Source organism: Pan troglodytes, chromosome 1 (genome assembly GCF_028858775.2).
Source record: "Pan troglodytes isolate AG18354 chromosome 1, NHGRI_mPanTro3-v2.0_pri, whole genome shotgun sequence".
In the NCBI taxonomy this organism is placed as follows: Eukaryota; Metazoa; Chordata; class Mammalia; order Primates; family Hominidae; genus Pan; species Pan troglodytes.
Window position 1 is genome coordinate 211,261,680 of NC_072398.2, and position 63,588 is coordinate 211,325,267.

At 44.6% G+C, this 63,588-nt stretch overlaps 2 protein-coding genes across 3 annotated transcripts; one reads left to right on the top strand and one right to left on the bottom strand.

Moving 5' to 3' along the window:
• Positions 1 to 16,367: 16,367 nt before the first annotated feature.
• On the top strand, positions 16,368 to 20,012 carry PLA2G2E (phospholipase A2 group IIE). The gene is made up of 4 exons (XM_054680218.2): positions 16,368 to 16,490; positions 17,261 to 17,399; positions 17,613 to 17,719; positions 19,568 to 20,012. Exons 1-4 carry the CDS (start codon positions 16,451 to 16,453, stop codon positions 19,708 to 19,710), a joined length of 429 nt encoding a protein of 142 aa, XP_054536193.1. The 5' UTR covers positions 16,368 to 16,450; the 3' UTR covers positions 19,711 to 20,012.
• Positions 20,013 to 27,057: 7,045 nt separating this feature from the next.
• On the bottom strand, positions 27,058 to 57,721 carry OTUD3 (OTU deubiquitinase 3). 2 transcript variants are annotated; one of them, XM_513073.9, is made up of 8 exons: positions 57,338 to 57,721; positions 49,541 to 49,689; positions 45,588 to 45,700; positions 42,409 to 42,531; positions 35,632 to 35,763; positions 35,042 to 35,138; positions 33,413 to 33,597; positions 27,058 to 32,459 (listed from the first exon to the last, which is right to left on the bottom strand). In XM_513073.9, exons 1-8 carry the CDS (start codon positions 57,556 to 57,558, stop codon positions 32,283 to 32,285), a joined length of 1,197 nt encoding a protein of 398 aa, XP_513073.8. In that variant the 5' UTR covers positions 57,559 to 57,721; the 3' UTR covers positions 27,058 to 32,282. The 2 variants fall into 2 exon arrangements, with proteins under 2 accessions (XP_513073.8, XP_009448050.4); XM_009449775.5 differs by having other exon boundaries at positions 35,656 to 35,763; positions 57,338 to 57,688.
• Positions 57,722 to 63,588: the final 5,867 nt, after the last annotated feature.

A 63,588-nucleotide genomic window follows, 5' to 3' on the forward strand; every position in this document is an offset into this window, starting at 1 on the left:
TCAACCTCAAAACAGTGAGCCTTTCTCCTCAACCCACTTCCAATGTAATAGGCATTTCTGAATTTACTATAAATAGTTCTAGAAATGCCCTTGTTTCTGGAAACACAGTAGTGAGAGGGACACACTCTGATTGTTTCAGCAGCATCCCTTTGCCTCTTAACACCTTCCTTCCAGAACCCATATTTCTATTTGGGGAGCCGCTCCTTCCATATTGCTCAGCAATTGTGCAGTTGGGTGAACTATTTCCCCGCCCTCAGATCCAAGGGTGGGTCCCAAAGGATAAGTCCCAATCAGCTTCCATCTTATCTCCTTTGCAAGAAAGATTGAGCTAGGTTTAATCAGAACAAAGCTAAAGACTTTTATTCAGTGACTGTGGGAAGTTGTGCTTCCTCTGTTCTCTCCATGAGGAAATAGGAGGTCAGTCACGGTGGCACATGCAGTCATCTTCCAACCATGACAGAACCAACTTAAGAACAAAGATGACACTAGGACAGAGCAGGGTAGAAAGAACTGTAAGAGAAACAGCCAGAACCATGACCCAGCCACACCTGAAAGCTTTCAGACCTCTGGAATCTTTGCTGACCTGTGCCAACAAACCATTTTATTGTTTAACTTAGGAAAATTGGTTCTTTTGTCACTTGCAATGGAAAGCACCAATATATAAATATATATTGTCATATAAAAAGTCATTTAATAAATATATATCTTCTTTTATTCATTCAGCACGCATTTGTTGATCACTTATTCTGTGCGAAGCACCAAGGATATAATGATGAATCTCTTACTCTCATGGAGCTTAGCATCTGCAAATGAAGAGAGAATCAAAGAGTCACCAAATTTTTTAAAATGCTAAATAAACTATGATGAGTGCTATGAGAGAAAAGTACAAATGCCTTAAAAACATGGAATAGATTTCTGTGACAGAGACAACAAAGATTCTGGTTCTTCTTCCTTGGTCATTGGGAGATTATTACTGGAATGAACACAACTGTTCAGACAGCGACTACATTTCCCAGTGTCCTTTGCATCAGAGTGAGGTCATGTGATTTATTCTCCCCAGTAGAATGTGAACAGAAGTGATGGCTATGGCTTTTAGGCTAAATGGTTAAGAAATGGGTGTTTCTCACATATGTTCATTGCATCACTATTCACAACAGCAAAGACATGGAATCAACCTAAATGCCTATTAATGGTAGACTGGATAAAGAAAATGTGGTACATACACACCATGAAATACTATACAGCCATAAAAAAGAATGAGATCATGTCTTTTGCAGGAACATAGATGGAGCTGGAGGTCATTATCCTCAGCAAACTAACACAGGAAGAGAAAACCAAATACCACATGTTGTCACTTATAAGTGAGAGCTAAATGATGAGAACACATGGACACATAGAGGGGAACAAGAGACACTGGGGCCTACCAAAGGATGGAGAGTGGGAGAAGGGAGAGGATCAGGAAAAATAACTAATGGGTACTAGGCTTAATACCTGGGTGATGAAATAATCTGTACAACAAACCCCCATGACATGAGCTTACCTATATAACAAACCTGCACTTGCACCCCTGAACTTAAAAGTTAAATAAATAAGAAATGGGTGTTTTTTTCCGCACCTTCTCTCTTCCCTGTCTGCTGGCTAATGTCAGTGCTCAGGATGACTTTGAAAGCCACACGTCAAAGACAGAAAAGCCTTCATCAACCTGGATCCCTGAAAGGTGGCATGGGCAGAATGCCCCACCCCATCACCCCATTTCAACCGTCGCCAACCTGCATTCTCCTGTTACATGAAAGAGAAATAAACTTGTGTTAAGTCACCGAAACTTGGGGAGTTGTTTGTTGCAGCCACTAGCATTATCTTAACTGATATGGCTTCTTTGGTGAAGTGACGTCAGTGCTAAGACAGGAAGGAGTTACCTGGTTAAAGAGCAGAGTGTGAGCCACAACATTCCAGGGAATTGTTCCTGGCCAGAAAGGAACAAGGTGCAGATAAGGAATTTGTTTGTTTGTTTGTTTTGAGACGGAGTCTAGGTCTAGCTCTGTTGCCCAGGTTGGAGTGCAGTGGCACCATCTTGGCTCACTGCAACCTCTGCCTCCCCGGTTCAAGCGATTCTCCTGCCTCAGCCTCCTGAGTAGTTGGGATGACAGGCGCCCACCACCATGCCCCACTAATTTTTTTTGTATTTTTAGTAGAGACAGGGTTTTGTCATGTTGGTCAGGCTGGTCTCGAACTCCTGACCTCAAGTGATCCACCCGCCTTGGCCTCCCAAAGTGCTGGGATTACAGGCATGAGCCACCAGCAGATAAAGATTTAAAAGAAGGCTGGTGTGTACAACTACCATGTGTCATAGGCTGTGTTGGGCAACCCCCTGAGCCATTCCCCAGCATCTATACTGCAATGTGGCTCTTTCTTCTCTACTTGTCTTTTGCCTGGGCAGTTATTCAGTGTGAGGGGTCACTTAATGGTTTTCAGTTATGCCTCATGTATGTCCAATCGGCCAGGCCCTGAGTGTGCAGTGTTCTCAAAGGGGCTGAGTAACTTATTCAAGGTCACAGAACTTCTAAGTGGCAGAACTGGGACTTGAACTCAGGTCTGTTTGTCCAAAGTCCATGGATGTTATTATGGTATGTTAATAGGCAGCCTATTATCTCCTGCTATCGTCTGTAAATTTGGAGATTCATGAATGTCTTGGGATACATCTACTGTGAATATATCCCCTCCCCATGCATGGATTTGCCATAATTGGAAGCAAAGCAAATCAACATCTTTATTGAGTACCTGCTAATTGCAGGGGCTTGTGCTCAATGTGAGGGAGAAGCAAAGAAACAGAAAGGCAAGAGACCCAAATTTAACCTCGAATTTGGCCACTAACTCCCTGAGTGACTTTCAGCAAATCCCTGCTCCTCTCTAGGCCTCAGTTTTCCCTTATATACTATGAGAGGTTTGGATGACATAATCTCTAAGGCCTCTTCAGGCCTGGTACACCCAAGGTCTATAAGTAGAAGACAGTTCCCTCTTTGACCATTCATGTCTCACTGCCCTGCTCCTCTGATGCCACCTAATAACCCTCTGTACTTCACTGTTTGTTGCTTTGACCCCTCGTGCATTGATTCCTATGGAATGACAGGAAGATAGATTGTGACTTTTGCTTAGCGATGGCTCCTATTCACTGTGGTGGCCTCTCTGACATATATCCTGTCCTTCACCCATTGTTTCAGCAGGAAATGGAACTGGCCCCAGGCTTAGTCCCAGGAAGTGGGCTCTGATAAGTGTAAGCCATCAGGGGTCACTGGCCATGGTAATCCAAATCTAAGCCAACTACCACTTTCCACTTTCCCAAGCACAAGAATTGAGTCAGTCAGCAAAGGACCTAAGGTGAGCCCATTAGAGCTCTTGCTGATGGTGGAGGAAGAGGTCTGTCTCTTCAATGAGAAGGAGGAAGCAGGTAGCCCCAGGAAGCCACTGGCTGGTGCTCATATCACTACTGTGGGCAAAATAAAACTCAGAATAAAGGGGACAAATCCAATATGTGGAGGAAAGCAGAAGCAAGTGGAAAATCAGAGAAACTGAACCTGAGACCTGATCAAACCTAAGCTGAAGGCTGATCTACCTATGGACTCTTTAGTTACTTGTGCCAAAATTCCCTGTAATGGTTAAGCCATTCTTTTTTTTTTTTTTTTTCTGTTCTTTACAACCAGTGGAATGCAAGCTCTGAGAAAGCAAGTGAACTGTCTGTCTTCCTTGCCCTTGCCTAGAATAGCACCTCACATAGTAAGTGCTCAATAATATTTACTGAAAGAATGAATAAGCTGAAACATCTTGGGCTCCAGGAACTTATCATGTCTAAAAGCAGGGACATGAATCTCTATAAAATCTCTATGAAACATTGTCCCTGCCCTCCAGATGCTTCCAGGGTAATCATCAATGTGTGTGTAAGTCAGGGATTGGCAAACTATGGCCCATGGGCCAAATCCAGCCTACTACCTGTTTTTATTATAAATAAAGTTTTATTGGTATATACTCATGCCCTTTTGATTGCCTATTGCCTATGGCTGCTCTTGAGCTACAAGGACAGAGTTGAGTAGTGCAACAGACCATATGGCCCATAAAGGCTTAGAATATATATTATCTGGTCATTTACAGAAGAAGTTTGCCAATGCCTGGTATAAGTCATTTTGAAGCTATCCCTGAGAATGGTGCTTTTCCCATCAGTCTATGATAAATTGTTTAATGGCCATAAATGCCTCCTATCCCAGCATGTAGGTTTCTTTGTAATGTGACTTTGTTACTCCCCACCTTCAGAGGTGGCATCTATTTCTCAGGCTCCTTGCATCTGGACTGGCATTGTAACTTGCTTTGATCAAATGGATGTGGCAAAAGTGCTGCTGCAGGTGGGCCCCAGGGCCTGGGCTTCCAGAGGTGAAGAAGCTTCTGCCTTTGCCGTCTTGGAAGCCCATCAAGCCACACGAAGGAGTGGCCACACCCCTCATCCTAGTGGAGGAAGGGCACTGAGGTGCCCCAGCTGACAGCCAGCACCAGCTACCAGACATGGGAGTGGGGTCATCTTGGACCTTCCAGCCAAGCCAGCCATCCAGCTGATGACAGCCATCTGAATGAGCCCAGGGGACACCAACAAAGGAACCATACAACTGACCCCAAGAATTGTGAGAAATACAACTGACCCCAAGAACTGCTGTTGCTGGCTGGGTGTAGTGGCTCGTGCCTGTAATCCCAGCACTTAGGGAGGCTGAGGCAGGCAAATCATTTGAGGTCAGGAGTTTGAGACCAGCCTGGCCAACATGGTGAAACACCGTCTCTACTAAAAATACAAAAAAAAAAATTAGCCTGGACGTGGTGGCACACACCTGTAATCTCAGCTACTCGGGAGGCTGAGGCAGGAGAATCACTTGAATCCGGGAGGCAGAGATTGCAGTGAGCCAAGACCACGCCACTGCACTCCAGTCTGGGAGACAGAGTGAAACTCCATCTCAAAAAAAAAAAAAAAAAAATACTGTTGCTTTAAAAAGCCACTGTGTTTGGGGGTGGCTTGTCACTAGCAACAGATTATTGGAACCCAGCCTCTTTCCCATCTGGCATCCCCCACTAAGATCCCACCAGAGCCAGGGCTATGGCATGATTTAGAACTGCGTGGGTGCCTGCAGTTTCTCTCAGGTGAGAAAACAGAGGCCCGGGGGTGCCTCCCTAGGCTAGGGACAGAGCCAGAAGCCTCATCTCTCACCACCCCGTGTGAGATTCTTTCCTCCACCCTGTGTCTCGGACTCCTTAGATTCTGAAGGAGTGGTCCCCTCACTGGCACTCCATTGTTCCCTGGACAAAGACCAACCAGGCCCAGCTGCGCCACTTAACAAAGATGCTGGTGACCTTCTAAAAGATGACAGCAAACCCACGCCATGGACTCCCATTCTTTACTTTCCATCACAGACAAGAGAGCCCAGCTGTGTGATGACAGCTGTGCAAAGCTTGTTCCTACTGGAGGGACAAGCCTCCCAGGCCTTTGGGTGCCCACAGAAGCTCCCTGCTGTGGGGAGCAATACTAGGATGAAAATAGCACAGGGTCTGTCAGAAAAGTGTCCCTTTCTCCTGGGGGACTCCCTGGTCCTCGCCACCACCTGCAGGCTCTAGGCCACCTGCACCAGCTCAAGCAAAAGCCTTTCTGTCAAGGGAATGGGAGGTCAAGGTCTCAGGGTCAGCGTCCCAGCAAATCATGCCCTTCCAGGCCCACCCACCACCAGCCCCAGGTCCTCAGCTTCCTTTCAGCCTTTCCTGGGTGCCATCTCCCTCGGACCACAGGGCCTTTGCACAGGCTGTTCCTCCATTTAAACTCTCTCTACTTCTTTCTCTACCTGGGGCACTTTTTGAGATCCCTGGTCAATCATTTCTTCCACAGAGAAGCCCTCACTGACCCCCTGCCCAGAAGAGACAGCCCCATAAAACACTCTCATAGCCCCATGGAACTTTTTTTTTTTTTTTTGAGATGGAGTCTCACTCTGTCACCCAGGCTGGAGAGCAGTGGCGCAATCTTGGCTAACTGCAACCTCCGCCTCCCGGGTTTAAGCGATTCTTCCGCCTCAGCCTCCCAAGTAGCTGGGACTACAGGCCCACACCACCACACCCAGCTAATTTTTGTATTTTTAGTAGAGACAGGGTTTCACCACATTGGCCAGGCTGGTCTCAAACTCCTGACCTTGTGATCCGCCCACCTCAGCCTCCCAAAATGCTGGGATTACAGGCGTGAGCCACCACACCTGGCCAACCCCATGGAACTTTCTATCAAGCTACTTACCTCTATCTGTAAGTGTCCATTCGGTATGTAATGAGTAATATCTGTCTCCCCACTGGACTGTAAGCTCCACGAGGGCAGGAACCACACCTGGTTTTGCTCTCTGATGGATGCCCACCACATACTAGGTCCTCAATATAGTTTATTGACTCAAGAAGCAATTAATTCTTCCAGGAATAAGGTTATCCCATTTTGCTTAGAAATCCTTAAAGGTCTGAGGGAAGCAACACAAGGCTGAGTGATGAGATGTAGCAGATAAGGGCCCTCAGCACAGTGCCACCATGTGGGGCATTAACAAATGAGATTCATTTGTTCTGCCATCTTTATTGTTAGGATAATGATGATGATGATGGTGGTGATGATGATGATGGTGGTGGTGTTAGTGGTAATGATTGTGATGGTGATGACAGTGATAGTAATGGTGAGTATGATTATGGTAATTTCATGATGATTATGATGGTGATAATAGTGATGGTGATAATGATGATAATGGTGATGGTGATGGTGATTATTATGGTGATGTTGATAGTGATTATGATGGTGATAATAGTGATGGTGATAATGATGATAATGGTGATGGTGATGGTGATTATTATGGTGATGTTGATAGTGATTATGATGATGATAATGGTGATGGTGCAATGGTGATGGTGATGGTGAAGATGATGATGGTGATGGTAATGATGATGATGATGATGATGATGGTGATGGTGATGATGATGATGTTGATGGCAACGATGGTGATGTTGATGGTGATAATTATGGTGATGGTAACTATAATGATGGTGATGGTGATAATGATGATGGTGATGATGACAGTGATGTTGATGGTGATGATAATGGTGATGAGGATGATGATGTGGTGATTTTATTAGTCCATTCTCGCATTGTTATAAAGGAATACCTGAAACTGAGTAATTTATAAAGAAAAGAGGTTCTATAGGCTGTACAAGAAGTATAGTGGCTTCTGCTTCTCAGGAGGCCTCAGGAAACTTAAATTGTTGGGAAAAGGGCTTGTGGGGTGCCTGTATAAACTGGCCATAAAAATATAGGAAAATAAGTTGTGAAAAGCCACAAAAGGCCTCTGAGGAGGAAAGCCTCCTAATTGCCATCATTTTCCCATGCTCAGAGCGAGACCCGCTCTCTTATTTGTAAACACTATGTTCAAGGAGAAAGACATTCATTTGAAGCATGGGAATGTGGACAGACATGCAGGCTCCTAGTTAAGCCCACTCCCACTAGCTACTCTCCAATAAGTTAAAGATACGCTGAGCACAAGGAGATTCATTTAAACTACTATTGCTATAAATTACACCTATGATGCACTGCCACCCTTTCACTGTTTCACCCTGAACATCTGCTTCTTACATCTAAGTGATTGTACCCAATAAATAGTGTGGAGATCAGAGCTCTGAGCCTTTTGCAGCCTCCATTTTGCAACTGGTCCCCTGGCTCCCACCTTTATGAACTCTTAACCTGTCTTTTCTCATTCCTTTGTCGCCACCGGACTTTGGGTACCCTATGGGTGGTGTTGAGGCTGGTCCCCAACATTCTGGCACCCAACGTGGGGCCTGAAAGAATCTGGTGAAAGAACACTCAAGTGTGTGAAACAGAGGACCAACAGACAAAGGACTCCCAAGGATGAAAAAGTTTCAAGCTCTGCAGGTAAGTGGGGCACTTGGAGACAGCTAGGGACACAAATGGGACAAACTGAAAGTAAGTACATCATGTATTTGAGCTTGCTACAGCAGCTCTTGAAGCATGGTGGGGTAAAAGTTGATACAGAAAATCTTATGGATTTCTTTCATGCTGTGGAACAATTTTGCCCTTGGTTCCCAGAACAGGGAACTTTGGAATTAAAAGATTGGGAAAGAGTTGGAAAGGACCTTAAAGGAGCACATAGAAAGGGAAAGGAAATCCTTTGCCTGTTTGGTCATTTTGGTCATTGGTGTGTGCAGCACCAGAGCCTTTTCAGACAGATGATGAGGCTGAGTCAGAGGAGGAGAGAGAGGAGTTTAATGATCAGGACTCTGAACCACCTCTACCAAGTACTAACAAAAAGGAGGGTCCAGAGATGATTTCTCCCAATTCCCCCAGTCTCCCTAAACCTACTCAGAAAATTGTTCAGCCCATGGCTCCTTCAGAGGAATGTCCAGAATGGCCACCTCCTCCTCAGCCAAGTGAGTGTAGGGGGAGGGAACCCAAGACTCAGCTCGCCGTGCCCATTATTGCCTGACCAGCAGTTTGTTATGGAGAGGGGGAAATTCAGGCTCATCCTGCAGCTCACTATGGAGAAGGGGCCATACAGGCTTCCATTCATCAGTCACGAGAAAGTGGGGACTTGGAGACTTGGTAGTTTCCAGTGACTATAATACTGCCTCAGCAGACTGGGGGGCATGCTCAGGCTCACTAGGAATCTTTTCCTTTTAAAATATTAAAAGATTAAAACAAGCAATAGGGCAGTATGGACCTAACTCACCTTATGTTCAGGCCTTATTACAGGCTGTGGCTTATGACAAATGTCTGTGCCACTATGATTGGGAGACATTAACTTGGTCTACTTTATCCCCTTCTCAATTTTTACAATTTAAGACTTGGTGGACAGATGAGGCCACTAATCAGGTGCGTAGAAATGCTAGATCTCAGCCACCTGTTAACATTACCTCTGATCAATTGCTTGGAATAGGACAAGCCTGGGGTACAATAGAACAACAGATAGTGATGAATGATGAAGCCATTGCATAAATCAGATCAGTGTGTATAAGGGCCTGGGAGAAGATTCAGGATCCCAGTGTTACATATCCCTCCTTTAATTCAGTCAGACAGGGTCCTAACGAACCTTACCCAGACTTCATTGCCTGCCTACAAGATGCAGCTCAAAAGGCTATCTTGGACGCACATGTCCGAGAGACAATTGTCCAACTATTGGCCTTTGAGAATGCTAATTCTGAGTGCCAGGCGGCCATTAGACCTGTTAAAAGAAAAGCACCAAAAGACAAGGTATTAAGTCAATATATTAAAGCCTGTGATGGCATTGGAGGACATGTATACAAAGCTAACCTCCTAGGCCAGGCAATGGCAGGTTTAAAAGTTGGAAATAACACACAAAAGTTCTCAGGGTCCTGTTAAAATTGTGGACAAATGGGGCATACTAAAAAACAATGTGAGAAGGGTCAAAACAACAAAAACACATGATAACTTTTCCTCAGCCCAAAGAGCTGAATTACAGGCAGTGATTACAGTATTAAAAGATTTTAATCAGCCAGTTAATATTCTTTCAGACTCAGCTTATGTTGTGTAAGCTACTCAGCATATTGAAACTGCCTTCATTAAATATATTATTGATGAACAGCTTTATCAATTGTTAAACTCTTTACAAACAACCGTGCATACTCAGGATTTTCCTTTCTATGTAACTCATATCTGAGCACATACCAATCTTCCAGAATGCTTGACTGAGGCTAATGAGAAAGCTGACTTGTTGGTTTCCCCCATACTTACTGATGCCCAAAGTTTCCACTCATTAACACACCTTAACGCAGCAGGACTTAAAAACAAATATCAAATTATGTGGAAACAGGCCAAGGACATTGTACAACATCGTCCTCAGTGCCAGGTACTGCAACTATCCCATCAAGAAACTGGTGTTAACCCTCGAGGGTTGACACCTAACATGATCTGACAAATGGATGTCACCCATGTTGCTGCATTTGGCAAACTTTCTTATGTCCATGTGATCATAGATATTCTCATTTTATATGGGCTACTTGCCAAACCAGCAAGACTGCAGCACATATAAAAAGACACTTGCTTTCCTGTTTTGCTGTTGTAGAAATTCCACAAAAATTAAAAACAAACAATGGACCAGGCTATTTTAGTAAATCTTTCCAAACATTTTTAAAACAATAGAGCATTGAACACAGTATGAGTATCCCCTATAATTCTCAAGGGCAAACAATTGTTGAGCGAGCCAATCGAACCTTAAAAATGCAATTACATAAACAGAAAATAGAGGGAGATAGGGAAAATTCCACCCCTCATATGCAATTACAATGGGCTCTTGTTACCTTAAATTTTTTGAACGTCTCCCGGAATCACGTTACTACAGCAGCTGAACAGCATTTAACAGGACAGAAGGTAAATGTTCATGAGGGAAAACCTGTGTGGTGGAAGGACTTTAAAACAAAGTCCTAGGAAAGAGGGAGAGTTATAACATGGGGAAGAGGGTTTGCTTGTATTTCCCCAGGAGAAAACCAGCTTCCAGTTTAGGTACCTACAAGACGTCTTAAACTCTACCATGAGCAAAATTCCAAAGAAGAGAAAAGGATTTTGGAACCAAGATCTCCACCTCCCAGCATGCCTGATGGCTCGAATGAATGTTTCAGCTGACCAGATGAAGACCAACAAAACCCATCAAGCAAGCCCACCGACTTGAGGACAGATCAAGAGGCTGACCCAGCTTGCAGAAAAAAACCGAAAAGCACAACAAAAACCACTAACCGCAAGTAACCTGATGGTGGCTATAATTGCAGTAATTACTATGGCGGTAAGTCTCCCTGTGGCTACAGCAGACCAAAATTATACCTATTAGGCATATGTCCCATTTCCGCCTTTAATTAGGCCTGTCAGGTAGTTGGAACCCCCAGTTGAGGTTTATATTAATGATAGTGTTTGGATGCCTGAGCCTACAGACACTCGTGGGCCCTCTCACCCAGAGGAGGAAGGAATGTTAATAAATGTGTCCATGGGTTATCAGTTCCCCCCTCTTTGCATAGGGCCGGCTATCGGTTGCTTAAAAGGCTACTGACAACATTGGCTAGTTAAAATTCCAGGTCATAATCAAAGACCGGTATCCTATCATTTATTTTCTGGATGGAGCCCAGATCATTCACAAAGTTCGGTTCAATTAAAACAGTTCAAGCCCAGAAAAGAGAGGTGTCAACAACCTCAACAATGGTCAAAGAATTTAGAAATATTGATTTGGAAAAATTGCATCTCTGATCATGCTGTGGTACTACAAAATAATTTCTATGGAATTGTCATTGATTGGTCCCCTAAGGGGACCTTTGCAGTTAATTGTACCAATGAGAATAATAGATGCAAGACAGGACTAAAAGAGATACTACACAATCAAAAAGATGACACTATTTACACTAAAAAACGTGCCCAGTTTCCCATAACTTGGACCGATTTTGGTACAGCTGGCCCACAACCTAAAATGATTAATCCAGTAATGGGCCCTGAACATCCCAAATTATGGAAGTTAATGGCCCAATCTCATATTCAGGTTTAGGAAGAAAAATCTTTAAAAAAAAGTGAGAGACTTCAATTTGTGTATCAGGTTTCTTCCAACCGAACGGTGCCCATTCAAAGTTGTTTCAAGCCTCCTTTTATGTTGATGGTCGGAAATATTGATATTCGACCTAATTCTCAAACTATTACTTGTCAAAACTGTCGCCTTTTCACCTGTATTGATTCCACATTTGATGTAAAAACATCTGTGTTGCTGGTGAAGGCTAGAGAAGGAGTTTGGATACCGGTTTCCCTCAATAGACCTTAGGAAGCCTCTCCTTCCATTCATATCATCACAGAAATGTTAAAAGGAGTGTTTACCAGAACAAAAAAATTTATTTTTACCCTTATAGCAGTCATTATAGGCCTTATTGCAGTCACAGCTACTGCTGTGGCTGCTAGAATTGCTTTACACTCCTCTGTTCAAACTGCAAAAGATGTAAATAATTGACAAAAGAATTCCGCAAAATTGTAGAATTCTCAGACCCAGATAGACCCACAATTGGCAAACCAAACAAATTACCTTAGACTGTTATTTAGATAGGAGATTGTATAATGAGCTTAGAGCATCGATTGCAAATGCAATGTAATTGGAATACTTCTGATTTCTGCATAACTCCCCATTCATATAATGGTACTAAACATCATTAGAAAAAAGTTAGACATCATCTGGAAGGAAAGAATAAAAATTTAACATTAAATATAGCCAAATTTAAGGAACAGGTTTTTGAAGCATCTCAGGCTCATTTAACTCTCCTGCCTGGAACTAACACACTCTCACTGGAGCTGCTGATGGACTTTCAAACGTAAACCCTCTTAAATGATTTAAGACCACTGGAGGATCAACTATTGCAAATTGTGCTTTAATGTGTATCTGTTTATACTGTTGGCTTTTAGTCTACAGATGCGAAAGACGCCTCTAAAAAAAAAAAACAGACACCACGAACAAGCCATAATAGCAATGGTGGTTTTAAAAAAGGAAAAAGGGGGGCATGTTGGGAAAAGGGCTTGTGGGGTACCTGTATAAACTGGCCATAAAAATATAGGACAATAAGTTGTGGAAAGCCACTAGAGGCCTCTGAGGAGGAAAGCCTCCTAATTGCCATCATGTTCCCATGCTCAGAGCGAGACCCGCTCTCTTATCTGTAAACACTGTGTTCAAGGAGAAATACACTCGTTTGAAGCACTGGAATGTGGACAGACGTGCAGGCTCCTAGTTAAGCCCACTCCCACTAGCTACTCTCTGATAAGTTAAAGATATACTGTTTGAGCACAAAGTAGATTCATTTAAACCACTATTGCTATAAATTACGCCGATGATGCACTGCCACCCTTTCACTGTTTCACCCTGAACGTCTGCTTCTTAGATCTAAATAATTGTATTCAATAAATAGTGTGGAGACCAGAGCTCTGAGCCTTTTGCAGCCTCCATTTTGCAACTGGCCCCCTGGCTCCCACCTTTATGAACTCTTAACCTGTCTTTTCTCATTTCTTTGGCGCCACCGGACTTCAGGTACTCTACAGGTGGTGAAAATTGACACTAATTTTCAGTTGTTTAGAAGGTAACTCCGCAGTGATTCATTGCTTGGGCTCTTGTAACCCAGGCGAGGAGAGCCGGGGGCTGCCAGGAGATCAAAAGGAAATGGTGAACAAAGATCTCCCTTTTCAGGAGACCATGACTCACAGCTGCTAGGGGAATGGTACTAAACCATTAGAAAACAGCACTAGGGGAATGGTACTAAACCATTAGAAACTGCCCCCATGATCCAATCACCTCCCATCAGGCCCCATCTCCAGCATTGGGGATTACATCTTAATGTGAGATTTGGGTAGGGACACAGATAAAAACCATATAAATGATATTGATGGTGATGAGGATGGTGATGGTGATGGCAATGGTGATGATGATGGTAATATTGATGGTGATGACAATGATGGTGATGGTGATGATGGTAATATTGATGATGATGATACTGATAGTGATTATGATGATGATGATGGTGGTGGCTTCTAAGCTAAAAGGAAGAAGTTTATACTAAGAAAAAAAAGATATCACTGAGAGGCTGGGCCCTGTTCCCTCCACTCACCTCCACCCTAACAACCCTCCATCGTGAAAGTTAAAACCTGTCAAGTAGGGACAGTAATCCCATCAAAGTGCTGGGAGCCCTGGCCAGGCCACATGCTATATCCCAGTGGGAGTAAGTGCCTTGAGCTCCTGGGGCATCTGCTCTCTCCGTGGCCAGGGAAAGGAGAAAAGGAGGGACCCAATATTTATGGCTCCCGGGCAAGGCCTCCTGCAATGGCTTTCCACATTTCATTTCATTTCCATTTCTTCTGGTCTACAACCTTGACAGGACAGTCTAGTTACCTCTATTTTATGGATGATGAAGCTGGACTCAGAGAAGTGATGGGACTGGCCAAGATCACACAGCCCCTAAGTACAGAAGCCATCACTTAAACTCTGGTCTTGCTGATGCTTTCTACCGCATTGTGCCAATGGGTGGAGACCATAAAATCAATTACCTTTCCCCAAATGTCTGAACTGTCCTCCAAGAACAAGTCCTACCAACACTCCATCTTTAAACCTCAACTGAGAGCACCTCCGCCTGGAAGCCTGCCTGCCTTTTTCTGCTTGGCTCTGGCCCTACAGTCTTTACTTTTCTGCTACAGGTGTAGACCTGCAGGGACTTGAAGGAGCCCTGTCCTAGCCAGGCCAGGATTCAAAATGGGTCACAAAAAGGATCGTCTCAGAAACCTGGCCCTTCCTGGGAAACACCCCTTATGCCACCACAGGAATGGCTGTGGGCCAAACCTACTAGGGAATCGACGCTAATTTTCAGTTGTTTAGAAGGTAACTCCTCAGTGATTCACTGTTTGGGCTCTCGTAACCCAGGCCAGGAGAGCCAGGGGCTGCCAGGAGATCAAAAGGAAATCGTGAACAAAGGTCTCTCTTTTCAGGAGACCATGACTCACAGCTGCTAGGTGATCCTGGGCAGGTGGACTCACCTCTCTGACCCCTTCTCCCCGCAAGTCTTCTCTGAAGCAGGGTGAGAAGAGCCCAGCATGAAGAGAGTCCCAGGAGGAGTTATTAGCAGGAAATGAATGGGAGGGGCAGGGAGAAAAGGGTTTCCTGGGCTTTACTCTTATTTTATTTATTTATTTTTTTCTGAGACTGAGTCTCACTCTTGTTACCCAGGCTGGAGTAAAGTGGCGTGATCTCGGCTCACTGCAACCTCCTCCTCCCAGGTTCAAGCGATTCTCCTGCCTCAGCCTCCTGAGTAGCTGGGATTACAGGCGCACACCACCACACCTGGCTAATTTTTGTATTTTCAGTAGAGATGGGGTTTCACCATGTAAGCCAGGCTGGTCTCGAACTCCTCACCTCAAGTGATCCACCTGCCTTGGCCTCTTAAAGTGCTGTGATAACAGGTGTGAGCCACCGTGCCCGGCCGATAAAAGGTTTTTAACGTAAGAGTATTAACACTCAGCCCTCCTCTCCTTACTCCAAGGCGAAACCTCCCCGGGCCTCTATCCTCCGGCTGGTTGGGGTCAGGGAATTTGTGTCGGGATTCCTTCCAGCCTGTAGGGTGAGACCCAGACTCAGTGGGTTTAGTCTCCTCTCCTGGAACGGAGGCTGGCACCAGGCCCTAGACCAGCTCCTGAAGCCTGGAGCCCGCTGGTTAGGCCGAGGGCTGCAGTACACCGGTTGTCACGGGCCCTGGGCACATCAGCTTTTGTGGGCTCTTCCTCCATATATTAAATGTTATGACTGTGTTGGTTTGAAGACAAATATAATCCAGGTGGGATGGTACTGGTTTTTCTCCTACTTTTATAAGAAAGTAACACATTCTGTTGGGGTTAAAAGTAGTATGGCTGCTAGGCACCACCTCCACTTCGTGCTGGATGAGTTGGCCCAGGTGAAGCCCTTTATGTTGCCTGGGTTTAAATTCTAGCTCATCACGTATGCATGTGCCTCAGTTTCCCTCCCTGTAAGATGGGGATGACTGCAGCACCCACGTGATGGGGCTGTGGTCCTGCTTGAAAGGGGCTTGGCACAGCACCTGGTGCATAGCAAGTACTTGGTGAGGGCTGGCTGCCTGGTTGCGTGTGAGTTTTCCATCCTCCTGTGCGGGAGGCAAGAAGGACACCTTCTATCCTCATAATACAGGCAGGAAAACCGAGGTTCCAAGCAAGGGAAAGGACCTGCCCACGGCCGCCTAATACGCAGTGGAGCCAGGACTCCAAGGCCACAGACCCAGCGACTCCCAGGCCCTGAACGGTGACGGAGGTGCACGGTCAGTGATCCCAGTCACAGACCAGAGCAGGAGGGTCGGGGAGGGGAAGCGCCAGGCCAGGCCAGGGCCTCCTGCCTCCGGTTCTGCCTGGGTGGAAACTCTGAAACAGGACGGACTTGGCCCTGGGCACCTCCAGGCTGTGAGAACTGAGGTTTTTCAGTCTCTCTGAGTCTCAGTCAAGTGGAGATGAGGAAAAGATACCAAGAATGACAAGCACCCGGCACAGCCCGCACCCCACAGCGTGGTCAATGGATGATTTTTTGGAAAGGGTGGGCGACGGGAAGGGTGTGAGTAGAAAGAGCCACGAGATTGCCCGCCAATCCCCCACACTGCCTAGAAGCAGAGCCCACAGGCCCCAGCTGGCCCCTCCCCGGGGACTTGGCCAAAGTGTCAGACCTGGAAGAATTGTTGCATCACTGGGCACTCACGGGTTAATGACAGGGAGTGGACAGGACCTGGGTATTTAACTAATTAGGAGGCTCCCTGAGATCAGAGGTGGCCCTGCTGCTTTCTTCTGCTGCCTTTTGTGCTCCTTGTGCACCTCCCTTCCCCCCAACCTGGGATGAAACCTCCCCACGTGCTGGTGTTCCTTTGCCTCCTGGGTAAGTGATCTTTGTGACCTTCAGCCTTCTGACCCATCTGGCCACCCCAAGCTCCCTGGATGCCCCTGAGCCTGGCCCTACCGAGGGTGTGGTGGATGCCAAACACTGGAGGCTGCCCCCTTCCTGCCACCAGGGTGACCCTGAGGCCAGTTTTGCCTGAGCCAGCGGTGGCTGGAGCAGAGGGGAGGAGAATGCAGGCTGGGAGGGGTGAGGGGCATGGGCCAGGGGTTGGCGCATCCCGGATGGCACACCCTAGGCTCCTTCTCCTACCCTAGCTTCCATGTTTGGCTCCAACCTGCCGAGGTGGGCAGGATTCAGTCCCATGGCTGAGTCAGGAGCACCGGGAAGAATTTGGGGAGGTCAGCTGAGGTGGTCAGGAGACAGGTCCAGTGCCATCTGATGAGACTTGGGGGGACAGAGTGTTCCTGGGTGAGATAAGGGCTGACACCTGGGGAGGACTGGTGGCTGGTGGGGAGCCCCTGGAAGGGGTGAATGAGTGACATCGTAGTAGATAGAAGAGTGGGAGGGGACGCTGGGGGGGCTGACACACTGGAGGTGAGGACTAGGGGACGAAGGTGCAAAGGATGTCACTGGCAATATTATTACTTATTACCACGGTTGTTGTTGAGAGTGGGTTGCTTTGGGGAGGTGAGCTTAACTGGACAACTGGAGAGATGCCTGTGATCAGATTTGAAGGGACATCGGGGGAAGTTGGCTGCAGAGGGTGGGGCCCTCCCTCTCCCTCTCCCTCTCCCTCTCCCTCTCCACAGTGGCTCTGGTCACCGGGAACCTGGTCCAGTTTGGGGTGATGATTGAGAAGATGACAGGCAAGTCCGCCCTGCAGTACAACGACTATGGCTGTTACTGCGGCATCGGTGGCTCCCACTGGCCGGTGGACCAGACTGACTGGTGAGGAAGCAGCCTGCAGGGGGGACCTCCATGGGGATGGAGGAGCTGAGGGATCCTGGGAGGATCCTGGGAGAAGGAGGGGAGCCTGGGGGCACCTGGAAAATTCAGGCTGATCTCTCCTCTGGGCTGCTTTGGGCTCGGGGGCCCCGAGCAGCCCCTGGTCCAGCCCAGCCTGGCTCACAGGTCCCTCCAGGTCAACCATGACCCTTACAGGTGCTGCCACGCCCACGACTGCTGCTACGGGCGTCTGGAGAAGCTGGGCTGTGAGCCCAAACTGGAAAAGTATCTTTTCTCTGTCAGCGAACGTGGCATTTTCTGCGGTAGGTGGACAGCCCTGAAGTGACCCAGACACCCTGCGGTGAGGTGGGTGGAGGCAGCTTAAGACAGGAAGCCCCTCCTGATGGTGACCTTGGGCCTTATCAGAGCCAGACCCTGGGCTGGAGGCATGGGGTTTCCCGTTACCATGTAACAGTGGAGACCCAGATGTTCACCAGGTACCCAGGCCAGAGAAGCCCGTACCCCATCAGTGCAGCCCTCAGCCCCAGGTATCTCCCTACCCACAGACACCTCCCAGCTCCAGCCTCTGGAAAGAGGAGCAGAGGGGTCTGAGCTGAGCCAGGGCCCAGAGGAGCTGGACTCAGGCACCCTCCCAAGGCCTCAACAGGAGCTAAAGGTGAAGTCCTTAGGACAGAACGAGCTGGGGCTTTGACTGGGGACAGCAGATGCTGTTTCCAAAGGCTGACTTCTCACTGGGACTGTCAGGCTGGACCCATTTGCTCAGCTGTGCCATGTCCAGTGCCCATTTGGACCAATTAGCTTTCCTTCAGTCCCAGGCCCAGGCAACCAGCCTAAACCAACTGAGACTGTCGAGGGACCCCACATGAGAGAGCCAAGCTTTCTCCCTGCCACAAAGCCAGGAGCAGCCTGAAAGAAAGGCAGGGCCTGGTGGGCGGATGGTGCAGCGCGGAAGGATTCGGGAGGTCGCGGCAGACTCAGGTCTCTAAATTCTGTCCTGGGGGCAGGGCAGAGCTGCCTCCATTTCCTCTGCCGCCATCCACTCGGCAGGGCAATGTGCCAGGTACTGAGTCTCTGTCGCTGGCAGTCCACGCAAGGCAGGCGCAGCCACCTGCCAGGATCAGGGCTGAGAGGAGGAGGCAGGTGGGTGGAGACACAAGCTCTGGATTCTACCCAGGGCGTCACCTTCCACCTGCCAGTGACTTTGGACAAGTGATGTAATCCCTGGAAAGCCTCTGTTTCCTCACCTAGAAAACAGAGAGGCTTATACCCACTTCCCCAGCTCAGCCCAGCTCCTGGAAAGAGCCCCCCAAAAGAGGCTGACCGGCTCGGCGTTAAGAGTCCCTTCCAACCCTGGGTGTTGCTGACATAGCAGGCGTGGGCAGAGCCCTGACGGGAGACGAAGGCTCACCTTCAAGAGGGGAAATGAGGCACCTGGCCTGAGCTGTGAGATACAGTCATGGGGACAAAAGGGAGCCAGGGCCACTGCAGGCAGAGGTGACAGAGGCAGCTGCAGCGGAGACAGGAGGAGCCTTCTGGGCCCCTACAGAGCTGATGCCAGCTGGCTCTAGGAAGGACAGGTCAGGGTAGAAGTCTGACTCCCAGGCTGGGTATGGGCAGAAAACTGGGCTGTGTCCACTCTGATGAGGACAGGCAGAGGGCCCTGAGCAGCCCCCAGCTTTGGTCCCAGTGGCTTCCAGCCTAGGCCCACGCCACTCTGGGGCACACATAGCCATCAGATTGAGTTGCTGTCATTTCGTAGCTGTCCTCTCTGCTTGATGGCCACAATCCGCCATCAGCAACGCATCACACAGGGGTGCAGGGGTTGCCTAGAAATCCCCCTGGTCGGGAGCAGTGAGAGTTAGCGAACCACGTGGTGTCCCTAAGGCCGGAGAGAGCTAAGGGCAGTCAGCCTGGGCTTGGGAGAGCAGGGAGGGACAGCGAGGGCAAGCTTCCAGCTTCCCTGGTGTCCTGAGCCACAGTGCGCCCCGCCCGTGTCTCTTGTCTCACCCATCCGTGAAACAACCCGGGAGCTTGGGCTTCCATCAGAATGGAGTTGGTCCAGGTCAAGAACGTGGACCCAGAAGCAGCCAAGAGCTGTCCCACACGTGTCCTGAGCCTCTGTGGTCCCTGACTCACTTTGTCCCATCCAGCCGGCAGGACCATCTGCCAGCGGCTGACCTGCGAGTGTGACAAGAGGGCTGCCCTCTGCTTTCGCCGCAACCTGGGCACCTACAACCGCAAATATGCCCATTATCCCAACAAGCTGTGCGCCGGACCCACCCCGCCCTGCTGAGGCTATGCTCGGCCTCCCCCCGTCCCTGGAGGTCCCGCCTCGGGCTGCTGTAGTCCAGGCCTGGGGAACATTGGCACCAAAGGCCCTCCCTTTGGAAAATTCCTTTCCTGCAAACCCATCCCTGCTTGACAGCTCAGAGATATGTCCTGGACCATCACTAGCCTCCCAGGCTACCCCTTCTCTGTAGAAAGAACCCTGCCCCAGGAGCCATGGACCCTTCAGCACCCAGAAGACTGTCACCAGCTTCTGGGATCTCAGCTCCCTCTTCTGAATAAGTGAATAATGGTTTCCCATAATTCTAATGTTCTTTGAGTCTCAAATTCTGTCAATCATTCTAGGATTTAATTCACTAGAGTTTCATTCATACATTAATTTTCTGATCACCTACCTTGTGCTGACAGCATGCACTGGAATCAGTGGGAACAAGTCTGACATGGGTGGCCCTGCCTGCAATTCCAGCATTAAATTCTTTTAATTTTCCATGACAGTAAGTTTCTGTGGCTCTCTTTTTCTTTTTCTATTTTTTTTTTTTTTTTTTTTTTTGAGACAGAGTCTCGCTCTGTCGCCCAGGCTGGAGTGCAGTGGCGCGATCTCGGCTCAGTGTAAGCTCCGCCTCCCGGGTTCACGCCATTCTCCTGCCTCGGCCTCCCGAGTAGCTGGGACTACAGGCGCCCGACACCACACCCGGCTAATTTTTTTGTATTTTTAGTAGAGACGGGGTTTAACCGTGTCAGCCAGGATGGTCTCGATCTCCTGACCTCGTGGTCTGCCCGCCTCGGCCTCCCAAAGTGCTGGGATTACAGGCGTGAGCCACCGTGCCCAGCCCTGTGACTCTCTTTTTCTAATATTCTACAATCTTATCAAAGATAATGCAATCTCTGGAAGGAATATTTCTGGCCATATGGCTTAATGTGAAAAGCATGAAAAATACCAACCTAAAAATATTATCCCCACTGTGTCATCAGGCCTCAAATCCCCAACACTGGCAAAGATTGGTTAAGAGTGAGAAGCAGCTCTAGATGGTCTTATCCACACCCCTTCTTTGATGGGTCCCTGGGGGCCAGAGAGGGGATGTTCTACCCGAGGGGGTGTCCCCACTCCCTGGGCCTTCATTTCTTCATGAAGTTGTCATCAGCCACCCACGCTCTGGTATGGCCACGTTAACCAGGCCTGCTGGTTGTCATCTTGGAAAGACCAGAGTGCCCAGGGCCGTTCAGCTGTGAGGACACAGGAAGAGGAGGAGGAAAGGGTTCAGCATCCAGGGCTGACTCCAACCTCCCGATTCTGAAGCCATGAAGAATGTAATGCGCTCAAGGATTCCCACCAGGAGAAATGCAGCCTATTCTGGAAGCAATCTATTTCAGCAGATGTTACTTCTAAAGATAGAATTATCTATTATATGCTGACGAAATCTTACAGGACTGGGATTCGCCTGCTCAATGACAGAGCACCTGCCAATGCATTTAACAGGGCAAAGCTCACAGTGGACACTCAACAAATGACCACTCCCTTCACCCTTCTCAGGGCCTGTGCACAGCATTCAGGACCTTGAGGGCAGGGAGGAGAGCAAAGAAAATCAAAGGGAGAGCCAGTCATGGTGGCTCACACCTGTAATCCCAGCACTTTGGGAGGCCAAGGCGGGCAGATCACCTGAGGTCAGGAGTTCGAGACCAGCCTGACCAACATGGAGACACCCAGTCTTTACTAAAAATACAAAATTAGCCAGGCATGGTGGTGCAGGCCTGTAATCTCACCTACTCAGGAGGCTGAAGCAGGATAATCGTTGAACCTAGGAGATGGAGGTTGCGGTGAGCCAAGATCATGCCATTGCACTCCACCCTGGGCAACAAGAGTGAAACTCCATCTCAAAAAAAAAAAAAAAAAAATCAAAGGGATGTATCGCTGTGACCTTTAAAAGGTGAAGAAGCTCTGTGCTAGCAAAAGGAAGGAGGAGAAGAAAGGGAGGACAGGCGTGTGTACTTTGCTGTTGTAACTGACTCAAATCCTCAGCCAAGTATCACCAGAAGACCATGTCTTAAAGCAAAAACGGCCTGTGTGGGGGAAGAGTGCAAACCTCCTTTGCAGGAAAAGTGGTCCTGAGGCGCCCTCTGGTGTCCATTTCATTCAGGCCACTAAGGAGAAACCTGCGCTTGGCTTAAACCTCGATTTCTCTTCCTCAGGTGGGCAAAGTGTGCTTCTGGGCTAGTGAAATTGGTCCCCTCACATTTTCATAAAGAAATATACTGAGAAAATGCCAAAGAAGGCCATACAACCATCTGAGGATGATGACCACTGCAGAAACAGAAAACACAGGGAGAAGGAGCTGATGGGGCAGATTAGAGAGAGGTGACACCTGGGCATGATGGATTTAAGGTACCAATGGGACACCTACCTGATGATCTTAACAGTTGTATAACTGTCCGACGAAACAAACATTGAAACTTAGGAGCAAGATTCCAGCGCAGCCTGCTGTGACCCCTGCTACTCACCCACCCCCACCCACCAAAACCAAGCTGTCTTTTGGCCACAGACCAGCCTTTACTCTTTGCTTTCCCAGGGCTCAATAAATGTTTTGGGTTTTTTGTTTTGTTTTGTTTTTGTTTTTTTTGAGACGGAGTCTCGCTCTGTCGCTCAGGATGGAGTGCAGTGGCGCGATCTCGGCTCACTGCAAGCTCCGCCTCCCGGGTTCACGCCATTCTCCTGCCTCAGCCTCCCCAGTAGCTGGGACTACAGGCGCCCGCCAACATGCCTGGCTAATTTTTTGTATTTTTAGTAGAGACGGGGTTTCACCGTGTTAGTCAGGATGGTCTCGATCTCCTGACCTCGTGATCCGCCTACCTCGGCCTCCCAAAGTGCTGGGATTACAGGCGTGAGCCACTGTGCCTGGCCAATAAATGTTTGATGACGGGATCAAGGGGCCTGCTTAAATCCTGTTTGCCTATGTGTGCGTATCTAGAGAACACTTGATACCCAGCAGCAGACTTGCAAAGGAGACTGAAAAAAAGGGAGAACCCTGAACTTGAACTTGGAGGTTCCAGGTAGAGCGCTTTGTTCTGCCGCTTTAGCAGCAGTGGTTCTGCTTAGACCTTTGCTGTTCAGCGTGGTCCATGGGCAGGGGCAGCCGCAGAAGCAGCAGCAGGGATCCTGTTCAAAATGCAGAATCTTGGACCTGACCCCAGACCTGCTGAATCAGAATCTGTAAGTTAACAAGCCCCCCTGATGATTCATGTGCATATTAAAATCTAAGTGCTGATAAATGGTCACAGCCTCGGTCTCTGCATTTGTCAAATGGAAGTATGACATTTCCCCAGCAGGTTGGTTGTGGCAAAGTTTGAGTTAACATGCATGAAAATGTACAAATAATGGCTAGCACTGAAAAATCACTCGTGTTCTAGGAAAGAATGAATGGATAGTCATTAACAATAGCTAACACTTGCTGTGCACTTGGCATTTGCCAGGCCCTGTTGTAAGTGCTTTATGTGTGCTAATTCATTGGATGAGTAAAGTAGGCAACGGGACTGTGTCAAAGCTGGGGAGGGGACATTCTTACCTAAATGTTTCATAGTTTGCCTCTCCAATTTTGATGAGAGGATTTGGATTGGTTTTGCTTTTGTTCCTATTTAGCACCTAACAAAAGCTATGCATGAAGTGCAAAGGTAAAGACCTTCCTCAATTAGTGACCAGAAATCACAGTGGAATTCCCAAGTTCAATGAGGAGTCTGATTAGGATTTCCTGGACATGCATCTGCTTCACTGGGGTTCTTTGCAATGTCACCACCAGAGAACTGAATACTAAAGTTAATTCTTTCCTTCAATAAGTTTTATGCAAATTATGCTTCTGGTCTTTTCCTGGATGCTGGAGATAGACACGAATCAGACAGAGTCAACCAGCAGACAGAAAACAGCAATAATTCTACACTAGCAAGTAATGTGACACCCCTAACAAGAGAGTATCAGGACTAATGGTTCTTAAACCCTCCATCCTTCATCACATCTCCATCCTGTCCACTGATGCCAGCTTCATTTTCCCAGAGCCTGATTTTCATCATGTTACTCCTCTGCTCCTGAACCATCAGTGACTCCTCATTGTCCACCAGCCCCTGGTATTCCAGGCTTGGTGTCGTCTGCTTTTCCAGCCTCTTATGCAGCAATATCTATTTACTAAGTTCCTCTGCTGTCCTGCCTTCATATCCTTGTGCAGTAGCTTCTCTCAACCTAAAAGCCTCCCTTGCCCACAGGCACATCACCACGCTAAAATCCACGGGCTTAAAGTGAATCCCAAATGTCGTCTCTTCCTTTATATTCAGAGACAGGGTCTCCCTCTTGCCCAGGTTGGACTGCAGTGGCACGATCATAGTTCACTGCAGCCTTAACCTCCTCGACTCAAGCAAGCCTCCCACCTTAGCCTCCCACGTAGCTGGGACAACAGGTGTGTGCCATCAATTCTGGCTAACTTACTTATTTTTGGTAGAGACCGGGTCTCGCTATGTTGCCAGGCTGGTCTCAAACTCCTGGACTCAAGCAATCCTCCTGCCTCAGCCTCCCAAACTGTTGGGATTACAGGGATAAGCCACCCTGCCCAGTCCCAAATATCACCTTTTCTATGATGCTGTTTCAATTGGAGCGGATTTCACCCTCCTTGAACTGCCAAGCTGTGTTTATACCTTTCCTAGAACTGCTTATCCCGTTATTTGGGTCCTTGCATGGTGGCGGCAGACTGCTCTGGGTTCAAATCCTGTCTCTGCTACTAAGCTGTGATCTTGGGACAATTATTTATTCCTGAATAGAACCATCAGCCTCACAGGGTGGTTTTCAAGTTCAAATGAGACCATGTATCCAAAGTGTCCGGGGCATGCCAGCTGCTCCATCTATGCTTGGCCACCTTCTGTATTTTTGCTCTCCAATTGCAAATGTCACACAGTAGATGCTAAACAGGTACCTGTTCAATTGAATTCTGCGCTAATGTCCCCCAAAGGCAGAGATAGATGGTGCAGCATTTTTCCAGGCAGGCGCTACCTGTAACATTGCCAGGTTAGAATGCACACACAGGCCAACTCCAGACACTAAAAAGCCATCAGGCAGATCTTTGTTGTTTTGGGGTTTTGAGACAGGGTCTCACCCTGTCACCCAGGCTGGTGTTGTGGTGTGATAAAGCTCACTGCATCCTAATACTCCTGAGCTCAAGTGATCCTCCTGCCTCAGCCTCCTGAGTAGGAGGGACTACAGACAGGCACCTGGCACCAAACCCCAGTAATTTTGTGTGTGCATGCATAGAGATGGGATCTCGCTAGATTGACCAAGCTGGTCTTGAACTCCTGAGTGTGAGCAAGCCTCCTGCCCCAGCCTCCCAAAGTGCAGGGATTACAGATGTCAGCCACTGCACCCAGGCCTGATCTTGAGAATCCATTCAGCAAGCACAGCACTACTCTTCCAGTAGTGAAAGGCACATGAGAGGTGTTTCAAGAAGTTCCCAGTCTTTCTCCAAACTGATTATACATCCATAATAAGCTCTGTCCTAAACACTGGAGCATCCCACTCCTAGGTTTTGCTTGCGCTGGCCATTCAGTCCAACATGTCTTCGCTCCCTATTTCTGTATCCTGTCTCCCCTTTCGTGCCTCGTCCAAATCTCACTTCCTCCACCAAGCCTTCCCGAATTCTCTGAACTCACAGCCCTCTAATCAGTACCTCCTTTATGGCATGTGCTCTCTCCTGGGTCAGTGACGTGTCCACTTTCATTCCCGGACTGGAGGCTTTTTGAAGGCAGGATCCATGACTGTTTCAATGCCCAGAAATAAGGACCCATACAGAGTAGAGGTTCACTAGATGTCAGATGGATTCTTGGATGTTTAGATGAATAAATTGAACAGAAACAATCCTCTGGGGATACCCAAGTCCTTCTACCATAGGGAGGTTCAGACAAGTTTCTCCAAGAAGATAGGAAATGTTTCCTTCTGCCAAGCCAGAATCTGTGAAGTGACAGGACTGGCCTCAAGCCTTTGCAACCAAGTTCTAAATCTCTGCATCTCAATGGTCTGAGAGTGCCCATTCCATCAGCAAAAACCATTCTGTCCAGCCAAAACCATATTGGAGCAGAGCTTTTTATGAACTGTATCTCAAGACACACACTCTTGTTTCTGTGCATTGGAGGAAGGGAAAGGCCAGAAGCCTGGGGTGGTGTCTCGCTGATGCAACTCTAAACACCCAGGTTTTCAGCCAGGCTTTCTCCAAGGTGACCATGAGCGGTTACCAAGAAGGGACAAAGGCACAGCCACTTGTCCCTACCTGGCTCAAGAACACTTCTCTGTCCTTAAAGACTCATCCTATCTCCCACACAGGATCTTACAGGTCACCTGGTCCAACGCTGCCCAAACAGGAAGCCCCTCTAATCCCTAGCAGCAGCCACCTGGCCCCAGCTGAATCCCTGGAATGGGATTAAGGAGGCCATGGAAGTTTTCCAGTGTGCGGGCAGCACCTGGATTGGGACATCACTTTGGACCATAGCAGGTTTTCTGGAAGAATCTCAGGTTAAATGGGGTCTGGAATCTGGGCCTCACAGGCTCAGGAACCAGACAGTGTGTGTCTATCCAGAGATGATGGGTCTCTCAGTTGTGGACTGAAGAAGAATCACACAGAGAAGATCGCTTGAGAGACTGTGGGGGAATCTGCTTGCAGAAGCTAGAACATTCTTGACTTTCATCCAGAAAACCATCTAGTCCTTTTTGGTATCAAGGCAACAGGGAGCCAATTCAGAAGGCTGCTTGTTGAATACAAAATGAAGAATGGGAGAATGGGAGTCTCAAGGTCAAAATCATGACATGGTGAGGTCTGCCGAGCCAGAGCCCTTGTGTGGATGGGGCCCCTGCTGGACGCAATGAAGGACTCCCTTCGCTCTGGTTTCCTGTGGACCCTTCTAGGTGAGTTGTGCCCCAGGTGGTACTGTCTGTGCCTTGGCAGGGAGCCTCCTCCTTGAATGGGGTCAAACAATCTTGAGAGTTCTAGAGGAGCCCAAAGTGGCCGCTGACAGACAACTGCTACATATTTAAACAGTTTCAAACTTATCAAGAGATGCTCTCAGATATCAGGCAGAAATCTTAAGTGTGTAGTCCTTAAGAATGACCCTGCCACTGTGTTTGGTGGCTGCATTTAGCTGCACTAAAGCAAAAATCAGCTGTTCTAAGCTTAGTCACATCCCAAAGGACTATTATACACCTAGAATACTCAATCCAGCACACGCACACACGCAAAGCTTCCACACAAAGGTCTCCAAAAAGGACATTTCCCAGCACACTCAGCCTCCTTGCATTCACTCAAACGGTGGTCAGATACTGATAAAAACAACTTAAAACTTTGTTTTTAAACTAGAATTTATTGGTATACAAAACTCCATTTCATAGATAAAGTGGCACATCTTTGCAGCTTCTATTGCACCAAGTATCGAAGATTAAAAACACAAAAAAAGAAACATTTGGTTTTGAAAACACTGCAAATAGCCAAGTACAGTACTTTGGTAAATAAAAAATAAAATGGTTCAGATGAACACAATCCGTGGAAAGAAACGATCTAGGGGGAAGGAACTATGGACATCAGACAATGGTCACAATTCTCACCATCGAGCTCCATAGATAAGGCAAGACTTGCTAAGTCTATGGATCACGACCCCATGGAGGTCTTAAGTATCTCCAGACTGAAGCTAGAACAAGTATAGTGCAATTAGAAAGAGAGAAGGCCCCTCCTCCACGGATACATCCACCCCTCTGTAAAGGGGACTGACGCATGCCAACACTTCTACATGGGAAAGGGGAGCCCCCGGGTGTGACGTCTGACTCCTGGCCCTTTTCTTCTTTCCTCTGAGCTTAGTGCTGGTGGAGGCTCTGGAAGAGGCACTGGGGAGGCCAAAGGCCCTTCCTACTATGAAAAATGAACTGTAAGAGTGGGAAAATGTGTGAAGCCTCTTACCAGTACTGCTCGAGGGACCTGCCAGGGATCAAACCGCCCGCTGAGGTCTGTGGCTGAGCTCACATGATTGTCATGGACGGCTGGCAGCCTGCCGCAGGCTGACACGCCAAGGATGAGAGCCAGGCCACAGAGGGTCTGTCCGGCAATCGCCGCCGGCCGCAAGGACTGGCAGTGAGCAGCAGCAGCTCTGGATCACGGCTATGCCCTGCTTAGAATAAATTCCCTATGCAAAAGTTCGTAGTTTTACAGAAATAGATTCTTTACACTGGTACCAGCCCCTTCTCAAGTAATTCTGCAAGGATGCTAAACATTTTCATGGAACCACAAAACAGTCCTAACGAGGACAGTAAAGAGAGGGACTCTACAAAGCAGCTGCTTCAAAGACATAAGTCAGAGCCTGAGGTTTTAAAGGCATTTCACCTTGGGAGAGAACTTCCAGGCCAACCACAAGGCACCGCTCTTTCCGGAGGTCCCCATCAGCGGTGCCCGGTAAGCTCTGCATCCTCCGTGCACGTGGTGACTGGTGCTCCGTGTTCTCTCCATGTTACAAATATGACTGTCCCCTTTCTAATACGCGATGGCAGACGTCGTAATTTATGCCATCTAGATCTTCAATTCAATGATGTCATTAAAAAAAATACAATTTACTGGCCGGGCGGGGTTGCTCACACCCGTAATCCTAGCACTTTGGGAGGCTGAGGCGGGCAGATCACAAGGTCAGGAGTTTGAGACCAGCCTGGCTAACATGGTGAAACCCCGTCTCTACTAAAAATACAAAAATTAGCCAAGCATGGTGGCACGCACCTGTAATCCCAGCTACTCAGGAGGCTGAGGCAGGAGAATCGCTTGAACCCAGGAGGTGGAGGTTGCAGTGAGCCGAGATTGCCCCACCACACTCCAGCCTGGGCAACAAAGCAAGACTCTGTCTCAAAAAAAAAAAAAAAAAAAATTTTACTTTAGAGCCAGGAAAACATAACTTATAAAAAGTCCATTATTAAATCACCTCAGAACAACTGTCAAAGGCCCCGGAGTTTTAGCAACACTTGTTCTGAAAGCTGTGAATAATGAGAATGAAGCTGTGAATAATGAGAATGGCAAAACAGAAAAACTGCATCAGACTGAGTCTAAAGATTTAACATGGCTAGACAGAGCCTTGAGGTAAGAAAGTGAAGAGCTACGCATCTACCCAAAACGGGAGTCGAAGAGGGCCACTGACGCAACACACTAAAATCAGGAAGCTCCATTCTCTTCCCCCTGCAGAGATCCTTTTGGTCAGGGTAACTTTTAGTCACCTCTGACTAGGAATCCAAGTTTCCTTCAACTGACTGAATATTTCACAGAGGTAAACTGATAGCATTCTATGCTGACCCAGTAAAACCCAGGCAGAGTCTACAGAGTTTCTCAGAATTAGAGAAATTGCACATTGACTACAGGGACTCACTACTAGTACAGTTCAGCGCCAAAGTCCATCTGATGCTACCTGTGTAATATGTGAGCAACTCCCCGACTGAAGGTGGCCCTCCTCCCACCCCACCCCCCGACAATCACATCATTTCACACTGAAGCAGCTCCCTGGGGGAAGCAGGGCAGGCATAATAAATTACCCATGGAAAGGCTCCCTCCCAGCCAGCTCCAGCTGCTCCACAAGGGAGATCCCACTTCCCAAGCCCTCAGAATCAAACTGGCATTGGAAGTGTTTTCAGAGCTTAATAAAGAAACTACAGACAACTTTGACTAACATTTAAAATTCTTTCTGCCACAATTTCTCAACCATACTTTGCTCCTGAAAGTGTATGTTCATTATTATTGAAAAACTAAATACACACATACATTCTAACTTTCTAATATCTCCTAGTGGCAACTACATTATCTAGAAGTTATGGTTCTATGCTGCTTTAATACATCTACATCTCTAGTTCAAAGCTGTTGCCACTAAAATGGTATTTATTTTGACCTCTAAAAAAAAATATTTTCAAAATCCGTAAAACCTTTATATACCGTTTATAACAGCAGTAAGCAGCTATGCACCACTGCTCCATCCCCTTTCTCCTGACCACACTACAAGCTACCAAGACAATCTCATGTAACATAAATCTCTGCCAGCCAAGATGTAACACAGAGGTTAAGACACATTCAGTTCCTAATAAAGAGTTCACAGGAGTACCTGTACTAGAGTAACAGCTGCTGACAACAGTCATCCCAGGACTAAACATACTGGGCCTCCACTCGGGCTGCCAGTGAAGTAATTTTCAAGTGCCCACTGAGGCAACTAAGCATATTGATTCCAACCTTCTTATGTACCCAGTGAGACTGAGGCAGTGAAGTCTAAATTGAAACCATTAGCTAGAAGGTATCACTGAAGTTGGATGCATGTACCCTATTCCTAATAATTAACACACTAAACAGACCAACTGTAACTGAAAAGCTGTGAAACCAGTAATAAAAGAAAATTACTAAAGCCGTTTGATTAGTTTTTTAAACCACCATTATTATACTCCAGAAATGCTGAAGCCTATTATCAGAATTAGGTAATTTAAAAAATAAATGTTCCCAATATTCTTTAATAACTTTTTAGCAGCTTCTAAAACTTCTAAAACCCAATAGGGCCCAAGGCCACCTTCATTAACCAAGTAAATAAAGCAATTCTACTACTTCTGACAATAAGTCTCTCTTAAGCTGACTGCTAATCTGAATTTCTGGCATGCAATCTTATCTTTCTGAGAGGATCTGGCCTCTGCACTCAAGCAGTACAAAATAGACAGGAAAACATCTTCATTCAGAAACACTCAGCCAGTCAGGAATCTGCCCAGAGTTGAAAACCAAGACAACCATAGATCCTAACGCACTCGATCCCACTTCCTTAGAGTAAGGCAACAGAGATCTTTCATTCGTTTGGAATGAGTAGAGTAACACAGCCTCAAGCTCAGGACTCTGCGATGTGCACAGAAAAAAAATGCTGTGTCCTTTTTTTAATCTGCTAAGTTTTACAATGTACTGTACCCAGGAAGAAACCTAAACCACAATGTCCTAGGAGCAATTCCAAGAGACTACTGATGCTCCAACTACAAAAAGCCACCAAAGTCAAAAACAAAACCAAAAGATACCAGTGAAACTGAAGAAAGCCAAAGGCCTGATGATAAAGACAATCTGACGACTCCAGGGCCTACCAAACTTTTTAGTTTTCACTTTGCCTCCGAATTTTTATAATTCTGAAATGTGAGGGGTGGGGAAGATAACTAATAATTTACCTTTCAACTCAGCATCAATTATTTGCCCAAGTATTAGGTCCCAAAAGACAAAGATGATCCAAGATGGGCTGCCTCATACGTTATAGTTCTTAAGTTCACATCCACCTAACTCAGTTTTAGGAATGACATCTCTCCACTGCTCAAGTCTATTTCAGAACTGAAGAGTGATTCGAAGGCCTCAACCAAAGTATGTTCTCTTCTCTGCTGGTCCAACCTAAGTCAACCAACCCTGCTGGTCCAACAACTTCCAGCAGATGCTGGAGTTTTCCCAACTTTGAAATGCCAAACAGGGCTTAAATAAAAAGAAATAAATGTAGCATTTTATAAGATTTAATTTCCACAATACTAAGTTTAGCGACCTATAAGGTCAAGTTACCATGTATCTCTCTGAAGGCATCTAAGTCTAGAACAGAAGGGAAGAAAATCGTTATTTAAAATGCGAACATGAAAAACCTTATTCTTCCAGGCTTCTCCTATAAAAACATAATTCTTTAGACTCCTCTTAGGCAAAACCCCAGGAGTTCGTCTCCTGTTACAACTATAGACCCTGCTCTACACACTATCAGAATTCCAGAACTGTATCACAAGCAGTAACGTGCCATCTCCCCACTGTCAGGAAACAAATACCAAAAACCCAACACCACTATCAACTTCCCAACAAGGCCAGGCCTAATTAACAGTCAGCTGCATTTATCATATGGCTTGAGTGCAAATGAACTAACAGCACCTGCATCCCATCTGAAGTAACATCAGAATCAGGAAGGAGAGAAATGCGGTTAATTTCCATCCTGACTGCAGGCCACAACCCTCACGTAACTTTGGGAAAACAATTCCTGAATTATTTTCTGAGTAACTTGGATTAGAAGTAAATCAAAGCATATTCCTGAGTTGGAGATCATTTATAAGCTACCCTATATATCTGTTTGAGAATGAAAGAGAAACTAAGGAAACTTGTCATTCTGAATTTCTAACAATTATTCTAAACTACTCATGAACAATTACAGCAAAACTCACCCCAAATGTTAAGGAAAGATCCTAGGGTCACTGAAGTCTGATTTTCAGGGCAAATAAAGCCACCACTTAAAAGGTTTTTCCTGACCTAACTATCTGCCCCTAAAACTCAGTATTTTAATTTTGTATTACAGAATATGAATGGCCTCACTGCATTTTCATAAAACACCAACATATTACTAATAAAACTTCGAACAAAAAAAGAGGCAGCTTGAACGAAACTAACTCAGTGTGTGAGCTCATGTGTGGGCTTTGTTGGTTGTGTTGCGTTTTATAAAAGGACGGCCTCACTGGAAAGTCTAGCACACAGCAATCCTTTTCCAGCCACTTCTTACAACTCCCAAGAGGCCAAAGAGTCAGATGTTGAGAGCGGCGAAGGTCTTCACCAAGGTGACCTGCGTGTTCGCCTCGGCTTCACTTCTGTTATTGTCCCTATGGCTACCTCTGCTCTCCAGGGCTTTGTGGCGGTGCCTCTCCTCCTGCCGCTTCTTCTTCTCCATCCACTGCTGTTCTCGCCTCTGTTTGTTTGTGACCTGAGAGAGAAGGCCATGGTGGTGAGTAGGAAGCACGGGGGACTCAAGCTGCCACCTGCTAGAAGGGAGATGGTGGCAAAGGGCACAGATTGCTTTTCAGCAGGAACAGGGAAAACCAATCTAAGACGCCAAAGATGATTTACTGTCCACTGCTGCTCAAATTTGCATTTAAATTTATATTTCGTTGCTGAACTAGCAAACAAAATCAATTCCATTCTTCTCTTAAAGAAACCAGCCCTCATCCAGCAAGAGTTGGTAACAAACACACGTGTCAGAGGACATTTTTCCCCACATAATTTAATGCCCCAGGTAATTCTGACAAAATCCTCAGAAGCTTATTGCATCTCTGCCTCTGCTGTGGCTTTTTACACTGTGGCATTTTGAGCTCAGAACTTCTTGGTGAAAATCTTTAAAATGATTCCAAATTCAGTAAAATGGAAGATGTCACATACTACTTGTGGGAGTGAAGGGCAGGGAGGGAGATGTACCTTTCCGGGAAGCACGTGACAATTTACCAAAAGCCTTTAAAAGATTCATGTATCCATGACCTTTAACCTGTTCATTCCTCTTCTGGGACTTTATTCAAGAAAATAATGCAAAAACCAAAGATTTATACACAAAGGTGTTCACTGCAGATCATGGCATTTATAAAAAACATGGATAAACATGGGAAGACCCCACATGTACAGTAATGTTAGGTGGGAAAAGGAGGCTTTTCATTTGTACACTGAGGACAATTTCAGGGTATATTTCCTTCCAACTGTCACGGCATACACCAAACAGGATAAGTGAGGTCATTCTGCTTCTTGATATGTCTTTATGCATTCCCCAGATTTTCCACGCTACTTTTATAAATCAGAAGGAAAATATAAATAAAATTAATCTCAAGCTACCACCACTGCCACAGAATTACACCTGCCCACCACCTGCCCATTCAACCCCATCTTACATACCTTTGCAAACTGGTTTTTATTTGCTTTGTTTTCTTCACTAGGGCTGGCCTGTGCCTTATTGTTTTCGGTCCTGCCTTCATTTAAGCCCTGATTTCCAAAGATTCTGGCACCACTGCCACCCTCCTCCCACAAAGGGCCACACTGCTTCAGCACTCGACCACTGGGCTCAAGATTCTCTTCTGCATCTTCCAAAGAAAGACATTTCATTAAAACTGAGAACCTGAGAGAGTTACACAGGGTGATGACTGTATTAATGATTCCAAAATTACCTGGGTCCCTACTTCGGTCATAAGGGAAGTAAGTTTCCTTGAGACAAATTCGAATGTCAAGACAGTGGGAAACATAGGAAGAAAAAGTTGGTAAAGTTGGAAGATAAATTCTAAAATAACCCACTGACCAGCCTTTTGATCAGCTTCCAACCAGCAGAGTGCTTTTTAGATAAATTATGTCTTAACATGAATTTTTATGGGAAAATCTTTCATTTGCACCCAAAACCCAGAAAAGAAACAGGCTCTAAAGCTGTGCTGTCCAATGTATTAGCCACCAGCTATATGTGGCCATTTACATTTAAATTAAAATTAAACAACATTTAAAACGTAGCTCTCCAGTCTCATTGCTCATGTGGCAGGTACACACTATACTGAACAGCACAGATCTCTGGAGGGTGCTGTTTAAAGTCACAAAGACCAAGTTACTTACAGATTTCTAAAAGTACAGCCAATACATAGTGGATAATAAAATACCTCATCACATGGAGCACTATGATGCCAGAAACAGTATCTGACACGTAACATCTGGCAATCAGTATTTATTGATATCATTTTAAATAAATGACTTGAGAAATTAATAAGATGTTACATCCTTTTCTCTTTTTTTTGAGAGGGAGTCTCGCTCTGTTGCCCAGGCTGGAGTGCAATGGTGCGATCTTAGCTCACTGCAACCACCGCCTCCCAGGTTCAAGCAATTCTCCTGCCTCAGCCTCCTGAGTAGCTGGGATTACAGGCACCCGCCACCACACCCAGCTAATTTTTGTATTTTTAGTAGAGACGGGGTTTCACCATGTTCGTCAGGCTGGTCTCAAACTCCTGACCTCGTGATCCACCTGCCTCAGCCTCCCAAAGTGCTGGGATTACAGGTGTGAGCCACCACACCCAGCCGTTACATCCCTTTTCTTTCCTCTGAGTCACAAAATTATACTTGGTTCAAATTAAAAAAAAAAATCAAAATTATCACAAGCTAATATAAATCTAAATATTTCCACCAGAAAAACAAGGTATTTCTCTCTCCATTTTATTTTGGTTATCATTTTGGTCTTCTAAGGGCATCTTATTTCTAAACAGGCTAATTCTTCCCTGATGCGTCCCCCAGCACCCTGTACTCCCAACCCCATTATGTACTATCGCACCAGTTTATCTGTCTCCACTATCCACCCTCTACCCCTGAACTATACTCCCCCTGAAGCAGAGACAGGACCTAGTAAAAAATGTCTACGTACAGAACGTGCTCAATAAACAACTCCTAAATGAATGACAGAACAGTTACCACCTGTGACTTGGTTAAAAAATAAATATTTGGAAAATTACCAACACAACCATTTTGAAGACCTATAAATATTAGTCATGGACTTACTATTTCTCTTCCCTTGGTTCATCTGAAGCATGGCAATTATTGCAGATTCAATATTATAATTTTCAGCTTCCAGGTTCTGGACTATTAAATTAAAATCCTATCCAAGAAACAAACAAACAAAAAAACCACTTCAAAACTCTGGGTATATTTTTCTGCCTAGCTCTACTTCAATAATCATAAACATAAAAGATGTAATAGTGAGAATTAACACAAGGTTTCAGGACCTTTTCCATTTAGAAAAATGTCGATTTCCAATAAGGTTGGTCCCTTGAAATAACCGTCTAATGTACACTTATAAATGAATTCCCTCTATAAAACTGCATTTGTACTACTGTAAACACTAGTCAGGAAAAATTAAATCCACATACTTCCTAAGACCTTTGAGCAGTACTGGGTGAAGTCTAGCAAACAACAGGGAAATTAATAAACAGCTCTCATTAAGCCACATACGCTAATCAAACTACAAATCTCATGGGCCTATTTTGGCCCACAAGGTGCTGATATGCTAGAGAGGTGCTACAAAACTAAGACGTACGCTAGGCACAGCAATGCTTGCTTCTAAATCATTCCTGCAAGACAGAAATACTAACTGAACATCCAGTTGCATTACAAACTTTCTGGACAGCATCCTCTACTTCGTCTCTCAGGTCGTCTTCAGAGTCCATTCCCTTTGTCTTGATCTTTTCTCTTTTATTTGATTCATCTTGATGAAGCATCTGAAACTAAAGGAAACAAGTAATAATCAGGGAACTATGTTGAGAATCAAACTATGTTCAGAATCTTCAACACAAGACACTCTAATCTGGAAAAATTCATATACATAGGGGAAAACCTTCTAGAAACAACCTTAAGAGAACAGCAATGACTAGGCTCCATTTTATCCACTCATTGTACTTTGAGTCACAACAGAGGAATTGAAAAGAAAGGCCCAAAAGACAGAATAACTGCTCAGTAAGAAAGGCATTCGCACTCCCATGTCTAAATGCCAACACTGGCAAATGACTGCTGCCTCTGACAGCACACAGTCACCTCAGCTGATTTTCAGAGCCATGCGCTTAACAGAAAACGATCCTCTATACTCGCACCTGGTGAACTTTTGCACAAAAACGGTGCTGGTCTTGAAGAAACCTACATACAACTTCCCTCTGGTTCCCAAGCCTTATTTGATCATCAGCACGCTTAGAGGTACTGAAGCTCCCGTCCCAGCTGGACAGCCACAGATGAGCATGACTCATCTAACCTCAGGTACGTACCACCACACCCAGGGAAACTTGTCAATCCAAATCCTAAAGCCACAAACAACAGTTCACTTGGGATCCATGAGACCTTTACAACCTGGGCCTTAAATCAGAAAAGCTAAAATCATCCCTCTGTAGATGCTCAACCACCTTCTTCTTCTGCTTCCCATTAATGCAGGGAGATAGGTAAATGGGCAAAGACAGTTCTATTTTTTGAATGTAAAAGTATAGTGGACTCCAGCAATGTACAGTATATTCCTCAGAATGTTAATACAAAACATTCTATTATAAAATTAAACCCTAAGAATTTGACAAAGTTACAGGAGTCTTTGACCCAGTAGTTTCACAGTTTTGAAATTTAGCCAAAGGAAATAGTATCAAATAGAGAAAAGATTTATGGGCCTGGTGCAGTGGCTCGCACCTGTAATCCCAGCACTTTGGGAGGCTGATGGGGGTGGGTCACTTGACCTCAGGAGTTCAAAACCAGCCTGGGCAACAAAGTGACATCCCGTCTCTACAAAAAAAATACAAAAGAATTATTTGGACATGGTGGCATGCACCTGTAGTCCCAGCTATTCAGGAGGCTGAGGTGGGAGGATGGCTTGAGCCCAGGAGGTGGAGGTTGCAGTGAGCCGAGATCACACCACTGCATTCCAGCCTGGGCAACAGAGCTAGACCTTGTCTCAAAAAAAAAAAAAAAAAAAAAAAAAAAAAAAAAAAAAAAGAGAGAGAGAGAAAAGATTCAGGTAAAAGTGCTAACAGTGTTACTTATAGTGGTGAATAACTGGAAACCACCCAAAGGCTTTATAGTATGGATATGGTTAAATAACCACTGTAAATCCACAGAATGATGTCTTCATTCCCACTAAAGGAAGAAACACAATAATCACTCCCCCCATTATTACTTAACAATAGTTTGGAGGTAACAGCCAAAGTATTTAGCCAAAATAAATTTTAAGTATAAAATTAAAAAGAAAAAAGTAATCTGTCTTTGTAGATGATATAATTCTGTAACTGAAACAAGAGAATCAACAAAAAAACTACTGCAAACCAAAAAAATTACAGCAAATCATATACCTGGGTAAGAATCTGGCATCTAGAATATATTAAAAAACTCTTACAACTCAAAAACAAAAAGGCAGAACCCAATTAAAAAATAGGCAAAAGACTTGAATAGACATTTCTCCAAGGATATACAAATGGCCAAAAACCACATGAAAAGATGTTCAATGTCATTAGCTATTAAGAAAATGCAATTCAAAACTTTAAGATACTGGCCGGGCGTGGTGGCTCATGCCTGTAATCCCAGCACTTTGGGAGGCCGAGGTGGGTGGATCACGAGGTCAGGAGATCGAGACCATCCTGGCTAACACGATGAAACCCTGTCTCCACTAAAAACACAAAAACTTAGCTGGGCGTGGCGGTGGGTGCCTGTAGTCCCAGCTACTCAGGAGGCTGAGGCAGGAGAATGGCGTGAACCCGGGAGGTGGAGCTTGCAGTGAGCCACGATCATGCCACTGCACTCCAGCCTGGGCGACAGAGCAAGACTCCGTCTCGAAAAAAAACTTTAAGATACTAACTAGGATGACCATTTAAGAAAAAAACTACAAATGTCAGAGAGGATGAAAAGAAAGCAGAGCCTTCATACATTACCGGTGGCAAGTAAAACAGTGCAGCTGCTGTGGAAAACAGTTTGGCAGTTCCTCAAAATGTTAAATTTAGGTTTATCATATGACCCAGCAATTCCACTCCGAGGTATATCCAAAAAGACTGAAAATAGGTATTTGTAAAAATACTGTACACATATACTCACAGCAGCACTATTCTCAATAGCCAAAAGGTGGGAACAACCTAAATGCTCATTAACAGATGAATGGGTGCACAAAAAATCACCTCTCCAAACAATGGAATATTATTCAGCCATAAAAAAGAATGAAGTACTGATACATGCTACACCATGAATGACTCTCAAAAACATTATACTGAGGGAAAGAAGCCACAAAGAAAAAGTCACATATAATTCCATTTACATAAAATGTCCAGAATAGGCAAATTCATAGAGAAGAAGGGCAGATTGGTGACTGCTAGGGGAGAGGGGGAATTGGGAGTCACTGCTTAATGGATATGAGGTTTTCTTTTGGGGTGATGAAAATATTTTGGGACTAGACAGAAGAAGTGGTTGTACAACAAACACTGCAGATGTACTGAGTACCACTGGACTATATATTTTTAAATGATTAATTTTATGTTATGTGAATTTTGCCTTAACTTTTAAAAAAAGAGGGGTTCTGTGGGATACCTATGTAATTAACATCTTGTTATTAACAGCTCTCACAGACAAATGATAACCAACTAGAAAACATAAAAGATCTCTTTACAATAGACACAAAAAACACAAAACACCTCCTAAGAATAAACTCAACAAAAAGTGGGCAAGATCTATATGAAGAAAATGTTCCCGTGGATCACAAAGTCAATTAAATAATAAAAGACTCAACATCAAAAAGATGTCAGCTTTTCCTTAAATTACTCTATTAATTTAATGAGATTCCAATTTTAAAAAACTCAATAGGGCCGGGCACGGTGGCTCATGCCTATAACCCCAGCACTTTGGGAGACCAAGTTAAGCAGATCACTTGAGGTCAGGAGTTCAAGACCAGCCTGGCCAACACGGTGAAACCCCGTCTCTACTAAAAATACAAACATTAGCCAAGGGTAGTGGCGAGCGCCTGTAATCCCAGCTACTCGGGAGGCTGAGGCAGGAGAATCGCTTGAACCCGGGAGGCAGAGGTTGCACCACTGCACTCCAGCCTGGGCAACAGGGCAACAGAGCAAGACTCTGTCTCAAAAAACAAAACAAAACAAAACAAAAAAAAACTTCAATAGGATTTCCTTTGAACTAGACACATTGATTCTAACATTCATTTTGTTTTTTTTAAAAAAGACAAGAACATATAAGGAAACTTATAAAAAGAAAATTAATTATGAGTGAAAAATCCTACCAGATTTTAAAATATACCAACTAAAACAAAGAGGCATCAACATGTGAACAGGGAGATCAGTGGACCAGAACCAAATGTCTAGGAATAGACCCAAATACATATGGGAATTTAGTATATGGAAAGAAAGTGGCATTTTAAATCAGTGGAGAAAAGATGTATAATTAATCAATGGTTTGGGTACAACTAGGTAATCACAAGGGAAATATAAAGTTGGATCCATAGCCTCCTACCCTTATTTGAATATAAATTTCAGATGAAGCCAAGATTTAATTTTTTTTTTTAAGTCAAACTATGAGCTGGGTGCAGTAGCTTACATCTGTAATCTCAACACTTTGGGTGGTCGAGGCAGGAGGGTTGCTTGAGTCCAGGAGTTCGAGACCAGCCCGGGCAACAAAGTGAGACCCTGTCTCTACAAAAAATAAAAAATTAGCCAGGCATAGTGGTACACAGCTGTGGTCCCAGCTACTCAGGAGGATCGCTTGAGCCTGGGAGGTTGAGGCTGCAGTGAAACATGATCATAGCACTGCACTCCAGCCTGGGCGACAGAGTGAGACCCAGTCTCAAAAAATAAATAAATAAATAAAGTGAAACTATGAAAGTACTATTCTAAACTATGGGAGAATTCTTTTTAACCTCAGAGTGGGAAAGACTTTCCCAGTTATGACCCAAAATCCAAAGGGCATATAAGAAAATCGTAACAAATTTAACTATGTAAAAATCTAAAATTCTTTCATAGCAAAGACCACAGGAGAAAGAACAAAAAGACAAATGACAGAGTGCGAAAAACTATTTGCAACTCATATCACAGACAGAGGCTAATTTCCCTAATACATAAAAAGCTCCCCAAAACCATTAAGACAACTTAATAGGTAAAAAAATGGGGAAAGAAAATGAATACCATTTACAAAAAATAGAAATATGTCTTAAACACAGGAAAAGATGCATAAATAAGAGAAATGCAAATTAAAACTAGGTTAAGTAAACAATTTTTCCCCTAACAATGAAAAGGATTTAAAAATTTGGTAACACTATGTTGACGAAGTGCACCATGCAGGAAAAGAGCCACATATTGCAGGTAGGCGTTTAAACCGGTGAAATCTTGTTAGAACGTAATTTGACAATTCACTTATCAACATCCTCTGATGTGGCAAGGACCTTCTAGGAATGTGTCCCACAGATACATGAGTGAAATGAGGTACATAAAAGGTACTGCACATTGCTTATAATAGCAAAGGGTTAGAAACCACCTAAAAGTCCATCAGTAAGTGACTGGTCAAAAATATTATAATGCATCTACAGAACAGAACACTATGCAGCCTTTAAAAAGGATACAGGAAGTTCCTTATGTACTACCATGAATTAAATCCCAAGACATGTTAAATTTAAAAAGCACAGTGCAGGATGTATGTGTGGGATGTGTAGTATGTGTAGGATGCTACAACTAGTGGTGGGGAGAGTAAAAATGGCAAAAGTGGAATATGTGCACATATATATATATTTGCTTGGTATGTAAACCATAGGAGATTTTATGAGATACTAATACCACTGATTGCATCCAGGGAAAACAGTGTGGCTGAAGTACAAGGGTAGGAGAGTGACTTTGACTATATATCCCATTACATATTTTGAATTCTAATCCATGGACAAATATGACCTATTCAAGAATTAAAATTGCCAGGCACCATGGCTCACACCTGTAATCCCAACATGTTGGAAGGCCAAGGCAGGAGGATCACTTGAGCCCAGGAGCTGGAGGGCAGCCTGGGCAACATAGCGAAACTTCATCTCTACAAAAAATTAAAAAATTAACAAAGCATGGTGGCGCACACCTGTAGTCCTAGCTACTCATGAAGCCAAGGTGGGAGGATCGCTGGAGTCCACGTAGACAAGCCTGCTGTGAGCCGTGATGGTGCCACTGCACTCCAGCCTGAGCAACAGAGCGAGACCTTATCTCAAAAAATAAATAAAATTGTTTAAAAAACAATGGTTTTGGATCATGTGTAAAAACAGGAAAAAAGGTTTATGCAATAATGCTAATTTTTTTTTTTTTTTGAGATGGAGTTTTGCTCTTGTTGCCCAGGCTGGAGTGCAATGGCGCTATCTCGACTCACCGCAACCTCCACCTCCCAGGTACAAGTGATTCTCCTGCCTCAGCCTCCCAAGTAGCTGGGATTACAGGCATGCGCCACTACGCCCGGCTAATTTTGTATTTTTAGTAGAGATGGAGTTTCTCTGTGTTGGTCAGGGTGGTCTTGAACTCCCGACCTCAGGTGATCCGCCCGCCTCGGCCTCCCAAAGTGCTGGGATTACAGGTGTGAGCCACCACGCCCAGCCAATGATGTTAATTTTTAAAAACAGGAAACAAAGCTATATAAATAAAATGTCAACGATGTTTTAGTGCATTAAATGAATGGAAATCTACCAAAACAGTAACAAAATTTACATTCAGGTAGCTGAGTTGACTTTACATGTTTTTTATTTTCTTCTTTACCTTTACTATAGTTTTCAGATTTCAGATAAGAAGCATGGGTTAGGCCAGGCGCAGTGGCTCACCCCTGTAATCCCAGCAGTTTGGGAGGCCAAGGTGGGCAGATCACCTGAGGTCAGGAGCTTGAGACCAGCATGACCAACATGGAGAAACCCCGTCTCTACTAAAAATACAAAATTAGCCGGGCATGGTGGCACATGCCTGTAATCCCAGCTACGTGGGAGGCTGAGGCAGGAGAATCGCTTGAACCCGGGAGGCGGAGGTTGGGTGAGCCGAGATCGCACCACTGCACTCCAGCCTGGGCAACAAGAGCGAAACTCCATCTCCAATTAAAAAAAAAAAAAAAAAAAAAAAGGTGTGGATTAATTTTAAAACATAAAAATAATTTTAAAATTCCATGTATCTTATACACATACAATTGTAACTATCAACTATCAGAAAAAGCAAAATAATAATAAGCAATTTTATCTATCACTCTCACCTAAACTAAGAAATAAAAAATATTTTTAAAATCAGGCCCACAGATTCTTAATGCCAACTTTCCACAAAAACATCACTGGTTTTTAGCGCCAGATATACAGCTCTCAATCTGTTTCCTGTAGGGCTGGGAATACGGGAGAAATCCGAGGCCTCACTCACATCCGTCTGGAGATGTGCAGGTGCCTCTGAGTTGTCATTGATCCTCCGAACACTGTCGTAGTGCTCTCCATACCGATATGCGATGTGTAACTCCCTCACGCTGCTTTTCTCTGTACCACGAATCTGTAGACAAAAGAAGGGGCCATGCCAGTGAGGATCTGAACACTATCAACTTCTGGAGAGAAACACCCACCTGGACTGCTGAGGAAGCCCAGTCAGCAGGTCTATGCAGACACTAATTGGGAACACACCTGGGATATGTCACAAGCAATTTCCAAACTACCTCCTTCCTACGCGTGTATGCTTCCGTATGCTTATTTAATATGTAACTCCATGGAAATAAATCATGTAAGAAATTCAAAAACCAGGGGCAGACTTGAGATGAAGTTAAATAAGCTTAAGCTTCAGAGGCTGTATTACCTCTGAGCCCCTCTAATGCACAAGCCCCTTCCAAGGGGAAGGCCCAGGGGCAGATCCAGATTTGTTGAGCTTGAAGCCCTAACTATTTGAAGGCTCTCTTTGAGGAAAAAAAAAATGCAAAATTATAAATATAAAACTGGTAGAACCTCTCCTAAGACCTAGAAAGGGAGTCCTACAAATGAGTGGCCTGATGTTTCATTAGCTTCAAGGTAAATCCACCCCTTTCGTTAAAACGAAAATAGCATTTTCTATTAACCACCTAAATGAGAAACATCAACAACAAACCCAAATCTCCTACCTACGTCAGCTTCAAAACAAAATTACATAAAGTAGTACGGCCTGCAGCGCTCAACCCTGCAGGCGCCACCCACAAGGTATTCTATGTGAACTACACCCCTGACACACAGCACAAGAATGGGGCTCCCTAGAGTTGTGCAGTACAGAAGCCCTAAGGTCTGGGCGTACCCCAAATAAAGCTCGCCACCTCCAAAGAAACTCTCATTCTAACTTTGTCCCTTAGAAAGCCCAGTAATGGTTCCTTTGTTTAAACTCCAAAACATCAGCACATTCTTTTTACTGAAAATCACACATAGTAAGATACTGCCCTTACTTTAAACAGTATCCATGGTCTAAAGACAAAGCAAAAACCATGGAACAAACAGGAACCACACAAGTCTAGATGTCAGTAGCGTGGAAGCTTTTCCAGTAGAATACGCAGATCTCAAGTGCAGAGTCTGGTTTAGACACATACAAAATAGAGAGCACCATTTGTCTCCCAGGAAGAGCAATGGGAAAGTAAACAGTTTATTAGAATCTTTGACATAATCCCTAAAGCACTTACATACCTAATAATAATAATATATATACATTATGAATAGAAAACCTAACTGGAAGAATATTCACCAAATTGTTAACTGTGACTTTCACGGGCAGATTACAGAGGACTTTCACATTCTATGTTACATACATCTAGATTGTTCACAGGAGCACATATTCCAATTATAACCAGAAAAAAAATGTAGGTTTCAATATCTCCATGGTGTGAGTATAAGCCTACTCTTCATTAATGAAAGAGCTCATAACCATGAAAGTAGCAACCAATGCAGTTTCAGTTCTTAAATTTTATAAGATGCTTCACTGGGGTAGGAAGACATAGGGGGATCCAATGGAAAGATTAGTAAATTTATTTTAAAAAGATGTACTTTCAATGCTCAGGAATTTATGAAAGAGAACACTACAGAAATAAATTCAAAAAAAAATTTACCTATGCAGAAATGTCTTCCACAACTACCTAGGTAACTAAGAAACTTTGGGAAAAAAGTCATCAATGGAGGAAAAGGCAAGCTGATTACTGAGTTGGTAGGGAGTATTCCCCTTCAAGGTGAGGGTCATTATGCTGCGTATTCAAATGATTTTGTTAACTTCTGCAAAACAGTGTAAGTTTAACGACAAAAAATAGAACAAAGGGGTAACCAGTATTTTTGCTCAAACATCGCCCTTGGAAAACAGAACCCCATGGAAAATGTGATAGCTCTATCTGGTACCCTGATGTCAGGACATCCGCAACACTGCCCCAAAGAACACAAGCAGATACTGTTTCACTCCTGCTCCTTCTATCCCCATAAGGTAAAATTTCTCACCATCCCTGGACTATCTTATTTTGTTGTAGCATAGTTTTGTTAAAAGGACACTGTGCCAGGGACAAAAGGCTGCATTCTTTAATATGACATTCTGGAAAGGCAAAACTATAAGGACAAATCAGAGAATGGGCTACAAGAGGCTGGGTATTGGGGGAGGGGGCCAGTGATTACAAAGTACAAAGAGCCTGGAAGTAACTTTTTCGAGAGTAGACTAGTCTGTGTTGATAGTAGTGGTGGTTACATGACTGTGTTTGTCAAAACACATAGAACTGTACACTTGGAAAAGGATGAAGTTTGCTACATGTAAATTATATCCCTATAAACCTATTTTTAATCAGCAAAGGCTATGACTGAGCAATTTACAAAGGAATATATGCAGGTGTCATATGAAAAAAAGGGCACTGTTACCTTTATGCTAATAACACAGAAGTGTCCGTATATATGTGGATATGGATACATGTGTGTATGTGTTTTAAAAGTGTGTAAAAACGTTGTGATATGTTCCTTTCCAGTTATGTATCAATGTTTTTATAGCCAAGTGTGTGTGAATGACAGGAATACTCACTAAAACATTAACAGCAATAACCTCTCTCTGGGTGATTCAATAAAATTTTAAATATAATTTTTAATAAAATTTTTTTCTCTTTACGAGCTTTTTCAATTTTCTAACTTTTCTACAAGTACTGTATTTTAACTTTTTAATTAGAAAAAGTGAGAAAGCGGTGAGTGGTGGAGCAGGGCAGAGTGGGTGGGGAATTAACAGAAACCACATGCTCAGTCTTTAGGAGCTGAGGTACAAAGCAACAGGCAGCACTCTGACTTTAGGGGGTGACAGCCTGTGTTTCCACACTAGGTTCTCTGTCCCCAACCTGCCCAATTAGCTGACTGTTGAATATTTATAGCATTTTAAAAGATTTCTAAATTATACTCCGGACTCCATTTGTACATAGCACAGGGATTACTTCTGAGCCACCACAAGATTTTTGTCTTTGGTTAGGCTCGTAGTCCAAGTTACTCCGCATAATTCAATGTTCACAGGTCAAGCCCCTCATCTTCGGATATTCCCAAAGCTGACTTAGAAATAAGAGCTTAAGATAAATGTTTAAATAGGTGACCTACCTGCCACAAAGGGGCATTAAGTTGATGAATCACTACATTCAACTGATGATTTCTTGCAAAGGCTACAATTGCATCATTGCCAGCAAAAGTACCAGGCTTTGCCAAACTGGCCACTGCATGGAAATAGGAAAGAAAAATGACGTCTTTATAGTGGAAAAATCCAAATGCAAACATGCTTTGGTATTTACTGAGTTCCAGATAATGAGAAACAATGATATATATCTGAAAAGTCCATTAACTTTGTCAGAGTCTAGGAATTTAGCTAGTTGAGCAATACAAGACTGCTACTCAGAAGAACACTAGTCATTCATAAAGCAAAGATCCATTTATTTATTCTGCAATAAATGTTTACTGATTACTTCCAATATACTAACTCAATAAAAGGCACTGGAAACATAACAATAAACACAGTAATCTTAGCAGCTTGCATTAGTGAATGGTTGTTATGTGTCAAGCACTGATCTAATCACATCTCATAGACAAGTACTATTATACAAACCATTTTATACACGAGGAAACTCAGATGCAGAATAGCTGAAAACTGTGCCAAGGTCAAAGAGCTGGTACACAGTGGAGCTGAGGTTTCACCTACGCAGCCCAATGCCAAGGTCCTGGCTCTCAGCCACTCCATCAGTTTGCCCTTGCAGAGTTCACAACCAGTGAGGGGCAAACAAGATAGGCACTAATGATGCACAAGTGCTTCAGGAAGTGCATGTGCAGTAAGAATTTGGCCTTGCCCAAAGAGAGGTCTGGCCTTTATCCTGGGCTCCTGGGAGGTCACTTCTAAACCTCTGGAATTCCCAAAGGTGATGAGAGTGTCTGTTATTCATGATGGGCCTCTCCACCACATCTGGCATCAGACCTTTGTGGTGGTGATAGGGTGAGAGGGGAGACTGAGTTCAACCACTTAGACATGCAGTAAATCAATACGCAAAACAAAACAAAACAAAATGAAAACCTCTGGACACCAAAGTTAGGGTAAGCTTCCCCAGGTGACAATATTCTATGTGTACTGTCACACACAGATGCTATGAGGAGAATATGCCCTGAGGACAACAGAAGCTTCGTGTCTGGAACCTTTCCAGACTGTCCTATGCATCTCTTCCTTTGGCTAGTAGTATTGATCTGCATCCTTTCCCCGTAACAAACCGTAACCGTTAGCATGATAGCTTTCAGTGAGTTCTGTGAGTCCTACTACCATATTATGGAACCTAAGGGAGGTTCTGGGAGACCCCAACTTGTAGATGGTACCAAAAGTTGAGGGAAGTCATGCAAGGACTGTGTTCTCGAACCCTGCAGTTTGGCTAACTCCAGGTGGTGAACATAAGCCAACGTGGAATTGAGGAGCGGGAGGTAAGGTGTATCAGAGGAGCTTCTCAACTGAGACAACTAAGCTAATACTCAAAGGACAAGGAGGAGTTAAGACAGGAGAAATGGATGATGTTCTAAGAAGAGGAGAGACAGACACGAGAGAGAGAGAGAGAACTCTAATATGGCAGGAACTGAGAATTCTGAGATGGAGAGGTGGAGAAGTGAGAAAATGTTGGGGGGAATGGCAAGAGATGAGGACAGAGAAATGAGAAAATCCCAGATCATGAAGAACTAAAAAGTCTGGGCTCTATCCTGAGGTCAACAGATGAGTCACCAACAGCTTTTATACAGAGGAAAAACACATTTAGATCCCCCTCTGGCTGTTATGTAGAAAACAGACTGAGGGAATCAAGAGACAATGATACCGAACAGTATGGAGGAAATCTAAGCAAATGGCCACAGAGGTCTGATTTTACGGGGTAGTAGCAGTGAAAGAAAAACTGCTGAGGTAGAGTGATAACATGTAATGAACGGGTATGAGAAGGGAGGAAGATAAGCATTAAGAATACTCAGGTTCTGACCTGGATACTTGTACAGTTGGGGGAAAGATGTTGCTGATTCTCTGAAGCCACAGTCTAAAAGAAAAGAATAATCCTAAAGATACAGCCAGATGCAAGGGTGACCAGGTCCTTAATAGTATAGTGAACCATTCATTTATTCACTTTATGAATGTCTACCAGATGCCGGGCACTGCCACACCGCAAAACAAAGACACACAGTCCCTGCCCTTGAGAATCTCACAGTACAACAAGGTAGGCAGCACACTGACATTAAAAACAGGTAACTATGACTCAAGACTCACCAATGTAACAAGCCAAGCCTTCAACTGACACACAAAGAGAATGTGCAGACTTCCAGGTTTCTTTTCATTTCTGCTCTGGCCGTCAAAGTGACTTCTTACTTCTGTGATGCTCAAATTCTTAAGCAGCTCCAAGCAACAGGCATGCATAGTGACATTTCAAGAAAACACCTTTCCACTGTTCATCTCAAGTGACTATCACATTGGCAACCGAAGATGAGTTCCCTATCCTGTAACACCCCAAAATCCACCATGTGATCTTCACTGACAGTGTTCAAAGTGGAGTTTCACATCACAAACTAAAAACCCGTTTCATCCAAAATGATGTTTTCATTGGATTAATGACACAATTCATTTCGTACAGCACTAAACTACAAAATTTGTCCCATATACAAACATTTAATTTGTAAACTGCTGACTATCCAGTAAACTATGCATATCTGCTAGCCAAAAAGTAATCCCAGGAAGAGGGACCATCTGAACTCAGTGATTGGTACAAACCACCCATTGGAAGTTTTGTTGCTCTGTGTCTGGTGCCTACTGAGTAAGTTCTTTCCTAGTAAGGAATGGGAAACACTTTGGGATCACTGATACCTTTTCTCCCAAATGTCCCCCTCCTGCTGCCCTCTCTCTTGCTAACGGTACAGCCAATTACCCATTCCCTAAGCAGAAACTTCAGAATCACTCTTGTCTCCTCCCTCTCCCCTCCTCACCTCCAATGTGTCCTGTCAATTACACTGCCAAAGTGTGGCTTGGTTTGGGCCTTACTCATTATCCTCAGTAGCTACCTTGATGGAGACCTCCTCTACTCTCATCTGGCCAGTGTGGAGACCTTCTAACTAGTCTCCTTTATCAGTCTCTCTCCCCATCCATTCTCGGCATGGCCTCCAGACTTAGCTCTCTAAAACAAAGGATCAATTCTCTTTCCTGATAACAGACAGAAAAGACTATAAGCCCTGTGATGAAAATGCCATTTGTAAGACATATCAGCAGCAAGCACAGTAGATCCTCAGTAAATATTTGTTGAAATTAAAGTTTACAAGTTCATATGCATTTTCTATAAGATCTATGCCTATTAAATAGGAACCAATTAAAATCACTAACTGACTTGCCTCAAAGAAAACAGATTGTGTTTGGGGTTTGGGTGAGAAATTAACATGATTTTATTGGGTTTTCTAATTTTAAAAGTAATACATGATCATCTAAAAGTCAGAAAAAGTCTATAGAAGATAATTTAAAATACCATAGTCCCATCATCCCCAGATGGCTAACGCTTACTAAGGGCTTATTTTAATTTTGTTATCTAATTTAATCTTCACCAAAAACCCTAAGAGATAGATGCTATTATTATCTCCCTTCTATAGAAGTTTAAGGAGAATGAGTAATTTCTGAAAAATAAGTGAAGCTAAGAATTAACAAACAAAATGTTAGTATCTTTCCAGACTTTTCCTACTGTGTCTGTATACCTTTTAAAAATAGGATCAACCTATACAAGCTACGTTATAGCCTGCTTTTCCCACCCCACAGAGTAAGAAGTCATGAATCGCTTTTCAGGTCAATTAACACCATCATGTTTATTAAGGGCATATACAGCTAAACCTACTGATCCCCAACTACCTAGCATACTGCCGATAACCAAAAGTAGGCAAACAAATATTTCTTGAATAAATGAATGTCGTGATTTATATAACCAAACCCTTGGCTGGGAGGGGGGAGGATGCCAGTGGACTTAATTACCCAATGCATTACTCCTGAAGGACACAATGTCCCACAGTGAACCTACCATGCTTCTCAAAAGGAATGTCATCTTCTACAAAGGGTTCAAAATCTTCCCGCTGCTTTATCATGTAGTCCACTGTCTCCTGTCTGTGCTTGAGATGATTTCGTGAGTGTCCCTCCAATTGATCACCAAGAGCTCTGAACAAGCAATTGCTGTCAAAACAACAACATGAGTCAAGACCTTTCAAAAATGAACTTAGTTCGTCTAAAACAATGATGCTTCATGCCAGATCATCCATGGAAATATTTTGTGCACATAGAGGTAAAGACTCAACTCTAATAGTCCAGGATTCTTCCAAGACCACGGGGGACAGCATGAGGGCATATTCAACCATATTACCTTCTTGAGAGGCAGCAAACAAGGATTCTATTCCCCATGTACCAGCTGGCTGACTCAGGAGAGTCATTAAACTTCCCTGGGCCTCAGCTGCTTCAAGAAGTGGAGCCGGTGATACACTAACCACCTTACTACAAGGTCCAGAGCTTACAGGCCATTCCATGCCTAAGGGCTATGATTTACAGACCCTCTTCCAAAATCATGTCCTATCTACAGCCTCTTTTCTAAAACAAGTTCCACTACAGCTACCCAGCTAAGTAATCATTCATTTAACAAATAGTACCCAAAAAATAGCAATTTGTCAAGCTGCCAATACTAACAACTGAACAATACTCTCTGTTTGAGTCCTAAGAACATAGTGGAGAAAGTCATGAGAAGGAAAGCACTTGGACAACAAACAGTTGTACTATGGAAAGACACTTCCTCCTTGCCTCCTCACTTAGCACCCAGGGAGCAACAATGCCATTGTTATTCCTGCCAAATGAAAACTTTAAACACCACATTTTGTTTCTCTAAAATTAAAATACTGGTAATAAACTGTAAGAGTTATCTTTACTTTCAAACCCCTCAAAGGCTTCTAAATTCCAAACTATCACAAACACAGAGGCTTAGATACACAGAGACTCAAACAAGACAAACACAATCTGGTATCCTTAAAACTACAGAAATAAACAATTCTGAAGCCAAACAGTTGTCCAGTTTTACACCCAACTGTTTACTCTTCCAAATGAAAAACTATGATACTGTAATTCCAAAGTATAAACTCATCACTTTCAGAAAGATTTCATGTCTAAATGTGTAGGAAAAAAGGGGGTTTTGTTTTTCAACTCAGAAAAGTGAATTTTCAACAGAAAGCTATAGAAAGGCTGGAATCTCTTCTAATGTATAAGAATATATACTTTTTTTTTTTTGCAGGGGAGGGGAGAATTAAGACAGCTTCTATAAATTAAAAACCAAGAAGCTTTCCAACAATCTAAGACAAGATTCTAGAAGGAATGGAATATAGAGTTCTGTAGGCTAGACTGAGGTGTCTTGCTAAAATCTGACAATGGCAGTCTTTTTTCAACCATGGAGAAAAGTAAGTTAATCGATAAAACAATTTAAATGTCAAGCTTTTCCCTCAAACTTTTCTTAATCAGCATCTGCCACCACTAGCCTATTCTTGAATTTAGTTTAAGAGATGTGATTTATCACAAATTTATGTAGTTATTTTACATTTAATGTACCAAAATTCATGGTATTCTACAGTTACATGTTTGCTAGGAACTTTTAATAACATGAGCAAATGTTCTCCAAAAAAGTAGGTGTAAAACTGTATATGCCACATGAACTCAACCAAGTTCATCTGTACACTATACACATACACAGACATAGAAACACACACAAACGTATGCCAAGAAAACACACAGAAACAACCACTTAAATAGTTCTTACAATGTGCCAGGGACTGTTCTAAACACTTTATATGTATTAAACATGTTGTGTCTCACAACTCTGAGATAGGTCCTATTACCATCCCTCAGGGGAAACCTGCCCAAGGTCACAAAACTAGTAAGTGGTAGGCCCAGGATCCAAGTCCAAATAACGTGGCTCTCGCTTGAATGTCAACACCAAAATGATAGCCATAGTTACCCCTAGGCAGCAGAATTAAAAATAATATTTAAGAGTTTTAATTGTTACATTTTTTAATATGCTTTTCTATACTTACCAAACTTTCTTTGAGCTCACCCAAAACAAGCCAAAATAGACAAATCACTTCCTTTTCTGACAGGATTACAAGGTAATGAACAAACACTCCAGTTACCTGGGTTTCCTTAGGTGAGCCCAATAAGAGCACTCAAGAAACTCATGAGAACAAAGCACCGCTGCCCAAAGGGCCTCTAGGAGATCTGGGCCACTTCCTGAGTTCACACTCTCACCATTACCTATAGCAGGGCTTCTCAATCTCCACACTATTGACATTCCAGGATCATTTTTTTGTTGTGGGAGGCTGTCCTGTGCACTGTAGGAAGTTTAGGAGAATACTTGGCCTCTGCCATTAGCTGCCAGTAGCACATCACTACCTCCCTCCCCATCAGTTGTGACAACCAAAGATGTCTCTAGACACTGCCAAATGTCCCCTGGAGGGCAAAATCATCCCTGCTTGAGAACCACTGTGTTATAAGGATATATGGCAGGTCTCGCATTTGAGTTCACAAAAACAACCAATTACATAAAGAGCACGCAAATGTTTTGAGTGCGCAATAATTTACTATTAGACAATATTGCAACACACGCACCAAAAAACCTAACGTGCTCTCTAGACTGCAGTAATAATAGTAAATGTGCAGAAAAAGGAAAAGGTTTTATTATTTGGGGTCAGACCACAGATAGGGTACTAGGTACCATTCTAGCTACTGTATTTTAAGAGAGACGTATTCAGATAAATGATGTGGCTTTAATACAATATGAAGAACTACTAGTGATGTTTGGCCTAAAGAAGGCTCAGGGGGACATGATCAATACCTCCAACTGTCATGTGAAATTAAAATTATACCTGTATAATAAAACGAAAACCTGGAAGCCACAGAGACATAGATTTTGGCAAATAAAAGGTAATTTCACCTTAGCTCTATGGAGGTAGACTATATAGACTCAGGATTCTGCCAATTTCTATAACTAGCAATTCACAGCAATTGTCTAGATGTGTGTTGTTTAATAGTGGTTGCTAACCGCATGTGACTACTGAGCACCTGATGTGGCTAATCCACAGTGAGGTGTGCTATCAGTGTAAAATACTAGATTCTGAAGAGGTCATATAAGAAAATATGAGAGATCATCAGCCGGGTGCGGTGGCTCACGCCTGTAATCCCAGCACTTTGGGAAGCCAAGGCAGGCAGATCACCTGAGGTCAGCAGTTTGAAACCAGCCTGACCAACATGGAGAAACCCCGTCTCTACTAAAAATACAAAATTAGCCAGGTATGGTGGCGCATGCCTGTAATCCCAGCTACGCAGGAGGCCGAGGCAGGAGAATCGCTTGAACCTGGCAGGCAGAGGTTGCGGTGAGCCAAGATCGTGCCATTGCACTCCAGCCTGGGCAACAACAACGAACTCTAATGTCACCAAAAAAAAAAAAAAGAAAGAAAAAGAAAATATGAGAGATCAATAATTTTTATATTGAATTGTATGTCAAAATAGTATTTTAGATACAATAGCTTAAATAAAATATACTAAAATTAGTTTCACCTGTTTCTTTTTAATGTGGTTACTAGAAAAATTTTAAATCACATACGTGGTTCATATTCTATTTCCCCTGGACAGCGCTGATCTAGATCACTGATTCTCAAAGTGTGTTCCCGGACTAGGAGCATCAGCATCCCCTGGGCACTTGTTAGAAATGAAAATGCTGGGGCCCACCCAGGCCTACTCAATCACGCATTCTGGGGTTGGGGCCCAGCAACGTAGCCCTTCCAGGTGTTTTCACTAGCAGTCCAGGTGGTTATGTTGCATACTGAAGTTTGAGAAACACTAGTTGAGAATCTAGACTCTAAATCAGTCACTCTCAATTATGGATGCATATAAGAATCATCTGTAAAATTTTTTTAAAAAAACATCAATAACCAGGCCCCACTCTAAGATTCTGATGTAGTTGATCTAGGGGAGAGCCCAGGCCCTGAATTGTTTCAAAAGTTCCTCCCCAGATATTCTAGTATGGCACCCAATTGAAAACCACTGAGTGAGGCACAAAAGATGGCACTGCTGTTCAGGTGACACAGGCAATAATTAGACAAGATGATGTGTGAATGCCCTTCTACTACTATGATCCTGCAATATTAAAAACAAAACTAAAAAATAAACTACTTGTTAGTAATAAGATAAATAGCTAAAATTAGTGATTCGTCAATGTTTCAATTTTAGAACACTGCTAATGAGTAATGTAACTCAGAACTACATTTAGTAAGACACAACTAGATAAGTTCAGAGGGATGTTAATACTGTACTGCCTAATAAATAGAGTTATACATTCTTTTCACACTATAGCCAATCATGTTTTTAAGGAAAACATCAAGGTTAAACTATTTCTTTCTTGCTTTGAAAAATGAATCCAATTTATGTGGGTCCACCTTCCAGATAACACGGGAAATATGAAGCTGGTCCAGGAAGCATTACAAAACCCTCTAAGTAGCTCCCTGATTAATCTACACTAAGCTGACTCAACCCATGTAAAGGCTGTATTACAGGATATTGGTTAATTCATCCCTAAACCCCCTCAGGTTCCAGAATGCTACAGGTACCATATTGCCAACAATGAACATGCTCATAGATACTGTATCAGGCTACTCCAGATTGTAATCAAATCTGAACGAAAACAGGGAACGCTAGAGATGTCAACTATTTTTTAATAGTCTTTAACTTCATTATATTTCACCTGAGTCCTTAATAAACATTAATAAAAGAATCCGTTGTCCAGGCGCGGTGGCTCACACCTGTAATTCCACCACTTTGGGAGGCCAAGGCGGATGGATCATGAGGTCAGGAGTTCGAGACCAGCCTGGCCAACATGGTGAAACCCCATCTCTACTAAAAATACAAACAAATTAGCTGGCTGTGGTAGCAGGTGCCTGTAATCCCAGCTACTCAGGAGGCTGAGGCAAGAGAATTGTTTGAACCCAGGAGGCAGAGATTGCAGTGAGCCGAGATTGTGCCACTGCACTCCAGCCTGGGTGGCAGAGTAAGACTCCGTCTGAGGGGGGTAGAAGAATCTGTTGACACCTGCCAACCCATCACATACACAGGAAACACCATCCCCTGCAGTGATAAAGTCTGTCATCACCACATTCGAAAGGACTAGGATACTGACGAGGGCTGAACCACAGTCCAGCTAATGGAACTCATGTGAAGAACTTGTGAACAGAAGGTGGTTAGATCCATGAAGCCCACACAAGAGGAAATATGATCATTTTATCTAACACTGTCCGAAGAACAGGAACCTTGGAAGAGAGACATGAGCACTCCAGTCAAGCTGGTTTCTGGAGCCTAGCTTCACTGCCCGTTACTTCTACCCTTGTGCCCTACACTACCCGTCACCCTAAACAACCTGTAGATCCCCAAAAACATCGTGTCCTTGTGCCTCTATATATACTACTCCTCAGATGGGACCGTTCTCTTGGTGTACTCCTATTGGTCCTTCATGACCCAATCAGAGCATGACACCCTCTGAGAGGCATCTAGCAGTGTATCCAATGAGTATTTACCGAATGAACGAGAAGGACTTCCCGGCCAATTCATAGAGTAGTAGCCTTTTCCTTCTCAATAGTACCATTATAATCAGTCACTGTTACTAAAAATATATCAAACTATATTTTAATTATTTGTATCATCTGTTCTCAAAGTGTGACTCAAGGGACCGGAGATGTGGGAAGGTCTCTGATATGCTTTCAGGGTATCCGTGAGTTCAAAACTAAGATGTAATGTACCTTTTTCATTCTCATTCTCTCACAAGTGCAGTGGAGTTTTCCAGAGGCTACCTGATGCATGAAGTCATCACTCTGATAGCTAATGGAATGTGTGTGTATTCTTGTGTTTTAAAACTTTGTTTTACTTTCTAATATAGTAAATACTCATAGCTATAACCCATATAAAGTTCTTTCGGTTTCTCAGTAATTTTTAAGAATGCCAAGAGATCTTAAGACCAAAAAAGCTGAGACCCACTGTTACGTGTTTCTACCTTAGGCTATGAAGTCCTTAAGTATCTTAGTCATCAACATATTCCCAGCACCCTACTTAAGGTGTGCTGAATTAACTTGAAAAGTATGCTGTGTGTGTATGTGGGTGTGGGGATAGGAAGCAGAAGTAGTACCCCCAAAGTTTCCCATAAGCTTATGAAAGCCCCCTCAAGAGTTTACAACTCCCTGTGCTGATTCCTCCTCATAAGTAACCTTCTATTGAGTACTTCAGTTTCCTGGGCACCCTGACATTGAGAATACCATACCCAGTATAGCAGACACAAGCAATCCAATCATTTGCAAGGAAAAGCCCCAATGTCCCACGCCAATTCCACTGTATTCAATTGGTATTTCTGTTTCTATAAGGGTGTCTTGGGCTTATGCTGAGGCTAGCTGACCTCCCTCTATTATTTTTATATTTCATTCAGCAAAAACGTACTGACTGCCTTCCATGTACCAAGCACTTTGCCAGATGATGGTGAATAAATGTAATCAAGTTCCAACTGCATCTTAAGCAAAAACAGCAACGCAGCAAAGTGTGGTGAACTCTTTGTGAGCAAAAAGAAATCCAATCTGCCTGAAGCAATGAGCATAAACAGGAACGGTGGGAAAGGGAAATTAGGACCAGTTCACAGTCTTAATCAATAAGCTGCAATGTAATGTGAAAATTTTTAAAACACCTTCTTCTGCAGTTAATATCTAAGGCAATTCCTGGCCGGGGGTGGTAGCTCATGCCTGTAATCTCGGCACTTTGGGAGGCCGAGGCAGGAGGATCGCTTGAAGCCAGGAGTTCGAGACCAGCCTGGGCAACACAGCAAAATCACCGTCTCTACAAAATAACAATAATAATGAACTAAGGCAATTCCTTATGGTCTTTAATTTCATTTTAGTCTTCCCTCTGCAGGATCTGAGCACTCAAATACGGGGAGGAAAAAAACAAAAGCCAGGCTGTTATTAACACTCTCTCTTCCAAAGTGACACACAGCTGACAACCAGACCCCCTTTTACCTGCCCCTGCAATGGGGATCCTAACTGTTCTCCCCTCTTCCTGACCCTTTTCCTTCTTCCATCCATGTTCCTGGAGCCATATCCCCTTTCTTGAAGCTAATTTTCTTCCTCCTCCCCACTCTCCCCCTCCGCGTTCCCTAAAGAAAGCTGGACCTGGATTCAGTCTAAGTCCCAAGAAAGCTTGGGTAAGCACCTTTGCTTACAGAGAAACTGAGGCCCATGGAAGCAAGAATTAGAGAAGCTGCCTTCAGCTCAGTAAACAGGCGACCTAATTTCACAAATGTAAATGGGGGCACCACCCAAAAACCAAGGACTCAAAGGAGGCAAAGCGTTCTACCAAGTGGGGCTTACTCAAACTCCTTCGACTGGTCTTATCGTCATGATAACTGTTTTTCCAATGCCTGGCTCCATCTCATTCCTTCAGAACTCAGCTTAAATGTCACCTTTGAGAGGGCCCTTCCTGGCCACAATCCAGTGGCCCTGCTCCCATATACGGTCTCAGCACCCACTTTCTATTTCGCTCGCGGCGTCTGCCATGATTAGGACCCTTTGGGATCCCCGCGAGCGTCTCGGGGCGAGGGGCTTGTCCGCCTCACTCGCAGCTGGACGCCCTGCACTCGGAGCGTGGCTGGCTCGCGGGAGGCGCCCGGGCCGCCCGAATGAATGGATGGACGCGAGCGGGCAACGGTCGCCAGGCCGAGCCCGGCGCGTCCCCCGGCGCCGCCTCCCTCGCTCCCGGCCCGCCTCACCCGTCCCCCGGCACCTCCCGCAGCTTCAGCCCCAGGGCCTGCAGCTGGTTGGCGAAGCTGACGAACTCCTCCTCGCAGCCACCGCCGCCGCCAGACTCCGGCCGGTTCCGCCGCTCCTTGGCCAGGGCCCGGCGCGCCGCCCGCTCGTCCCGCTTGCGCTCGGCCTCGGCTTTCCGGCTGCCGCTGCCCGGCCGGCTCTTCGCCGCCTGCTTTCGGGACATGGCCTTAGCCTGCAGTCCCCAGCGGCAGGAGGGAAAGCCGCAGGACCCCCCAGCGTCCGCCTCAAGCGTCGAGAAGGTAAAACAGCGCGGGCAACGGAGCCCGGCGACGACTACGCAGCAACCGCGCCTGCGCCGGCGCCTGGCACCCCGGTCACTTGATGGAATCCCCGCCTCTTTTGCGGGGCTCGGCGAGCAGACGCCGTAGAGAGCTAGAGGGGCACCCATCTTGGTTTGTTCTATTCCGCCCTCTAGTGGTGGATGGTACTCAACGTGAGTGGCAGGAGCGACCGGAGAGGGACCAGAGAGAACAAAGCAGGAACAAGTCAAGCAGAGAAATTAAAGATGATAGAAGAGTGGAACACAGAGCAGCGGCAAAAGTTAGGACCGGAGATGAATAAAAACGATTTAAACTCTTGCTGCGAGCCTACTACAGTTGGATAGGCACTTTCACACGGCTCATTCTTGTTTAATTATCCCCAAATTACAGGAAACTGAATCTGAGTGGTTAAATAATTTCAAGATCACACAGCTAAGAGGCAGAGCTTTGCCCTGGCTCCAAAGCCCGCATACTTGTTTATTTAATCCTGCCCTTCATCTCTCCGCCTTCCTTCGTAACTCAAGGGAGAGGTCGCCCTTCTGTCCAAGACCACTGGAAATCCTAATTCCACCCTAGAGCGACCCACCTAGGTTTGCCTGGACTAGAGGTTTTCTTGGGATGCAGGACTTTCCGTTTTAAAACTGAGACAGACCAGGCCGGGCGCGGTGGCTCACACCTGTAATCCCAGCACTTTGGGAGGCCGAGGCGGGCTGACCACGAGGTCAGGAGATGGAGACCATCCTGGCTAACACGGTGAAACCCCGTCTCTACTAAAAATACAAAAATTAGCCGGGCGTGGTGGCGGGCGCCTGTAGTCCCAGCTACTCGGGAGGCTGAGGCAGGAGAATGGCATGAACCCGGGAGGCGGAGCTTGCAGTGAGCCGAGATTGCACCACTGCACTCCAGCCTGGGGGACAGAGCGAGACTCCGTCTCAAAAAACAAACAAAAAAACAAAAACAAAAACTGAGGCCAGGTGCAGCGGCCCACGCCTGTAATCCCAACACTTTGGGAAGCCGAGGCCAGGGGATCGCCTGAGGTCAGGAGTTCGAGACCAGCCTGGCCAGCTGGCCAAGATGGTGAAACCCCATCTATATTGCGTGAGGCTGAGGTTTGGAGTACAGATGAATCTGTCACCCAGGTAGTGAGCAAAGTACACGATACACAATAGGTAGTTTTTCAACCCTTTCCCCCAACTGCCTCCCGACTCTTGTATTCCCCAGAGTCTATTGTTCCCATCTTTGTGTCCATGTGTATCCAATGTTTAGCTCCCACTTATAAGAACATGCAGTATTTGGTTTTCTGTTTCTGCCTTAGTTCACTTAGGATAATGGTTTCCAGCTGTATCCATGTTGCTGTTCTCCCCTCTTCCTGGACATGATTTTGTTCTTTTTTATGGCTGCATAGTATTCCATGGTGTATATATACCACATTTTCTTTATCCAATCCACTGTTGATGCGTACCTGGGTTGATTCTATGTCTTTGCTATTGTGAATAGTGCTGCAGTGAACATATGGGTGCATCTGTCTTTTTGATAGAACGATATATATTCCTTTGAGTATAGACCCAGTAATGAGATTGCTGGGTCGAGTGGTAGTTCAATTTTTAGTTCTTTGAGAAATCTCCAAACTGCTCTCCACAGTGGCTGAACTAATTTACATTCCCACCAACAGTGTAAAAATGTTCCCCTTTTCCCCACAGCCTCAGCAACATCTGCTATTTTTTCTTTTTAACAAAAGTCATTCTAACTGGCATGAGATGGTATTTCATCGTCATTTTGATTTGCATTTTTCTGATGACAATAAGAATGCAAAAGAGAGTTGTAAAGGTTAAATAAAAATGTAAAGCCCCAGGCATGAAGTAAGTACCTATTTAATGAAGTTGTTTGAATCAGTTCTCTGGAAATCTCATGAGCTCAGGGGCAAAGACTTTCAAACTTTAGAAACCAGGGAAGAAAGGTTTCTCACCAGCAAATAAGTAAATACAGACTGCTAACATATTGATAGAAAAGCGAACACTTGCCCGTCTTGTAAAAATCTTTTTGGCTGGGCGTGTGGCTCACGCTTGTAATCCCAACACTTTGGGAGGTGGAGGCGGGCGGATCACCTGAGGTGAGGAGTTCGAGGCCAGCCTGTAATCCCAGCTACTGGGGAGGCTGAGGCAGGAGAATCGCTTGAACCCGGGAGGCAAAGGTTGCAGTGAGCCGAGATTGCGCCATTGCACTCCAGTCTGGGCAACAAGAGTGAAACTCCTTCTCAAAACAAAAACAAAAACACAAACAAAAAATCTTTTCTGGCATAAGCCCTTAGCCTTTAGCCCACACACAGATTTTGAATGGGCGAATTTCTCTTCTCAGCGGAGACCTGTGTTAGACAGTGTCTCTAAGTGCAAATCAATGCTGCCTATAAATTATATTTAAAGGCCAAAGGGAAGGAGTATAGTACTTGTAAATAAAATGAATGCTCTGCCCACTTCGCTAGAGTTAATTAAAAGAATCATTGACCCGCACAGTGGCTCATGCCTGTAATCCCAGGACTTTGGGAGGCCAAAGTGGGGGTATTGCTTGAGCCCAGGAGTTCAAGATCTGCCTGGGCAACAAAGTGAGATTCCCCATCTCTGCAAAAAAATTTTAATTAGCTGGGCATGGTGATGCATGCCTGTAGTCCCAGCTATTCGGGAGGGGCTGAAGTTGGAGGATCACTTGAACCTGGGAGTTTGAGGCTGCAGTGAGGTATGACTGTGCCACTGCACTCCAGCGTAGGTGACAGAGCAAGACCCTGTCTCAAAAATAATAATAATAGTAATCAAACCTCATTGGATGGCAGTATAAATTAGTAAAAAGTGTGACTAACAGAATTTTAGTGAAGAAATGCAGCTTTAGGACTTTCAAGAACATACCATCAAGGGTATGGGAAAATGAGAACTCTCGCACACTGCTGTTGGGAGGTAAATTTATCTAGCCACTTTGGAGGGCAATTTGGACTGTATCTGGTAACTTTGGGGTTTTTTTGTTTTTTTGTTTGTTTGTTTGTTTCGAGATGGAGTCTTGTTCTGTTGCCCAGGCTGGAGTGCCGTGGTATGATCTCGGCTTACTGCAACCTCTGCCTCCCGGGCTGAAGAGATTGTCAGAGATTCTCCTGCTTCAGCCTCCAGAGCAGCTGGGAATACAGTCACACACCACCATGCCCAGCTAATTTTTTTTTTTGTATTTTTAGTAGAGGCGAGGTTTCACCATGTTGGCCAGTCTGGTCTCGAACTCCTGATCTCAGGTGATCCGCGTGCCTCAGCCTCTCACTGTGCTGGGATTAGAGGCATGAACCACTGCACCTGGCCTGTATCTGGTAACATTTTAAATGTCTAGTGTCTACATCTCGTGATCTATCCTAAAAATAGAAATATTACATCTCCTCCTAAACTCCTCGTGTGTATCCGTATTCTAAATTTTCCTCGTGCAAGACGATGAACCCCAGGGTATATACCCCGGACAATGTAGCTCCTTCAAAAGTACACTCTCAGACGCAGATAGTCCTAAAGCAAATTACATGCACGTGCACTAGAAGGTATGTCCAAGTGTTGGCAGTTGGCCCGTTCAGGTTCTTGACTTAGCCACGTAAAAGAATTTGAGAGTGAGTCCAAAGTACTCCAAAGAGCAGGCAAAGAAGTTTATTGCAAAGCAAAAGTGATACAGGAGTTAAGAAGAAATCGCGTAGGCAGATAGTAAGGGCATGGGAGTCCTCGGTAAGGCTTTTCTTTTTAATGAAAAGCAGCCCCAAATCATCTTCTAACAAAGAGTAGCCTGTAAAGTGGAGCTGCAGACACAAACAAGCTGGGAGCTTGCACGGGTAAATGCCACAGGGAACTACCGACTAGACATGTTCAAGATGGCAGCTTCATCACCTCTTCTCTGCCAGCCACGTGTACAGTAAGGAGCAGACAAGATAGCCTGCCAAGGATAATTTATTTGCATAATAAGATTAGGGTGGGGAACCAGCCTTCCCTGCTATGTAAATGTCACACCTGATTGAACCAATCTGTGAGCCCTATGTAAATCAGACACCGCCTCCTCAAGCTAGACTATAAAATCCAGTGCATCACCACCAACCGTTCTTTTCCACTCGGAGACACCTCTCTCTCCTGAAAGAGCTGTTGCTCTTTCTCTTCTCTTCTGCCTATTAAACCTCAGCTCCTAAACTCCTCGTGTGTGTCCGTGAGCTAAATTTTCCTGGTGCGAGATGACGAACCCCAGGGTATATACCCCAGACAGTGTAGCTGCTTCAAAAGTACACTCTGAGAGGCAAAGCACGCTGCTAAAAGGGAGAGGCAGCCCCTAGTACCTGAAGGGGAATTCCCTTTATGGGAGCTGTACATGCATATTCATAAAATACTGCTGAGGTCAAACATGCAAAGACAGACCTGCAGTTGGCACATGCGCTTAGCATCGACGTGCTCTAACACGCATAACGTGTATCATTAGCATATAAAACCACCTAGGGGTGTGTTTTTTACTTTTTTGTTTTTTTGAGACAGAGTCTTGCTCTGTCTCCTAAACAGGTGTGCAGTGGCGCCATCACGGCCCACGGCAACCTCCACCCCCCAGGCTCAAGCCATCCTCCTGCTTCAGCCTCCCTAGTAGCTGGGACTACAGGCGCAAGCCACCACGGCCCGCTAATTTTCTGTTTAATTTTTATAGAGACGAGGTCTTACTATGTTGCCCAGGCTGCTCCCGCCTCAGCTTCCCAATGTGCTCAGATAAGCGTGAGGCACTGCGCCTGGCCTTTTGTTTAACCATTAAAATGAGGAAAAGGTCTGCAAGCTAAACCTCGAGCCTAGCTGCCGATGCGGGACCCCGGAGAAGTCCCTAGCTCCCTCAGGGCAGGCATTTGTAGCTAATAGCTTCTTGGGCTTTTGAAGCTGATTGGCTGGAGATTGGAGAAGCTACAAGAAGAATTAGGGCTTTTTGTTCTCTTTTCCGGGCTGTCTGAGACAGATACCAGGAACTTGTAACCATCTGGTCGGCTGGTATCCTGTGGGACCCTTGCAGAAGAGTTAGGCGTGGGTGCAAAGGATGCGGAAGGAACCCGCGGAGCGTCACACAAGGGGACAAGTCAACATGGCCTTCTAACCTTACTTATCCTGCCTCAGAAGGATGTTTAAGGCATGGTGGTGTATAAAAACAAATAACTAGAAACAACCTAAATATCCATCAATAGGAAAATGGCTTCTTAAATTATGGAACAGCTATTTATTACATACAACGCAGCACCTTAAAAGAATGAGGTGGTGGATAGATGACGGGTTGTTAGGTGCAGCCAACCACCGTGGTACATGTATACCTATGTAACAAACCTGCACGTTCTGCACATGTATCCCAGAACTTAAAGTAACACAAAAACAAAAAAAGAATGAGGTGGTGGAGAAATGAGGTCGGTCTAGATGAACTCACGTGGTTGGCTCTCCTAGGCATGTGGTCAAATGAAAAGTATGGGATCGAATGATCCGTTCAGTGCAGACTTTATGTAAAACTCAACAACATAAGACACAACAGAAGAATTACATGTTTTCTGCAAGTATATGTGTGTACTTTTTTTTTTTTCCTTTTTTAGTGACAGGCTCTCACTCTGTTACTCAGGCTGGAGTGCAGTGGGGCAACTGTGGCTCACTACAGCCTCCAATACCTCGACTCAAGCAATCTTCTCGCCTCTATCTTCATACTCAGAAACGTAGAAGATGGTTTGGAAGGGCACATAGCAAATGGATCAGAGTAAGGAGGGAGGAAAGAGTGAAAGTGACCTTATCGTTATTTCATATGTATTTTTAAATAAGTGTATTGTGTTCATGTATTGTGTGCATTATTACAATTAATAAAAATATTATTATTTTTTTGAGACACAGTTTTGCTCCTGTTGCCCAGGCTGGAGTGCAATGGCGCGATCT

Excerpts from the sequence above, each read along its gene's own strand:
- PLA2G2E (XM_054680218.2), top strand. The coding sequence starts at position 16,451 with ATGAAACCTCCCCACGTGCTGGTGTTCCTTTGCCTCCTGG. Across the intron at positions 16,491-17,260 it reads GGTGTTCCTTTGCCTCCTGG|TGGCTCTGGTCACCGGGAAC; the intron begins GTAAGTGATCTT and ends CCCTCTCCACAG. Across the intron at positions 17,400-17,612 it reads CCGGTGGACCAGACTGACTG|GTGCTGCCACGCCCACGACT; the intron begins GTGAGGAAGCAG and ends TGACCCTTACAG.
- OTUD3 (XM_513073.9), bottom strand. The coding sequence starts at position 57,558 with ATGTCCCGAAAGCAGGCGGCGAAGAGCCGGCCGGGCAGCGGCAGCCGG. Across the intron at positions 35,139-35,631 it reads GTAATGCAACTGGATGTTCA|GATTTTAATTTAATAGTCCA; the intron begins GTTAGTATTTCT and ends TTTCTTGGATAG. Across the intron at positions 32,460-33,412 it reads ATAAAAACCAGTTTGCAAAG|GTCACAAACAAACAGAGGCG; the intron begins GTATGTAAGATG and ends CTTCTCTCTCAG.